The following is a 72,089-nucleotide window of genomic DNA, read 5'->3' as shown; positions in this document are numbered from 1 at the left end:
ATTTTTTCTTTTTCCACTTTTAAATATTGGAGGGTTTTGTTAATTTCCTTTGGCTGTTTGATTGTGTTTTCCTGTAATTTTTTTAAGGTATTTTTGTGTTTTCTCTTTAAGAGTTTCTACCTATTTACCTGTGTTTTTCCTGTATTTCTTTAAGGGAGTTATTTATGTCCTTCTTAATGTCCTCTATGATCATCATGAGAAGTGATATTAGATCTGAATCTTGCTTTATTGGTGTAATGGTGTATTCAGAACTTGCTATGGTTAGAGAATTGGGATCATTGATAAGCCCATGTTCTCATGGTTTCTGTAGCTCTCGTTCATTTGCTTGCCTCCTGACATCTGATTATCTTAAGGCTACCTGCTCTCACTATATGTGACTATTGCCTGTACTTTCTGTGATCCAGGCTGTATCAGAACTTTTCAGAATCTAGCTTCCTATTAGTTTCAGTGTGTCAGGTTTTATGTGGAGGTCCTTGATCTGCTTGGAGTTGAGCTTAGCACAAATAGAGAAGACCTCAAAAAATGGAAAAACTCCCAAGCTCATGGATTGGCAGGATTAATATAGTTAAAATGGCCATTTTGCCAAAAGCCATATACAGATTCAATGCAATACCCATCAAAATCCCAACTCAATTCCTCATAGAGTTAGAAAGAGCAATTCTCAAATTCATCTGGAATAACAATAACCCAGGATAGCTAAAACTATTCTCAACAACAAAAGAAATTCTGGGGGAATCAGTATCCCTGACCTCAAGCAATACTACCGAGTAATAGTGTTAAAAACTGCATGGTATTGGTACAGTGACAGGCAGGCAGATCAAAGGAACAGGTTTGAAGATCCAGAGATGAACCCACACACCTATGGCCACTTTATCCTCTTCAAAGGGGCTAAAAACATCCAATGGAAAAAAGATAGCCTTTTCAACAAATGGTGCTGGTTCAACTGGAGGTCAGCATGCAGAAGAATGCGAATTGATCCATCCTTGTCTCCTTGTACTAAGCTCAACTCCAAATGGATCAAGGACCTCCACATAAAGCCAGACACTCTGAAGCTAATAGAAAAGAAACTGGGGAAGACCCTTGAGGACATCGGTACAGGGGGAAAGTTCCTGAACAGAACCCCAATAGTGTATGCTCTAAGATCCAAAATTGAGAAATGGGACCTCATAAAATTACAAAGTTTCTGTACAGCAAAGGACACCATCAAAAGGACAAATCAGCAACCAACAAATTGGGAAAAGATCTTCACCAATCCTACATCAGATAGAGGGCTAATATCCAATATATACAAAGAACTCAAGAAGTTAGACCTCAGAAAACTTAATAACCCTATTTAAAAATGGGGTACAGAGTTAAACAAAGAATTTTCACCTGAAGAACTTTGGATGGCTGAGAAACATTTTAAAAATGCTCAACTTCATTAGTCATCAGGGAAATGCAAATCAAACAACCCTGAGATTTCACCTTATACCAGTCAGAATGGCTAAGATTAAAAACTCAGGAGACAGCAGGTGTTGGCGAGGATGTGGAGAAAGAGGAACACTCCTCCACTGCTGGTGGGGTTGCAAATTGGTACAACCACTCTGAAAATCAGTCTGGCGGTTCCTCAGAAAACTGGGCATGTCATTTCCAGAAGATCCTGCTATACCACTCCTGGGCATATACCCAGAGGATTCTGAGATGTAATAAGGATATGTGCTCCACTATGTTCATAGGAGCCCTATTTATAATAACCAGAAGCTGGAAAGAACCTAGATGTCCCTCAACGAAGGAATGGATACAGGAAATGTGGTATATTTACACAATGGAATACTACTCAGCAATTAAAAACAATGAATTCATGAAAATTTTAGGCAAATGGTTGGAACTGGAAAATATCCTAAGTGAGGTAACCCAATCACAAAAGAATACACATGGAATGCATTCTCTGATAAGTGGATAATAATTAGCCCAGAAGCTCTGAATACTGAAGACACAATTAGCATATCAAATGATTCCCGTGAAGAAGGAAGAAAAGGGCCCTGATTCTGGAAAGGCTTGATCCAGCAATGTAGGGGAGTACCAGGACAGAGAAGCGGGATGGGGAATGATTGGAGAATGGATGGAGAGAAGAGGATTTAAGGGACATATGGGGAGGGAGGAATTGGGAAAGGGGAAAGCATTTGGAATGTAAACAAAGAATATAGAAAAAAATATTTATACAAAAAAAAAAGTATCTAGCTTTCTCCGTGGTCCTGTGATTCTGAGTTCAAGTGATCCTGAGATATATCAGAGTTCCTGTGATTCAGTCTGCTTCTGAGGCATTGGGATCTTGGTTTGACCCAGCTCCTGGTGTCCTGGGATGCTGTGATCTTGTTATACTATGAGTGGAGGTTCTCCTGGGTGTTGTGGAGATTGCTGGCAGTTTGCACCCCAGATAAACTAGCCCAGACTAGAAGGAACCCATGACACTTGTAGGGGAGGGTTCCTGTGTCCCTATGCCCCGCTGATCACAATTACTCCCAAAGGTAACAGGACAGATATTAAGTCCTCCTTACCTGTTCCTATGATTCTGGGCATGTTACAGCACCTGGGGTAGAGGTTGCTCTGGGTGTTGATGAAAAATCTACTTTCACTACAAGGAAAAAAGATATATTGTATAAATGTTTGAATTGTTCAAATAATAAAACTTTGTTTAAAACAATAAGGTAAAATATCTTGGCAGTAAGTCCCTCCATTGAAAACTAGTATATGTTCAAAACAAAATTTCAAACTAACCTCAGCATTTTAATTGTCTACTTTCACTACAAGGAAAAAATATATATTGTATAAATGTTTGAATTGTTCAAATAATAAAACGTTGTTTAAAATAATAAGGTAAAATGTCTTGGCAGTAAGTCCCTCCATTGAAAACTAGTATATGTTCAAAAAAAATTTCAAACTAACCTCAGCATTTTAATTGTCAGGCAAATGTGCAGTCTATTGGAAATTTAAATATGAGATTTTTTTCATATTTTTATTCTTGTTTGTTTTCTTAATCAGGACAGAGATTCAAATTAGCTTGAGACAGGTGGTTTAAACACTGATGGGAACCTCCAGTTTTGTCTTGTTGAATTAGGGAAAGAAGACTGTACATACATCACTGCTAAGAAGAAAGAAATAAATGTCTATGGAAAAAATATGGAGAATTTATTTGTTGGCATGGACCTAATTTAAGTCTCAGGCAGATACATATACTATGAGTTCATAGAACAGACTTAAGCTACAGATATGGCTCAGAGATTTAGAGCACATACTGGCTTTTCCAGAGGGTCCATGTTCTATTCCCAGTACTCACATGTCAGCTCCCAAATGTCTTTAATTTCAGAAGCTCTCTCTCTCTCTCGTTCTCTCTCTCTCTCTCTCTCTCTCTCTCTCTCTCTCTCTCCATCTCTCTCTCCAATTTCTTTCTCTCTCTCTCTCTCTCTCTCTCTCTCTCTCTCTCTCTCTCTCACACACACACACACACACACATGCTCACACTCACATTCACACATGATGTATTTACTGGGTGATGATGACACATGCCTTTAATCCCAGTACTTGGGAGGCTACAGGGAGAAACCCAGTCTCAGAAACAAACAAACAAACAAACAAACAAACAAACAAAAAAAGCTAAATGTATTATACTATTATATAACCATGCTTTTACAAAATTAAGAAAGGTGGTTATAGTGAGAATTAAGTTACAGTTATAGCTTGTTTAAAGTGAACTTCCCTGAGAAACAAAGCAGGAACTAGAACTTAGGCCATATCCTATCACAACGTCTCAAAGTGTCCTACTTTCTTCAGCATCTGTAAAACAGAGAAACTTATTTTCACCGAAAAAAAATTACCAAACTTTCAGATTCAATGCGGATCATATACCGAAATTGTGAAACAAAATCTTTAAAAGGTAATATGATACAAGCTATCACATGGTAATCTAAAGAACAAGGAACTTAACGGGCAATCAGTTAATTTGAAATGTTAAGATAGAATTTTAATAAATTTATAAAATTCAGAGGTGATAGCAAACTATAAATTATACTGAACAGAAAATTGACTCAGAAGCATCAAAAATTTTCACTATATATAAAATGAAATATGAAAATAAGAGTAAAATAATTAGATAAGGAACAGAATTATAATAAAGGCAGGAGCATGGCTATATCAAGGCAGGCATGGTGCAGGAGCTTAGAGTTCTACACCTTCATCCAGAGGAAGCCAGGAACAGATTGGGCATCTTCAGGCAGCTAGGAGTAGGGTCTCCAAGCCCACTTCCCCAGTGACATTGCCTCCAACAAGGTCACACCTTCTTATAGTGCCATTCCCTGAGCCAAGCATATACAAACCATCACTTTCTACTCCCTGACACTCATAGGCTTGTTCAAAAATGAGTCTGTGGAGGCCATAATTAAACATAGCATAATGCAAAATACATTTAGTTCAACTTCAAACATTTAAATACTAGAAAGGCTCAATGCAGTAGTGTAGGGGAATACCAAGACAGGGAAGCAAGAGGGCATTGATTGGGGAACAGTGGGGAGGAGAGAGGGCTTATGGGACTTTGGGAGATGGGGGAACGCGGAAAGGGAAATCAATTGAAATGTAAATAAAGACTATACCTAATTGAAAAAAAAGAAGTCCAACGTTCAAAATCTCTTCTGAGATTCATTCAATCACCTAATTGTAATCCCCAAAGCAAGATAGGAAACCAGCTGGGCAAACTCTGAACTCTGCATCTACAGTCCTGATGTCAAAGCAGTCCTCGGATCTCTCTGACTCCTTTCTCATCTTTTTCTTTTTTTTCTTTTTGTTTAATTTGATATATTCTTTATTTACATTTCAAATGATTTCCCCTTTTCTGCCTCCCCAATCCCGAAAGTCCGATAAGCTCTCTTCCGTCCCCCTGTTCCTCCATCTACTCCTTCCCACTTCTCTGTTCTAGTATTCCTCTATACTGCTGCACTGAGTCTTTCCAGAACCAGGGGCCACTCCTCCATTCTTCTTGGACACGATTTAATATGTGGATTATGTCTTGGGTATTCAAAGTTTCTAGGCTAATATCCACTTATCAGTGAGTGCATACAATGATTGATCTTTTGAGACTGGGTTACCTCACTTAGTATGATGTTCTCCAGCTCCATCCATTTGTCTAAGAATTTCATGAATTCATTGTTTCTAATGGCTGAATAGTACTCCATTGTGTAAATATACCACATTTTTTGTATCCATTCCTCCATTAAGGGACACCTGGGTTCTTTCCAGCTTCTTGCTACTACAAATAGGGCTGCTATGAACATAGTGGAGCATGTGTCCTTATTGCATGCTGGGGAATCCTCTGGGTATATGCCCAGGAGTGGTTTAGCAGGGTCCTCTGGAAGTGTCATGCCCAGATTTCTTAGGAACCACCAGACTGATTTCCAAAGTGGTTGCACCATCTTGCAATCCCACCAGCAGTGGAGGAGTGTTCCTCTTTCTCCACATCCTCACCAACACCTGCTGTCTCCTGGGTTTTTGACCTTAACCATTCTGACTGGTATGAGGTGAAATCTTGATTTGTATTTCCCTAATGATTAATGATGTTGAACATTTCTTAAGGTGCTTCTCAGCCCTCCGACATTCTTCATGTTTAATTTCTTTGTTTAGCTCTGTACCCCACTTTTTAATTGGGTTATTTGGTTCTCTTGGTTCTACCTTCTTGAGTTCTTTGTATATATTAGATATTAGCCCTCTGTCGGATTTAGGGTTGGTGAAGATCCCTTCCCAATCTGTTGGTTGACGTTTTGTCCTTTTGACAGTTTACTTTGCCTTACAGAAACTTTGAAGTTTTATGAGGTACCATTTGTCTATTCTTGATCTTAAGCTATTGGATTTTTATTCAGAAAATTTTGCCCTGTGCCCATGTCCTCAAGGGTATTCCCCAGTTTCTTTTCTATTAGTTTCAGGGTTTCAGGTTTTATGTGGAGGTCCTTGATCCATTTGGAGTTGAGCTTAGTACAAGGAGGTAAGAATGTATCAGTTTGCATTCTTCTGCATGCTGAACTCCAACTGAAACAGCACAATTTTTGGAAAAGGCTATATTTTTCCACTGGATGTTTTCAGCTCCTTTGTCGAAGATCAAGTGACTGTGGGTGTGTGGGTTCATTTCTGGGTCTTCAATCCTATTCCATTGATCCACTTGCCTGACATTGTACCAATACCAGGCAGTTTTTATCACTTTTGCTCTGTAGTAAAGTTTGAGGTCTGGGATACTGAATCCTCCACAAGTTCTTTTACTATTGAGAATAGTTTTAGCTATCCTGGGTTTTTTTATTATTCCAGATGAATTTGAGAATTGCTCTTTCTAGCTCTATGAAGAACTGAGTTGAGATTTTGATGGGGATTGCATTGAATCTGTAGATTGCCTTTGGCAAGATGGCCATTTTAACTATATTAATCCTGCCAATCCATGAGCATGGAAGATTTTTCCATTTTCTGAGATCTTCTTTGATTACTTTCTTCAGAGATCTGAAGTTTTTGTCATATAGGTCTTTCACTTGTTTGGTTAGAGTCACACCAAGATACTTTATGCTGTTTGTGGCTATTGTGAAGGGTGTCATTTCCCTTATTTCTTTCTCAGTCTGCTTATGCTTTGAGCATATAAAGGATACTGATTTGCTTGAGTTGATTTTATACCCAGCCACTTTGCTGAAGTTGTTTATCAGCTGTAGGAGTTCTCTAGTAGAGTTTTTTTGGGTCACTTAAGTATACTATCATATCATCTGAGAATAGTGATAGTTTGACTTCTTCCTTTCTGATATGTATCCCTTTAACCTCCTTATGTTTTCTAATTGCTCTAGCTAGGACTTCAAGAACTATATTGAAAAGATATGGAGAGAGGGGACAGCCTTGTCTAGTCCCTGATTTTAGTGGGATTGCTTCAAGTTTCTCTCCATTTAGTTTCATGTTGGCTACTGGTTTGCTGTATATTGCTTTTACTATGTTTAGATATGGGCCTTGAATTCCTGCCCTTTCCAAGACTTTTAGCATGAAAGGATGCTGAATTTTGTCAAATGCTTTTTCAGCAGCTAATGAAATGATCATGTGTTTTTTCTTTGAGTTTGTTTATGTAGTGGATAACATTGATGGATTTCCATATATTGAACCATCCCTGCATCCCTGGGATGAAGCCTACTTGATCATGGTGGATGATTGTCTTGATGTGTTCTTGGATTCAGTGGGCAAGAATTTTATTGATTATTTTTGCATCGATATTCATAAGGGAAATTGGCCTGAAATTTTCTTTCTTAGTTGGATCTTTGTGTGGTTTTGGTATCAGCGAAATTGTGGCTACATAGAAAGAGTTGGGTAGTGTTCCTACCGTTTCCCTTTGGTGGGATAGTTTGAAGTGTACTGATGTTAAGTCTTCTTTGAAGGTCTGATAGAATTCTGCACTAAAACTATCTGGCCCTGTGCTTTTTTTGGTCAGAATTCTATCTATGACCCCTTCTGTTTCTTTAGGGGTTAAGGGTCTGTTTAGATGATCTATTTCATCCTGATTTAATTTTGGTATTTGGTATCTGTCTAAGAAATTTTCCAATTGCCCCCAGATTCTCCATCTTTTTTCTTATTTTTTTTGACTACAACAAACTTTTTCTCCTGGGCTGGTTCTACTCACTATTAGCAGCTTTCCTGGGCAGATATTCCACAGCTCTAGCATCGCAAACATCTTGGAGTCTCCAAGGAAATTTTACAGCTTTATGTTTCAGTGTATGAGATCTACACATGATCATCTGGGTTCCTCCAAAATGCTGGCAGAATTTCTCCAGCTCTACCCTCTGTAGCACTCTAAGATCAGATTGATCCATTCCATTGCTGCTGCTAGTGTTTGCCATCATCCCATGGTACTGCCATCTCCAATACACTGGCATCTTCCACTGCAACTTGGCTTAACCAATAGCCTCTCATAGGTTCTCTTCATGGTGGCAAGCCTCAACTGGTTTGCATGACAACTTCTGTCCTGGGCTATCAATTGCAACCGAGGCGGTACCAATTGCCTTCCATGACCTCTCACAATGCTGTGCCTCAGCTGCCTTTCATGGCCACTTCATGCGTTCAAAACCAGTACCACCTGTATGACTCTTACACATTACCAAGTATAACTGCAGAATTAGGTACAACATTGGTACAAGCTTGTGTATCTCTGGAATACAGCTTCTTTGTACTCTCAGAAATCACTTCCCAGAAGATCTCACCTCATTGATGCTGGTTTCTTTTTAATCAACACTAACTCTTAGCTCCTTCTAATTAGCATCAATTGTCCAAGTTAGTTCCTTCTATCTAAAGGTACAGCCACATGGCCAAAGTTGCCAAATTCTGCAGCTTGCTGGGGCTGGAACATGATCCCTTTTCTGTACATTATCACCAGCTTTCTGTTTTCCAGTTCTTTCACTGCCTAAACTTGACTATTCTGGAACTTGCTCTGTATACAGACTTTGACCTCAGGGATCTACATGCTGGTCTCCTAAGCACTGGGATTAAAGGAGTGGGCCACCAAGCCTGGATTTAAATTTTCCTTTACCTAGAACTTGCTATTTTCTAGAAAGGCCTTGAATTTAGAAATCTGCTTGTCTTTACCTCCTGGAATTAAAGGCTTGTACTACCATACCTGAATCTAAATTTAACTGGATGGACTCTTGCCAAAAAGCCATTACCCCCTTAATTCAATTTAATATCCTTGAATACAGGATTCAGCTCCATTTTTTCCTGCTTCCTGCTTTAATACTCAAACCACATATTTTATATTTTCTAAGTTTGCTCCAATTGTTCAAAATGTTCTTTATGAGACTTAAGAGAATATAGAGAAAAAAGTTTCTGTTGGGTTTTTCTGAGACTTCCTTTGTCAATTCAACTAATATGAATCTCTTTACCCTAGTCTCAGGTTGACTTTTCAGGCAAGGTCAAAAAGCAGCCACATTCTTCACCAAAGTACCATAAAAACAGTCTCTATGTCACATACTGAAATTCTCCTCTGAAATCTCTTAGGACATTTCTACACATTTCAAATAACTCTTAGCAAAAAGTCTTTCATATTCCTAGTAATATGTTCAATTATGTCCAATTTAAAGCATTCCACTGCTTTCCAAATCCAAAGTCCTCAAATCCACATTCTTCTCTCTAAAATCATGGTCAGGCCTAGCATAGCAATACCCTACTCCTGGTTCCAACTTGTCTTAGTTACGGTTTTACTGCTGTAAAGACACATTGTGAGGAGGACAAGTCTTATAAGTAGCAACATGCAATTGGAGCTGGCTTACAGGTTTAAAAGTTCAGTCCATTATCATCAAGACAGGAGCATGGCAGCATCCAGGCAGGCACAATGCAGGAGTTGTTGAGAGCTCTACATCTTCATCCAAAGGAAGAAAGACACAGACTGGGAATTCTCAATCAGCTAGGAAAAGGGTCTCGAAGTCCACTACCACAGTGACACAATTCCTCCAAGGCCACACCTTCTAATAGTGCCACTCTCTGGGCTAAGCATATGCTGTATCAATTCAATATTTTCTAATATTATTTTCATATTTTTTTACAGTCCAGTCATTATCACCCTCTGTGTCTGCCCTCCAACATTTCCTGACTTTTATGTGCTTATTTGCTTTTTTATAAGTTCTGCACTCATATACTACTTTCCAAGAACAGTTTTACCTTCCTCCTCCCTTCATGTTAGTCCCCCCCCCCCACAACATACCTCTCTCCAAGTTCTACATTATTTTGAGTTCTCTTTTCAGAAAAGTTAGACCCTTGAGACAGGCAAACATGAAATTCATTCTCTCTCTCTCTCTCTCTCTCTCTCTCTCTCTCTCTCTCTCTCTCTCTCTCTCTCTCTCTCTCTAACACAAGCCCCCATGCAGAAACTGGATGGCCCAATTCATTTAGAAAGGAAAAGCTACTCAAGTTACTCAAGCAGACAAAAGAATCAAGAGATATACCTGCTCACATACTTGGGAGTACCTCAAAACTACCAAACAGCCATAATGTATACTCAGAGAACCTGGTGCAGTCATGTCAGGACTAATGTTTGCAGCTTCAGTCTCTGTGATTCGATGTGAGCCCTGCTTAGTTGATTGAGTGGGCGATGTTCTCTTGGTGTCCTTCATCTTCTCTGACTCCTGCAATCTGTTCACCCATTCTTTCCAAGGGATTCCACAGTCTTTGAGAGGAGGGACCCAGTGGAGACCTCAGAGTAAGACTTTGTATGTCTGACTCTGGGTCTGAACAATGACTCCCATCTGCTGCCAGAGGAAGCTTTTCTGATGACAACTAGGCAAGGCATTGATGTATGAATATATCAGAATACCATTAATGATCATGTCACTTATTTATTTATTTATTTATTTATTTATTTATAGAATAGTTGTGCTTGTTTCTACCCTACATTTTAGAGCTCTACAGTCTCATGTTTCTTGAGATCCACTTAGTGTTTTTCATGGGCTTCTTCCATTGGCTTGGGCTTCAAGTTAATCTAAATATTGATTGCCTATTCTCACAAATTCTGAGCCACCATCACCCAGGAAGTAAATTGTGTAGGCATGGAAGATTGTAAATGGATATTTTTATGTCTGGGTTGGTACTGACATTTCTTTTTCAGTAGCCTACAGAATAGTTTCTCCAATCAGAGACTAGAATGGAGGGGTAAATGCTAAAAGTCTGTACCAGCTTGACCACTCTACACTCAAAGAGTTGTGGAGAAGTTATCCTCAGCAATGGTGACCTATCTTAACATCAGTCTTCATTGTTTAGACATCTCCACAGAACCCCTTCTGGCAATGACTTCCACTGCTATCACTGAAACAGTAGTCTGGGTACAAGCAATGGCCTTTTCCAACTCCTCAGTGTCTATTAATAAGAGTCCTTAATTGAGTCGCTCTCATAGATTTCAGGAAGTTGCTACTGTACTAGATTTCCACAACACCCTCCAAATGTTCTTTAGCTCAACTTTTCATCTTAATGATGATTCTTTTTTTTGGACATTGACAGCAATAATCTGGTAACATTGTGTAAAAGTTTAGTTTTATTTTAAGTGTTTGAATGTTTGCCTGTATATGTATGGAGAACAGGAAATAAGATTGCTTCTTAATTTCTTGATACCATTTTAGTGTGTTAATTTTTTTTTTTAAAGGCAAGCACTCCTTACTGTAGAATTAGTTGCCATAGGATCATTGAAGGTAAAATTGATCCTCATGGATTTGCATGAAATTGCATTAAAGAATTTAGTTATACTAATTAATAAATATAATTAGTATATTAAATAAATATACTAAATTAAATAATTTAGGACTATGCTCCCTTTCTATCTCATAAAGATAACTTCTCATTTAACTATAGTTCAGAGTCATTCTTCTTTTTAAGACCTATACAACAATATATCTACTATTCAGGATATTCTTACTATCACAAGTATGTATGGAGTTGTACTTAGTCATATAAATTTTGTCACATTTTTTGCCACAATTTTCAAATCATAATGAGTTTATCATTGAAATTTTTGCTTTTATAAATTAACTATTCTACAAATAGGTGATTTTGTCTTAACTTTTCAAAAAGTTAACCAAAAGATAAAATTACAAAAATGAAATTAATAGAGATGATATTTCATCTTAATACATTCATCTTATTTTGTGTTATTGACAAATGTATATTAAAAAGAGAACTAACATTTTTAAAAATATATGCATACACCTTAAGATGATTCTAAAAAAGTAACCTACAAAACCTACAAAGTATTACATTTCAAAATAACTCTATTATGAGGATATAATGAATACCTTGAAAGAAAAATGAATTATAGATTCATATTTAACAAAAATTATGTACTATTTTCACTTTGAAATTCTGACTGAGAAAGTCAGTTCAAAATGTGATGAAATAAAATTGCTTCATTTCCTCTTGAGCTTAGTTCATGTAATTTCAACATCAATTCCCTTCCAATCTGTAATCCCAGCAATAGGTTTCATTAAAGTCAAATGCAGTCAAAGCTGGGAGGAGTGCTGAGCTGCCAGTTAATGTAAAACACACCTTATGAAGAGCCTTCATAATTGCTACTCACACACTAAAGGAGACAACTTGTCAGCTCAAGAAATCATTGGAAAATAGGATAAAGAGAGAAGAAAATGGTAGTACTGTCAAGCACATCCTGCCTATAATTTTTATGCTCCATTTTACCCTGTTAAGAAATAAAATCGATGTACAATTCTTTTGAAATTCTATAGAGAAATGAAGGAATTTTAAAAGTTCAGAATTGTCTGATGATATCTAATATGTCTGGTTTAATATTATAAGTTGTTTCAATAAATAAACAGTTGCAAAGAATTAAGAGAATGTCTGAGTTTAGATTTAGTTATCAAATAATGATTTCATATATATGTGTATGTATAGATGGTATTGAATAAATATAAAATAATCTACAATATATGATATTTTTGCATTCTGTTCATATAGATGTATATGAAGTTAATCATAGTTTTATTTATAGGCATAGAGAAACAAACAAGGAATTAATAAAACCCCTTTGTGTAGTACTGAAATGACAGACAGAGTTTCTGGAAAACAACACATAATTTAATTTAGTGTTAAAGATTTTGGAAATTTTCTCACATTAGTACAATCTTTTTCCCTGTGTCTCCTTTTTCCTCCCCTACTAAAGTTTCTCCCATGTCTACCCTAGACTCTTCATTTCATTATTTTTTTTATCATACACACATAAATAGAAACACACAGACACACACACATAAGACATGTGTATGTATGGCACTCTGGTCCTCTAGCCCAGACAGCCTCTTTTTATATGATGTTACCTTAACCTTAGATGTACACATTATGTTGTAGATGTACCAAGTGAAGCTGCACGCCCCACAGGCATGTATGCTCTACATTTTGACCAGTGGCAGGTCTTAGAGAACAAAACAGAAAGATAGTAATAGGCAAACTCTCAGGTTTTCCCTACAGGTTAATGTCTTCTGTACGTGAAAGCAAAAGTATATTCATTAAATCTCAATAATATGGTTATCTAATGAAAACATTTATCACTATGTCTATTGGGGTATGGAACTTTCACCAGTGTACTCCACAGTAATAAGTTATAGGTAATAATTTTCAAGAAACAGAGAATCAATTTTTCTTCAGGGATGAACCTCATAATATGTTAAATAGTTCCATCTCTAAATACATGTATATGTGAGCACTAAATATATTCAAAAATTTGTGTATGTTTGTGTGCACAAGTGTGTGAGAGTATGTGGTAGGTATATGTTAAGCAATAGTAATTTCAAAAGAGGTCATGATTTTGAGATGAAAGTTGGGGAATGTGAGTCTTTGGAATTCAGAGAGAAATGGGTGGAAACATTATATGGACACATATAATAGTATTCCAGTATGAAAATCTCAACAAGGATAAAAGTATATGCAAAGTGTGATACCATCCAATTAAACATTCTTAAAAAACATCTATTGATCAAAATTGTTTTCAAATTAATTGATCAAATTAATATCAAAATTTTGATTATTCTATCACATACACTTACTTTCTGCATGGTCTCAATTAAATGTTCATTCACATGCACATACGTGTCTCTTGTTTACAATGTAAAAATGACAACATAAAGAGCATTTTATTCTTTTAGTTTGATATTTTTTAAGATAGATTTCTTTCCTTTTATAATTTGCTGTACCTTATTGTAAATTAACTGAATAACTTATGTGTGTTTCTCTTTCAATTTTTATTCCTTTCTTACTCTTATAAATATTTCACAAATTGTATTGCTTTATGCTAAATATTATAAGCACTATAATTCTCTTTAGTTTTCAGATGGAATCAATTTAATGCCACCTTGTAGAAATATATTGAAGTTACTACTGTGATGCTTTTGTATTACTGTAATACATCAAAACCACCATCACTATGATGCTGTAGTGCACTAATGCATCATGTGAGTAATTCTACTAGAGTCATAATAATGCCTTCATGTTTTAAAATGTTCTACTATAGCCAAAGTAATATAATTAATTTTCAATGTGCATGATATAAAGCTTGAAAACATATGATACTAGTGTGGCAAAAATTTGTGTATGTATCTTCATATTACAATAAATAGAATCTTCATAGCTAAATGTAATGTATACAAGGTTGATGGTCCTTCAATGAATTAAACAGCATGACTATATATTGGGATAATTACTGATTTCATAAGTAATGTCACACAGCTGAAGAAGACATTGAAAAGGTATATTGAATATCAGCTTTCTTTTAATTATAGTGCTATTTTTAGTACAAACTTTCTTTAACATAGGTATATAAAGTTCCTTAAACTTTGCCATTGTGCTATGAGATGAAATAATATCAATATAATTGTAACATAAAGATAACCTATTATTTATGTTCTAATGGACTTTATTTGGATAGTAGTTTAAAGGACAAAGAGGTCTAAGACATTATTGTTCAGTACTTCAAACAAAATAGAAAACTGAAGAAGTAATGTATACCTTTATCCAAGTGTACAAATTGTGCAACTGCAACCATTGTGCAATGTAATGTTACACTATCCGGTCAGTCATTGCATTTGTTAAAATACCTTATTTTTGTAATTACTGGTGAATGAAAATCTAGAGTGATTAGATTTAATAATCAGTGGTTATTTGAAATGTAAATAAAAAATATATCGAATTAAAAAAATCAGTGGTATGCTGTGTATATTCATTGTGTGATCTTCAATGTTTGCTTTTTTTAAATTTAATTCTTCCATAAACATATTTTTCATTATATTCACTACTCCCCTCATATCCTTCAAGAATCAACCTTCATTCTATACAAACAACCCATGTTTGTGTCCATACTAAAAAAGAGAATATCAAGTGCAGTTTGAACTTCACATATACTTTTTATGTGTGGTTGGCTGTTATACGAGTGTCGCCAAGCTACCTGTGGCTTAACCCTTAAAGAAAACTGGCTCTTTCCCCTCCCAAACTATCAAGAGAAAAAGCCACTCCATTAAAGGTTGGACTTCTTGACCAGCTCTATTCTCCATGCTAGGAATTTTGTTTCATGTGAACTTCCATTAGTGGTTTTCATCCTGTCAAAACAACCATTTGCCTTCATTTTTTTGTGTTCGGCTATGTTTAGAAAGCATTGTTTTCTTTAGAGATGTCATCACCTGTTTGTTAGATTCTTTCTACTCCTTCTTCCACAATGAGCCTTGGGAAAAAAACGGGGGTGGGGTGTCGATGCTGATGATGATACAAATGCACCATTAATTTCAAATCTTTCTCCTGTCAATATTCACTTATATTTGTGCAATTATGTATTTAAAAAATAAAGGTAATTCTTTTTTCCATAGGTAAAATTGTGAATTTGGTTGTTTTAGAGACAGAAACTCACTGTGGAACCTTGTGTGGTCCATGTTCACCAAGCTGCTGTCAAACTCACAAGGTTCCAGCTGCTTCTAACTCCATAGGGCTGGCTGGGATTAAAAGCACTCATATGCCTAGGTGAGACATAGCTTTATTTAATCCTTTGATAAGCAGCAGTGTATGGAATTAACTAAAAACATTTTATTTAATTCAAACATTTTAATGAGAGTAAAATGTAGTAAGAAAAGATGCTTTCTACTCCTTCCTCCACAATCATTCTGAGATTTAGGGGGAAAAAGAATTATGTTGGTTATAGAGATGCACAACTATATATACATATGGCAGCATATATGCTGTATATATGCTATACATAAATAATGTATAATTTTTGGAATAAACATTTGTAATAACAATGTTACTATAAATGGATTAGTGATATTCAATATAATTTTTCAATTTCTTCTCTAATTTTATGATATTATTTAAAAGATAAATAATAATATATAATAATACAATATATAAATATATGTTATATATTTAATGAGTTGAATACATATTCATATATGTTTATGTATTGTATCATTTGATACTTTGGAACTGGGATTAGTAAGTGTTCCTTAATGTGAATCCACTGATGGCTTGACCACACTCGGGGGATTGGCCTAAATCCTGTGTATATGTGGAACTCAAACTTTACTTGATATTCTCTTTTTTAACATGGATAAAATCCTGGATTGGTAGTAGAAAAAGGCTATATACATATATATGTATATGTACATTATATATTTTTTAACCATACGTGTTTCCTTACATAATTCAAATTTATGCCAAAATTGAGAACTCTATAAACTGATGAAATACATTTTCTTTAAATATTTCTGCAGCTTATTTAAAATTCTAAATGTCACTTTCTTCTACATGATGAATTATGAAGCTAAAGGTATAAAAATATGCTCAAGGAGCAAGAAGAAAGGAAGATAGCTGTGGACATGAATCAGTGTGGCTATAACCAGCCACAGACTGTTATGATATCATAAAGGTTAGAATATTGGAATAATTTGGCTAATCTAGGTTGGCAGCTTTTATCATTATCAATTTATTCTGAAGGCACCTTATGTATTGAGAATGCATTGATATATAACTGATTGGTTGACTATAAGCATTGAGTCTTGTTTTTACTGGGTTATTGAGTATTGTTTTATCAAACCTCAAGGATGGTGGATGCACTTCATTATTGGAATGTGGGACAGAGATGGTGGGATCCTGGGAGGAATGTGCCTGGACATAGTGTTGTGGCCCATTGGTACTAGAGTATGAATGTGACCCAGAAGATGTGAAAGAAGCAGGAATGCCAAGAGTTGACAGGTTCAGTTTTTTCAATATTTCCTGCAACAGATGGTGTAGTGGCTGTTCCTGGTTGTCAACTTGACTATATCTGGAATGAACTACAGTCTTGAAATCGAAGGCTCACCTATGATCCAAATTTGGAGGCTCAGAGATATAAGTTTCTGACCTGGATCTTGACATGGAGACCTTGAAGCATAGTGGCTAAGATAAGGAGATCTCTGAGTTCAAGATCATTTGGGATTAAAGGCATGGTAGCTCACACTTTTAATCTGGGCCACACCCTCTGCTGGAGACCTATAGCCTTTAATCTGGGCTACACCATCTGCTGGAGATATATAAGGACATTGGAAGAAGGAAGACTCTCTCTCACTCTTCCTTGCCTGCTTGCCTTGTGGGACTGAGAAACTGCTAGATCCTTGGACTCCCATCCACAGCTGCTGCTGATCATTGTTGGGGAGTTGGACTATAGACTGTAAGTCATTGACAAATTCCCTAACTATATAAAGACTATCCATATGTTCTGTGACTCTAGAGAACCCAAACTAATACAGATGGTAAACCAATGTTTGAGCAAGAATTCATAAGAGAATTAAGATTATTAGCTTGAAAAACAGAGTTTTTGAAAAGGCTTAAAAAGGGGAGCGTATAGGGGGTTAGGGGAGTGTGGCTAGGCGGCGTGGGGGAAGGTGGGCACCTCTGCCCCTGAGGAGGGTTTATTCAGAGTAGGGGATGGGAGTTAGTGGTAGAGAGAGGCAGAGAGAGAGAGGGAGGGAGAGAGAGAGAGAGAGAGAGAGAGAGAGAGAGAGAAGAGAGAATAGAAAGAGTGGAGAGTGGAGGCTGGCCATGATCACCTGGGGAGGGAGCCCAAGGGGCAGAGAGGTGAGGGTATGTGGGAGAGCAGAGAGCAAAAGAAAGAGGAGGAGAAAGTAGCCCCTCTTATAGTGGGCCAGATCTCTGGGGCAGGGCATACCTGGCTATTGCCAGGTAGGTGTGGGATAGAGCTTAGACAAAACCCCAACTCCCCCCAATATTTGATTAATTAATAAAAGAAAAAGAAAAAAGAAAAGAAGAGATGGCGAATACAGCAAAGCAGGAATAGGGTCGTTGTTGAGATCTGGCTGCTTCATGCTGACATTGGGGCAGCATGTCTCTGGGGAACCTAGAGAAAGGGGTATGGGAGGTGATTGTCCAGTCTCAGGAGGACTGGCTGCTTCATTGCTGTACAGGATTTGTAGAGCCATTTGAGGATAGGCTAGGAGAACAGGTCCAGTAGAAACTGTCTGCGTCTGGAGAAGCTGAGAGGAGATTGGAGCATCTGAAGGTTGCTTCTCTGGAGCTGTCCTGGATATGGCAAAGGCCTCGACTTAACAAGATGTTGGAAAACATTAGTATAGTTAGGGAATAAGACTAAGTACATTTGGGAGAAAGGAAAATTTTTCTTAAGATGTACAATTGAAACCCAGAGGAATTCCACCCTTTAGAAAGGTAGTAAAGTGGGAACTTGGGCATACATACTCATCTGGATGGAGCCTACCTGGTCCATGAGCAGTAGATCTGGGTAGGTTTCCTGTAGCTAACAAATTTATTAAAGAGATAACAACATGAACAGTCTTTAAGATGAGCCTTTGTGGATCAGAAGGAAAAGAATTGAAAGTTGGAACAGTAACAGAGCAAGAAGAGGAAATATGAAGCATTTAATGGAAACAGAGTTTAGGTAAGGAGATAACTGTCTAGCTGTCAATGTAGTCAGAAGTCTGAGGAATAAACAATAACTTAGCAGTTATATTATTAAAGAATGACAGTTTCCAGTAGCCAGCAGTTCTTTGTGGTCTCTGGTCTCCATGGCTGCTTTGGCTGTCAGTCTGGCTTTCAAGCACCAAAGATGCACAGCTTTTTCTCTGTGGAATGGATACCTATGACATGAGAAATGGCTTACCTTTGTTTAGCTAAGTCATTTGACTCAAGGTATCCGGTTTTGTCCACTGCACTCTTTTAGGCAGCATCCTGTGGCAGTGTCCATCTTTCTTCTGAGACCTCCTGGGAGAATCTGTCAGGCCTTTAGGAATTCTGTCTGTCTTAAATCTAATAACAAACTTCTGACAAGATTGAGTGCAAGATAGGAGAACAATAGTTAAGAGAGAATAGGAATGGAAATCTTAAGTAGCTTTGACAGGTTGCATAGGTAGAGGAAAGTATATTGCCTTGGTTAGTAAAGATGCTAATATCAGAGTAAGAAAGCTGGCAGCAATGGATTAAATTGTGGTGACAGAAAATGAGTTTGTCTAGGCAGATTTAGGCTCGTTAACATCAACTTGAGCACACAGGCTATATGAACAAATGAGTTAAGGGTGTGGGAATAAGGAATAGGTGAGGTTCAGATTCTTTATCATTTACCAGACTGTTAATTTTAAAAATATACAGTCGAAGACAAGTAGCGCCCACTGGGTAGGGGAGGGGGGCATTGTTGACTACAAACTCAGCGTCCTGAAGAGTGCAGTAACAACTAAAAGGCAGCTAAGCCAAAGAGCCCAGACCTTCATGAGGGCCTTTAGGAGCTGGGGCTTTAAAAGCCGGAGGAAGTGTCCGGCCTGGACCAGGATTTTGTGCACGACTTGTAAAAGCTAACGGGAGATTCAGGATCACTTCTGAATTAGTATACACCCGAGGGTGGGCCTAGATGTCCTAAGCAGAAGTGTGGGCTAGGTATGAGAGGAAACCCTTCATTCCAAAAGAAGTTGGCGAGACTTCATTTGAAAGTTAAGGGTTATTTACTATTATGGTTAGTGTTTACTTAAATTTCTAATCTGGTAGAGGGAAGAACCTGACAGGTAGCACACATAGTGTGGATGCCAGTGTAATTGGCTGTCATGTTGAACATTTTGAACTGCTTGGCTGTGGGACCCGGTCCCCCAACCTTGCTTCTCCTGCCTGTGAGTGGCTGCAAGACCAGTCATGGCCTGCTGTAATAACAGTAGAGGACATTGAGAGTGGTGGGAGGGAAACCACGCAGTGAAGAAGAGGGAAGACAGGGTGGTAGGGAGAAGCAGTAGAGCTGTGAGAGAATCGGGTACTAGAATTGGTAGAGCATCTCAGCAGCCAGTGTGGAGCTGGGTATGGGCGTGGGCTGTGGCCAGGTTGTGGCATCCAATGGCCCAAGAAATCTGCGCTGTAGCCAGCGGAGAGGGACCTTATGGTGGTGGGGGGTGAGGCGCAGCAACGGGAAAGGAGTACAGGCTTGCTTTGGCAGAGAGTGGTGGACTCTAAGAGCAGAGGTAGTGGGACCGCATGGCATCACTTGGCGGGGATGGAACATAGAGAGACCGCCATGGGTAACAGTTGTGCTGCCAGAACCTGCAGCGGCTCTGATCTTACAGGCTGTTAGCTGTAGCAGGGGGTTAGTGATCCGCGCAGGCGCAGGGTGGGACTTCCTGCCAGCAGCAGAAGTTGGAAGTTAGGTAGCTTGCACTGGCTGGTATGTAGCTTGTTTCGTATCTTAGCAAAGGCGCGGAAGGGGGGACTTGCGGCAGGTTTGGCAGCAGTTCTGGTGAGGGAGGGGGTCTGGCGTGGGCTGCTAGGGCAGCAGCCGCTCTGGCAACCGCAGCCGAGGTGGAAGAGCTTGGCAGCAGGGAACAGGATGGTATCATTCACGTGGGGCTCCCAGGAGCGACTGCAGCCTTGGCCAGCGTGCCATGAACCCTGTGGGCCGCCAAGCCACCGAGGAAAACAAGGGGAACTAGTAGAAGACACACACGTGCCCTCTATGAGGCTGTGGTTTAGCTTGTTTTGTATCCTAGCAATAAGATGCAGGGGTGAATTAGATAGCCGATAGCCGGGCTGGTGGCACTCACTGCATGGGGCATTGCCGCTGCTGCCTGATTTCCACTAGGAAGGAGGGATGGAACAGCAGCAGTCCTGCAGGGAAACGCAGGAAGTGCAGCACCATTCAATCCGTGAGAGACTATTGCTCTGACCAGTGGGGGGTGTAAGACTTACCCATCCAATCTTTTCTTGGTGAAAGAGGCTTAATCAAGTATATCCCATGGTGTTTCTCGTCCCAGGTTTCAGCAACAAAATGAAGGGGCTTAAAAGGGAGAGAGTATAGGGGGTTAGGGAAGTGTGGCTCGGTGGCGTGGGGGAAGATGTCCAGGCGGGCCCTTGACTGGACACCTCTGCCCCTGAGGGACCACACACACATAGGCATAGTATAGAATAGAGTTTATTCAGAGTAGGGGATGGGAGTTAGTGGTAGAGAGAGGGAAAGGGAGAGGGAGAGGGAGAGGGAGAGGGAGAGGGAGAGGGAGAGGGAGAGGGAGAGGGAGAGGGAGAGGGAGAGGGAGAGGGAGAGGGAGAGGGAGAGAGAGAGAGAGAGAGAGAGAGAGAGAGAGAGAGAGAGAGAGAGAAAATAGAGAGAGTGGAGGCTGGCCATGACCATGTGGATGGGGGAAGAGCCCAAGGGGCAGATAGGTAAGAGAATGTGGGAGAGTAGAGAGCCATTTGAGGATAGGTCAGGAGAACAGGTCCAGTAGAAGCTGTCTGTGTCTGGAGAAGCTGAGAGGAGATTGGAGCATCTGAAGGTTGCTTCTCTGGAGCTGTCCTGGATATGGCAAGGGCCTGGACTTAACAAGATGTTGGAACACATTAGTTTAGGTAGGGAATAAGACTAAGTACATTTGGGAGAAAGGGAAATTTTTCTTAAGATGTACAATTGAAACCCAGAGGAATCTGGCTATTGCCAGGTAGGTGTGGGGTGGAGCTTAGACAGAACCCCAACAGTTTTATTTCATTATTATTTTTTTATTTTTTTATTTTTGTTAGGTGAGTAACTGGGCAACACTAAAAATGAGTCACATGACTCAAGCTCAGGTGTTGAAGCAAAGAAACTGCTACCAGGACTGATGTCTCCTGTTGTGTAAAATTAGAGGCTTCTCTGAGTTAGGAAAAGAATGATGTTGGCTTCTCTAGGTGGAGAGCCAAATAGAAAGATGGAATAGCATGTTTAGCCAGCCACAGGATGCTCATATTCTGTCTAAAATGGGTCCATGGGAATCTTGAGTGTTTTATCCTGCTTGATAAGAAAGGAAAGACCTAAGTGTAGGCACATAGAGTATCTTAGTTTATTTCATTTGGTTTAGATTGGATTTTCATATGTGTACTATATTAGTCTAATATTACTATATTAGAATATATGTAAGCTCTATATAGTAAGGAAATTTGTTGGTGACTTACAGTCTATAGTCCAACTCCCAACAATGGTCAGCAGCAGCTATGAATGGAAATCCAAAGATCTAGGTTTGCTTAGTCCCACAAGGCAAGCAGGCAAAGAAGACAGATTGAATCTTTCTTCTTCTAATGTCCTGATGTAGGTCTCTAGCAGAAGGTCTGACCCAGATTAAAGTTGTATGCCACTATGCTTGAATCTGGGACTTGCTTTGTCACAGATAACCTTGAACTCAGATATCTCCCTGTCTTAATCTTCTGGGATTCATAGCCACTATGCTTCAAGATCTCTAAACCAAGATCCATGTCAGAGTTCATTCCAGATATAGTCAAATTGAAAACCAGGTGTGATTTTGAATTTTGTGGTTGTATTATTCCTCTGGGAGAGAGGTCTAAATAAAATGTTTTCTGATTCCTTGCTCAAAGATATGCTGATTTGGTGAAAAGATTTTGCCTTTGTGCTTTTGGAAAAAGGTGATTAAGGTATTTATACCTTTCAGAGTTATATGGTTCAGAGATGATGAAGGGAGACCTCCAGAGGACTAGATCCCAGAGAATCAAACAAAAAATATATCTTGATGATATTAAAATTTTGATTTGAGATTTATATATTACAGAATACTCAGCCTCCATTTATTTCCTCATCAGACATTCTGAACTGATCTGCTTGAACTTCTGATGTCCTAGACTTCTAGCCTGATCCAGTCAAAACACAGATATCAGAAACTAATCAATCCTATTTCCCCTGCTGCCCCATACCTTCATAATATCTCAACGCTATATTCAGCTTGAAGAAGTTATGAAGACTTGTCCACTCAGTTCTCTGGGCTTTGGGGCTGAAGAGGGTTATTAATAGGTTGTCTTTCTAGGGAATGTAGAAATAATGGAACACGAATAGTTAGAATTGATTGTATAGCCATATTCTCACTCGGTAGAAATCTCTTTAGTTGTTACAAAGTTGTTATTATTTCTAAAATAGTACATGAATTTTATGCAAATTCAAGGCTTTCCTTAGTATAAATTTCTTCTATTGATACTAAACTTTTGAAAGTACAGGGTTTAGACACAGTCTTGCTATTACTATTTTAATAAACTGATCTGAGATTTTTAGATATGTGAGTTTAGGGTCAAATAGCAAATTCATGGCTCTGAGTTTATTGTTAGGGTGTTTCAAGATTTTAAATAGAAATAAGTGAGAGCAGTTTAAGGACAACAGTACAGATCACTTTACATAGATCTTGGTTTTCAAAAATTAAAAAAAAAAAAACCACAGAATGTGACATTCAATGTTATTTATTCATTTGTTGTTGAGACTAGTCTGTTCCTGACAGCTTTCCCTGTTGTGGATTGAAAGAAGAAATTGAGCATCTATGAGTTATTCCAGCTGTAGTTGAGACAACCACTAGGCAAGAATTGCCTCATTTTATCTGCAGACATAATACTGTCCAAAGAAAGAACACATTTACAGGTTAGGAGAGCATGGTTCTGCTAAAGCAGAATTGTCTAGTCCTTAATATCCTGTTTCTCTAGGTCTGTCAGATGACCCTGGCCAGAAGGATGAAGACCTGTGCTCCAAAGTTTTCTGAAATAGAAAACACAGGCAGGTGAGAGAAATAATAAGCCAAGACAAAGTTTTATGATCAAGGCCCAAAATTTAATTTTCAGTTCTGAGGTTGTACAGGCAAAGACCCGTCCTTTGTTTCAGCTGAGTATTGTTGCTTTGTTACTGCTGGATTCTTTTGCAAAGTAAGTTCAGTAGGTGGTCAACTCCCCATGGTTCTGGCAGGGAAATGCAAATACAGTGAGGCCAGAAACTGGCTCCAGCTAGGTGTAAAAAGCCTCTGGGGTTTTGCCAACTCAGGACTTGAGCGGACAACACAGGCAGCTTTTATAATTATTTATAATTATTTATATTTATAATTAGTTCTGAGATTATTGTATTGTAATCTTGTATATTGAGAATATATTAATATATAAATCTGATTGGTTAACTATAAGCTCCGAGTCTTGTTTTTATGTGGATATTGGGTATTGTGTTATCAAACCGCAAGGATGGTGGATCTATTTGGTTATGAGAATGTGGGTTAGAGCCAGACTCCATCAGGACATAGTGTTGTTGCCCACTGGTGCTAGTACTAGAGTGGGAACATGGACCTGAGGGGCCGGACTGTTGGTGGGTTGAAAAAAGCAGGAATGTGGACAGTTGGTGGGTTCCTTTTTTAATATTTTCCTCAACAAAGGAGTAGAGAGTCTGAGGGATAAATGTATGTAAAAATCCAATAAAATATTGAATTAAAAATCAGAAATGAAAAAAATATAAATTTAGATTCCAATTCTAGCAAATTATAAACAATCTCTTTTAATTTTAAAATTATATGAAAATAGCATATAAATGAAAGTACATTTCTTATAGTTTCAATATTTTTTTGAAAAGTATAAAAGTGTGAGAAATAAAAAAATGGCAGAAATACTTTTATTATTGGGAAACCCAATGGAAGACAACACATTTATATTAAGACTCAATTAACTGAAAGAGATGATAAACAAGGGAAAAATATTGTTGTTAGTATTCTGTCTATGCTCCACCCCACAATTACCTGGCAACAGCCAGGTATGCCCCTCCTATAGTTGCCTGGCAACAGCCAGGTAGACCTGGCCCACTATAAAGGGGGATGTTTGCCCCTCCTCTCTTTCTCTCATTGCTCTTGCCTCTTAGAACTCTCACCTCTCTGCCCCTCTTGGGCTCTCTTCCCCTCCCACCTCGCTCCATGTGGTCATGGCTGGCCTCCACTCCTTCTCTTCTCTTCTCTTCTCTTCTCTTCTCTCCTCTCCTCTCCTCTCCTCTCCTCTCCTCTCCTCTCCTCTCCTCTCCTCTCCTCTCTCTCTCTCTCTCTCACTCTCTCTCTCTCTCTCTCTCTCTCTCTCTCTCTCTCTCTCTCTCTGCTTTTCCCCATTTCCCATTGACTCACATCCTTTTCCCTGAATAAACTCTATTCTATACCAAGTCTGTGTTTGTGGTCCCTCAGGAGGGAAGAGGTAGCTGGACATGGGCCTACCTTAGCACCCCCTTCCCTCCACACACACTGCTGTGCCACACTCTCTAAACTTTCTCTCTTTTTATGAGCCCATCATATGATGCTGTGACTCGGATACCATGTCTGTGTGTGTGTGTGTGTGTGTGTGTGTGTGTGTGTGGTCCCTCAGGGGGAAGAGGTGTCTGGGCATGGGCACGCCTAGGCACCCACATGTCTCTCACACCTCTGTACACCATTCTCTAAACCCTTTTCTCTCTTTTTATGAACCCATCACTTGTCAAGTGGAAGGGGAAGATCCAGAAGTCTCACTTTACCCCAAGAACTAACTACAATAAGAAAGGAAAAATAGTCTGTAATAGCAAAAAAATATACTCTAAGTATTCATCCAATATCAAATATATATACGAGTAACACTATACATGCAAGTAACACTGTACATAGACTAAATATACATACAAGTAAATATACATAACACGTATATAGAATCAGCTTGTTATATTTAGGAATATAGGTGTCTATTGTGGATGGCCCTGTTGATGTTGTATTTTTATGTTAATTAAGCTTTCCAAGGAGAGGTTTTCTGGAACAAAGAATGAGTCACATACTCAGGTGACACCTTGTGAACCATCCTCTAATGAATAAAGGAATCAGTCACTGAGAAAATAGGTGGGACCTCCAGGTTGGATGGAGAAGAAAGGAAGCAGGAGAGAGTTTGGGACATTTTGGATAGGGATAGAGACAGAACAAGATGTAGCTACTAGTGTCTTCAGGATTAGATGTTGAATCTGCCAGTATTCTCCACAGGAGGATTTAGACTTAATATGGCTTACAAGATTAAGATTCTACTTGTTGTGCCCAGAGATTGAGTTACCATTGTTTCTGAACTAAGTTTGTGTGGCAGTTTTCTTCACACAGAAATTTAATTGGGTTCCAGAGAGAAATGTACAGAGGAAAGGCATGGGTTTCCCAGATATGCACCACAAAGGCCGTGAGGGTTTTGAAGCATGGGGCTTGAGTGGCAATGAACTGCCAAGGCAACTCAGTGAATCAGGTGAAGATGTCTTGACTCTGGGAACTCCAGGCCAGAGTGTCTGCTGAGGTGAGAATACCCAGCTGGAGCCATGTGGCCAGCAGGTACCCAGAGTAACTCAGGAACTTGCCATATTTTTTAATATTTCCTGCAACAGGTGTTTATACTTATATGCCTATAACAATAAATAAATAAATAAATAAATAAATAAATAAATAAATAAACAAAGCCTTGAATTTGAACAAGAGCAAGGGGAGTATAAGGGATAGTTTGGAGTGAAGCAAGGAAAGGGATAAATAATGTAATTGTATGGTAATCATAAGACATTGGAAATAACTTAAAAAATAACAAAATGAACATATAAAATCTTATTTTTAATTCCTAAATGAAATGGGGTATATAATTAAATTTATTATTTATATTAGTATGTGTCAGAGACCAAACCCTAGAAAACTAGAGTTTCAACAGCCTTCACCTTGAAAGTTCATTGACCTTGCGGTTTACAGATGAACCCCCTCTCCCCTTCTTCACACAAGGCTGATCAACCAGTTCTCATCCTGGCCAAACACCTGGGATGATCTGGGCAGAAACAGCATTCCAGGAAAGCTGCAGATGCCTCAAGCTGGAGTCAACTTCTGTCCCGGATGACCTTTCTTCCTTCCATGCTTTTAGGATCCCCCTCAGCCCCTCCCTACTTCCTCTTACGGAAGTATTCAAAACCAGACATTTTATGTTTCATTAAAGAGGCCTTGACACAGAACAGCCCGTTTGCTTGGTCTTGCTCTTCTTTTCTACCTATTCTCTCTTTTAGGCTTGGGTCCTCCTCAGCTCCCTGGATTACTAGGTCCCATGGGTCGGGAAAAGTATGTAATTAAATTACACATATATATTGAAAATATTTACAAAGTTTTCACAAAATATTGATATTGAAATGTATGTACCTATAAGAATTAGTTATAATTTCACTTGTTGTAAGTACATTGCAATTTCTCCAGTGCTCTGCATTCTCCATTCTTGGGAAGCTTATTCCTTTTATCCCATTTCTTATTTAAATGTATGTATTTAGTTTCTATAATAATGTTTAAATTTAAATATATTTTGAAAATAATCTGTCCCTCCAGATTTTCCAGATTCTCTCTCCCCATTTTGCTTGCAAAACTTCAAGTTCTTTCTAAGAAAGAAAACCAAAGATCCAATACAACAACAGAACATTCCAAATCGGAAAAACAAAATATATCACTCCACAGGATAAGTAAATAAATAAGCAAACACACAAAGATAAGCATAAAACTGTATCCAAATAAAAGAATACACAGAAACCAAACAAACTGAAGAAGAGGCCTGTTTTGGAGCCGTTGACATGTCCAATGTCACTTACTTCAAGAAAAATGATTTTCCCTTTCCAAGTAGGTAGCATAATAGTTCTATTGTTAATTTTTAGCCTAGTGGATACATTTTTATTTATTCACTTATTTTTGTTTAAACAACAAAATAAAATATGATATTTAAAAACCTATCACATCAAAGTCAGAGATGATAGACAAAGGCATAAAAAGAGAGCAAGAGAGGGCACAAGGGTCAGAAACCTATAAAAGCACTAAACTGGAAAACATATTATAAACACAGAGAACCTGGTGCAGAACCATTTAAACCCTGTGCATGTTGCTTCAGTATCTGTTCGTTCAGATGAGCCTAGCTCATGTTTATTTACAAGGCTTTGTTTTCTTTGTATTTTCCATGCTCTCTGGCTATTACATTCACCAAAGACACTCTTGATATGTTATTTAATTTCACACACAGAAAAAAATGTTAGTATCACATTGAAAATATCTGCATGAATAAATATAGATATTTTCAAAGTAAGTACAAAAAGGTTTTTAAATAATCATGTCAACAAAGATGACTTAAATAATCATATCTAAGGAAAAAGGAAAAAGAAACTAATGTGATAAATAAGATAGGATAGAGATCCACAACTTATAAACATGTATCCCTAAAGTGAAATTAATAGAATTCTGTTGAAAAATTAGAAGACACACTTAGGATTTACACATTTTTTATTTGTGATTTTCTGATTAAATAGAATAGATTCAATCACACAATAATTGTCAAACTGTGTACTATAACTCATAGTTGGATGACACTTATTATAGCTCTTTATGAAGAGAGATTAATAATGTACAAAAGAAATGAGGGCATAACAAATCCCATCAGGTGACATTAATAATTCCCTTTAGCTTGCCTTTTCTTATTAGCAATATTGTCATAAGATGCGACTGTCATACATCTGTTATTGTTTTTCTATTATTATGATGGATAGATTTAATCACATTAAAAGTAATTGTACTACATTAAGAAAAAGGAGTATTAATGTTACATTTTAAATATTAAAATGTTCCCTTGACATGAAATAATAATTTTCAAATTTATTCCTTTGAATTATGACTAGATATCTGGAATTTGTTCTGGGTAATTTTACTTAGTCAATTACTGTGTTACACAGGCCTCTGCACAGGGACAATCAATGAAATGAATATATATATGAAAAAGGGAATTATTAAATTGGCTTACAGAATAGAGACTGAGTTTGGTAAAAAAAAAAAAAAAAGATCAGTGTCCATATTCTTGTGGCTCACAGCCCAGTAGATTCTCAATCCATGTAGCTGCATATTTCAGAATGCTTAGTCTGTTGCTCAACATCAGTACAATTTGGAATCTGAGGAGTCGACAGTGTGGTTTCAATGAAGATCAGAAGCAGCAACAGCAATTCTGCAGAGAATGGAGATACATGTGCCAGCAACAAGGCATTTCCTTAAGGGGCTTATTTTTTCTTGGCCACTCCTGTGAGTTCTAATCTATTCTAAAAGAAGATTCCTCTTCTTTAGTTACTACTTCCTAGATCTTTCCTCATAGAGGTGTTTAGAGACTTGACTCAATTTATTTTAGATCTACTCACATTGATAAATCATAACATCTCCTTTTAGAATAGTTTTGAAAGTATAGGTACATTTATTCTATTTTTTTCACAAATTTGTTTTTAGCCAGTATAGTAAATATCTAAAATTGTCACTTAATGGGTACCATGGTCTTAAGGAATATACACGTATTTAATAATGTTTTAAATTGTTCAAACATGAGCACACACATTTATTTAAATATTTATGTTTCATTATACTCTCATTATTTTTAAATACTAGTGATTGAATAACAGATATGAAGACCTGAATTATAAAGTCTTTAAAAGTTAGAGAAGTAATTTCTTTTAAACTATGTTAATTTTTGCAAATTGTAATTTAAAAGATTAGTATCAAAATCATTGATGTTTAAGGTTAAAATCCTTTCATGAATTTCAGCTTCATCTTTTGTGCTGTTGTGTCGTGTTCATATGTATGATAAATGATAGATCTCAAAATAAAAAATCAGGCTTGGAGTGCAATACTTAGTCCTAAAGTACATTTATATAATGTAGAAAATCTGGCATTGTGCTACTCTAACAGAACTTTTTAATGAGCTCCCTTTTAAATTCCATTGGTTTCATAGCTATTGAAAACATTGATTTTTATGAGAGTTACAAATTATTATCCTGCTGCTGCATTGTAAGTACAAATTGCAGTAGCCTGATCAAAAGAACTAACTTTGTTACGTTAGTTAATTGTGATCTCATAGGCACAGCTTGAAAACAAAATTAATTATAATTTGCCTATATGTTATACAAAAGATAAATTTAACACTTTTAGTTACTGAAGAAAAAATGTATTGATTATATCTGTTCAAACTTATTTCAGCATAGGAATTAGTAATCTTTTATATATAACATTTAACTGTATTCTTTCCCAGGCATGGTAAAAGTGAATATGAGATGTTAATTTACTTCAAAATAAATTCAGAGCCATCAAAGTCAACACAGGAAACATAGGCTATAAACTAAGTATGTTTAAACAGCTTGTTAGTTCCAGTGCAGCAGAAAATATTAACAGAGCACTTGACAAATCAGTTCAGTATTTTATAATATTGTGCCACAAATACTAGGTTTTCCCTAATTTGCTTAGTGTTTGCATTTTTCAAAATACATATCTTATGTGAAAAATGGCATTTGTGAATGCACAGCTCTACGTAAACAATTGATATGAGAAAAATCTAAAAGGATCTATTGGTAAACACACATACTTTGTCATCACAGAGTTGGAATATTTCCATGTTTTAAATAGTAAATCATGTATGAGGTACCTATGAAATTATTTGTCTCGTGTTGTACAATTTTATTTTGTGGTAGTTGAGCTCTTGAATTCTGTGTGAACTTAAAGAATTTGACATGTTTTGGTTAATTTGAGATTTTATTTCTTTGTTTTAAGAGTGGGTGTCCATACATGTTAGTGACTCTCAAGATTCTAATATTTAGCCTTATTTAGCCTTATAGTCATATTTAAAAACTAATGATTACATTTAAATGTTCGCTGTCTTTAAATAATGTGTGTGCATATAAAAATGTTTGTGTGTATATATTACCTAAACACTTACCATTCCTTAAACAATTTTAATACTGCTGCCAAGATACATTACAGTGGAAGTATAGAAGTGATTCCTGGAACTTATTTTGTATCCTGTGAGTTATGTTGTACAGGGAAGGTACATATGTAGCTACACAGACACAAACATAGGCAAATAAGTACACATGTGCACACATAAACATGTGAAGTAATTTTCAGTTACATTCAAAATAAAAGGCATGAAAATAGATGGTAATTGTGAAAATCTATACTTGCTTGCCAGGCCAAATGCACTTGATATGGTGGAGAGGAAAAAACCTGGCTGGTTGGTGGGTAAATTCCAAAATAAAAATTACAGCAATTTCATTAAAAGCAATCAGACTTTTTATGCCTTTTTCAGAAACAGAATATGATGTGATTCCCAGGTTCAATAGAGTTGTACTTGGCAGAATATAATGAAGTTTGCAGGCTATACAGGGTATACAGATGAATGTTAAATCCATGCTTCCATGATTGCAAAGGGAACATACAGAGAAGCACATGGTAACATGAATGCTTTGCTGCCTGAGGGAATCTCTCAGGAACTAGAACTTACAGAGTGCCCAGGAGCCATAAACTCTACCCTGAAAGCCTTTTGAAGCACACCTCTCAAGGCAACTAGGCCAGGCCAACTCCATGATTCTTTGCAGAAAAGAAGCTGCCCATTTATTAAGGTGTTATAAATAAACCCATCATTTTACAATTAAAATGCACTAATATAATTAATATCACTAAAAAGAGCATATACAATTCTACATATTTGTCCATAATTCATTAACTGTGTACTAGATATTAAGTTCATTATAATATTGATATTTTCTTATTCTAGACAATTAAATGTGTGTGAATAATACATTCTACTCACACTCATCTGTGTTATTTTTCATCCTCCTACCTCTGCATGTTACCCCACTCTTACTGCCAAGTCTCAGTCACCCTATATATTCTTCTATATACTGTCTTTAGGATCTTAACTGAAATATTAGGTGCTTCATTGATACAGTGGTGTGAATTTTTTATTATTAAGGAAATAGAATATAGTTACAACTATTTGATAGTTCTACTTAGTTAATATATATTTAAACGCTGACTTCTTTATGCATTGTTTATTTTATTGATTAATTGATCATATCCCTTTCATATTTGACTAAAATGAAAATCAATAATGCTGCTTTTAAGTGTAACTCACAATCAACTATACAAGTCAACACATTAACTTCTCTGAAAAATCAGATATGTTATTTTTGCCTTACAACTTCTGCAATATTTTATATGTAATTACAAACTCAATCGCATCTAATCATTATAGTAAAAAACATTATTCTGTAACAAGCATGAATTAGCACCTGAATTCTCACAGTCAACTCTCATGTAGTAACAATTTTGGTTAGTGAAACAAAATGAGATTACAATGGCATTATAATTTCATGGATTTTCAAATATAAGGTTCATACCAACATTAATATTTGGGCATTGTCTATGGTGAAAGTGCTATTGCCTTCATGTATATGTAATTCTCACAGATGTGCTTCATGTATATATGTATGCATTCACTTGCACTTTCATTCTGTGCTAATAGTCAAATAGATTGTACTTATTATATCAGAATAACTCTAGGGTGAATATTTTGTGAAAGCTATGAAAATATATACAATAAATTATTGTTGATCTAAAGTAAGAAAAGGAGCAAATATTACCTAAGAAAGAATGTTAGCATCCCTGAACTTGAATCAACCTCTGGATACTTGAGAATTTTTAGTACAGCAATAAATCCTGGTACTCCTTATTTTAATGCCTCAAGTGTCTGTCTTCCTGACCCTCTTCTCATGTAGACAGTACACTGTGAACAGGATTTCTCCAAGACACTTCAGTAAGCAGTTAAGGGAGATACTTTGCAAATATTAAATTATGAGTTTAAATAGCTAATTTTTCTTGGCAATAATTTACAAAATGCAATGAAGAAATAGTCTACATAATTTTCATTTAACTCTGAAAAGTTCATTTGATGTTTATATCTCTTCAAAGATTTTAACTGAAATATTTGCAATTGTTTAACTGAATAAAATGTTTTTGCAGTAAAATGAAAATGATGCATTTCTGTTTCAAATGACTTTATTGTTGAAAGGAAAATGTTCATAACATTACCTAAATAAAACTACTTCAGGTCTTTCCAGGTGTTACAAATGCACACTTTGCATATTTTCATTTTTATTACAAGAATTCTTGATACATTTCTCCTTTTTATTTTACTTGTAAGCATATATATATTTCTGTTTTGCATTTTTCCTCTGTTGGGGATCTATGGATGTCTAAAGCAAAGGAATACTAATTAGTATTGTCAAAAATTTACCTTAACATGATCAGTAAAGTACTAGACACAAAACATAACACTAACTGAACTAAAAGACAGTAATAAAAAATTACTATTCCATAATTTTTAACATTAGTTATATGAAACATGTTTATAATTAAGATCTACTAAACATTTTCTTGAGAAAAATAATTTTCTAACTATGTAAAGGAGGAAATTAAGTGAAAATAACAATATGTTTCAAAATAAATAATTGTTTAAATAGGGATCAGTGGGTTTTTTCTTGAAGAGAAAAAAATAATTGAAGTGGAATCTGAGGTCTGTGAATAATATATGTGATGACACTGAAGAATGATAGCATTTTAACAATAGCAGTGTCATATAACATAGCTGAGCAATACTAATGCAGTTCACAGCTACTTATTACCTTATAGAGAGATATGATAAAAGTAAAGAAAAATAAACTGAGGGTTTGTTAAAATGGCAATATTTTACCTTACTGAATAAAAAACATACTTTATTCTTTCATTTTTCATGATGATATATTTGTAAATTAATGCATTTGTAGTATTTACTAAAAGAATAAAGAATAAGAGAAAATGCATTGCTTTTTTTCCCTAATATTTTTCTTGTCTTATTATTGACTCAATAATTCAAATGCATTGAAAATATGAAAATTTAACTGTGTGTATTATGGAATCTAAATTAGGTACTATAATTAAAATTTCTATGCATTTAAAAATACAGAGAATAACAAACAGTTGCATATCTACTAGTAAAAGTAATTGCAATAGGTAATAATGATTGAGAGTATTTTATGATTCCAAAATGTTGATGCAGATAGACAATAGATATATAATAGATGCATGGGAAAATCTATTCATTAGAAGACTTCCATGCGAAAACCACAATAGAGTTCCTTCAAGGAGGAAGTTTATTCTAAATGCTCTCTGGAAAGGAATGAGACAAAATGAGCCAAGAGAGAATGTAAATTGTGGTGCACCTCATTTTCTCTGGGGAATTCCAATGTTTGTGCATTAGAGGACTATCTCCTTTTTGAGGATAGAATTTTTGAGGGGGAACCACAGGCAGTCAATACAAGGCTGCAGAAGGGGCTTGAACTGAAGCAGTACATTTTTTGCCTTGTTTTGATTCATTTTGTTCTGTTGTCTTCTGGTAGGAATATTTGAAAAACAACACTTCTAGATGCAAGAGGATATTAAGTTAAAAAATTCTAAGTACAAAAGTGCATCACAGAAGACTACCACTCATATATGCCTTATTTAGTCTGAAAAACATAAATGAAACAAATCCTTAGAAATAGTGTGTTGCTATCATAATGCATATAAAAGGAACTATTTAAAACAATAGACTGTCTACAAATTAGTAACTTCCATAAAAGTCAATATTGAATGTATAACTGAAAGCTTTAATGCAATTCAGATTTTAAAAAATGGCAAGTGTTAAAAATAATTCACCCTGATGTAGATAAAAGAATGTGGACTAATCATTCAATGATAGTAAATCAAGAATACTTGATAGTAAAGTATCAATGATAGTAAAATTATATGCTATGCTTTTTCAAATAAAATATTAAAACAAAAGAACAGTATATGAAAGTGTAATTTCTGTTCTTATTTTTTTCTTGATTAAAAGATCTTTATTGTTTGAAACCATAGAAATAACCCTTAACAAGGAGCTAAAGAGACTAAAAGGGGACTAATGTTTTAAAAACAAAACCAAAGAAACAAACAAACAAAAAAAAGCAAGTAAAAGATGGAGAAGAAACTGTAATCACAATGTATTATGCGGAAAAAATAATTCAAAGAAGCCTGGCACAGAAGACTGCCACTCATATATGCAATTGGCAAGAGAATTTTTATTCTGTGAAAATAAGAAATCTTCATGCAGCGTCAGCCAATTAAAAAATGGCAACCACCACAGACAAAGATACACATGCCCTTTCATAGGGAACCAGGTAGAATTTTAGTTAGGGTTAGATAATCTAATACTTCATTTGTGGGTGCCAGGGATATTTCATTGGGAAGTTTCTGATTATGTTCTGTCCAGGTGGTAAGTGAACTGGATTCCTGTGCCATGAATGATTCTTCAGAAGATGAGATGCCCAAAGCATCTAAGGCTGCCCAGCATAGATGTCCCATCCTGAGATAAGATATCTTCCCATTCTTGTTCTTATCTCCAGACTGTTCTTTGGAAGGAAGATTCTTCTAGCTTTGTTCCTGAAATTTATGGTCTGTTCCTGGAGCTGGTGACTTATGGCCTATTTACTGGGACTGATGACTCAGGGGGATTTTATTGTCAGTTTCTAGACTGGATGACTTTTGAAGTCAGGCCTGGTCCTAAAATGGAATTGGTGCTACCCTTTCAATCCCCCTTTCAAGTTTTACCATGAAGGGAATCAGGGCCATTTGGGTGTCTATCTCCTGGGTGAAGAGAATAAGATATTTACATGAGATTGTGAAACCATAATCGGGACACTACGGAGATACATTCTCAAACAAATTTTACCTCTGCATTTACCATACAAGGTCTCAGCAAGGTCAGGACTGATCCTCCCAGTGCTGATATTAGCGTAATAGGCAAGGGTAACATGAATATAATGATTTAAACTAGTTTTGATACTGTTGTGTGAGTTTAGCCCAGCGTGTGTGTGGGGGGTGGGGGTGGGGGATGCCTGTCTTGCCTTGAGGCAGCAGTGCTCCTAGCAGACCAGTGTCTTTATGCATTCCCTCGCTTGCTGGGTGGGGAGTCCTTGCTCTGAAGGTGGTGCAATTCTGGCATGAGCCTCCTGGGTACCTATAGAGAAAGCTTGGTTGAGAAGAGGCTGGGTCCTTTCCTGGGGCTGGTAATGCTGAGGCATGATCCATGCTCCTACTTGGCAGGTTTGATAAGAAGAGATAGTTCATAGTTTCAATGCTTTATTATAGAAAAGTTGGAAGAGAAAAGGAGGTAGAGAAGTAAAGAGAGAAAGAGAAGATAGAGGAATGAGGGCTGGCCATGACCACATGGAAAAGGGGGAAAGAATGTGGAGAAGGGAAACAGGGAGATAAGAGCAAGAATGAGAGAAAAAACAAGAGAAATCAAGGAGGGGCAAAACCCCACCCTTTATAGGGGGCTGGGTAGCTAAGTAACCATGGGGTGAGGAAAATCTGCCTGTAGCCAGGTGACTGTAGGGGTGGAGTACAGCAAGAACACTAGGGGCCTGGGTTGTGGCCATACATGACTTATGGCCACAGGATTATGGAGTTGAGGTGTCAGGAGTCTGGGAGCATGGCTTACTGGTTCCGTTCCTTGTAGAATGTTCTACTGGGTCTCCAGAGTAAGCCTTGCTCAACTTGGCCACAGACTACTTTACACAGTCCCACAGATCTGGATTATTATGTACCCAAGGAGTGTTGGTCTCTAAATTCCTTTATGGCAAAAGAAGCTTTCTGTACTACCACGAGTTCTGTAGTCATTTGTCTATGTGCATGTAAGGAGCTGGTTCGTTTCAAGCCATTGTTCTTGGGAGTCCTTCCTACAAGTTACCTTGGTGTCTTACAGTTCCATATATGTCAGAGTTTATTTCCTGGGCTCAGATCCTCCCATATCTATCTGCCCAGGATGAAAAGCTAAAATTTGGAAAGGTGGTACTCACTGGATCAATCAATGTCAGTCTGTAACTCTCTCCCAAAGTCTCCTGGGGGTCTCTCAGGGCCTGAAGTGTCCATTTGATGGCACCACCTTGAGGGTTTTTGCCGGATTAAGTCTGATCTCCATGAAGACAAAGCAAGTATGAAAAGCATGTAGATAGAACCTTGGAGACCTTTCAGGACCCACCATTACTTAGGGAACATCAAGATGTGTGTGTGTGTGTGTGTGTGTGTGTGTGTGTGTGTGTGTGTGTGTGTTTGTGTATGTGTGTGAGGCAAAAGTTTTTTAATTCCTAGCCTAAGTGGATATTGTGCATGGGTGCTAGCCACAGTCCAGTGCTGATCTCTGGTACTTATTCATCTGGTCTGCATATGGATTGACAGGATTAATCTAAGTTATGATCCCATCTACCTTGACTGATGTTAGTATGGTCAGGATTACAGTGTATGGTTCCTTCTAGCCAGGCTCCAATGCCTCCTTTCAGTGTCCCTTGACTATTACCAAGTCTCCTGGTAAGAACCTGAGGTGAGGAGGGGAGTCGACTTATCATGAAGGGGTCATAACTGAGTCAGAGTCACTCCTGTATTTGTTCCTAGTTTTCTGAGAAACAGCCAAATTGATTTTCAAAGTGAGTATATAAGTTTGCACTCCCACCATCAATGAAGAAGTATTCCTCTTATGCCACATCCCTGCCAACACACACTATCTCTTGAGCTTTTGATTTTAGTCATTCTGATGGATGCAAGAGGTAACTTCAGCGTTATTTTGATTTACATTTCCTTGAAGACTAAAGATTTTGAATATTTTTAAAAGTGCTTCTTGGCCATTCAAGATTCCTCTGTTGAGAATTCTCTGTTTTGCTCTGTACCCCATATTTTAGTTGGGTTATTTGGGTAGTTGGTGTTAAACTTGAGTACTTTTTGAATTTTGGATATTAGCCCACAGTAAGATGTAGGCTTGCTGAAGATCTTTTCACAATCTGTAGGCTGCCTTTTTTTCTTTTCTTTTTTTAGCACATTCTTTTTTTATAAATTTTTTTATTGAATTTAATCTTCATTTATATTTCAAATGCTAAAACCTTTCCCAGTTTTCCCCTCCCAGAAAACCCTCAACCCCTCCTCCTACCCCCTACCTCCAAGTATATGCCCCTCCACCCAACCCACTCCTAATCCTCCCCCATTTGAGGCTACCGTTTTTCTATTGACAGTATCCTTTGCCTTTCCTGAGGTCCCATTTATCAATTGTTTATTTTTGACCCTGAGACATTAGTGTTCTGTTCAGAATAATGTCTCGTGTACCAGTGTGTTTAAGGGTAATTCCCTCTTTCTCTTCTATGAGATTTATTGTACCTGGTTGTATGTTGACTTGGACTTGAGTTTTGTATAGGGTGATAAATATGGATCTATTTTCATTCTTATACCTTTTAACATCCAGTTTCATCAGCATCATTTGTTAAAGATGCTTTCTTTTTTTTTTTCCCATGATATGGTTTTGTTTTCTTTTTCAAAAATCAAGTATCCATAGGTTTGCTGGTTTATGTCCAGGTCTTTGATTCCATTCCATTGATAAACATGACTGTTTCTCCATCAGCTCCATGTGTTTTTTTTTATTACTATTGCTATTAAGTACTGTAAGACCCCAAAAAACCAAAGGTGCCCCAGCACCCCATGCCTCAGAAGGTGACATCCATATCACTTACGAGAAATGGTCTTGATGCAATAGCAAGAGGAATTTTATTCCAGAGGCTCTGGGCTCCACAGTCATACCTCACACAGGGAATAGAGGACTATGGACCCTGAGCAACTCAAGTCAGGAGTATTTAAAGGGGAAAAATCACAAGGCAAGAGGTGGAAGACAATCATGCACAGGACAGGAAGCACAGAATGAACAAGTCAGGCAATAGTTTATGCCTTAAGGAAGGTTAAAGATTATCTGGAACAAACATCCTTGGGGCATTGTAGAGTTAAACATTGGGCCAGTCATCAGATGAGCTAGCTCCTGGGACAGGGTGAACTATCTCTTGAGGCCAAAGGTCTCAAGCAGAGGGCAGAAAGGCAAGTTACTCAGTGACTCAGTGCTAATTGCTGGGGTCTAAAAATATTGAGTTGGGGGTTAATGGCATTAGCAGTTTACAGAAGCAAGATAAACAGATAATTCGCTCATTTCCAGATACCTTACGGGGCCAGGATCACTTTTTCAAGGCCTTTTTGCCTAGCTCTTAACAAAGGGCAGGCTTTGGGATATGACCTTTTACCTAGTTTCTAACAAAGAGCACAAAGAGCAGACTCTGGAAAATGAAGTGTTTGGGGCTCCTTAGAAGGAGTTAGAGCTTCTTTGGAGCGAGATAGCATTTTAAACTTCTGACTTCTTGGGGTCATTAGAGACTTAAGCTGTATTTTCTTGCTCTCCGCTCTCCTACACCTTCTCACCCCTCTGCCCCTGGGGCTCTCCCCCACTCCACGTGGTCATGGCCAGCCTCCACTCCATTCTCTCTATTCTCTCTCTCTCTCTCTCTTCTCTCTCTCTCTCTCTCTCTCTCTCTCTCTCTCTCTCTCTCTCTCTCTCTCTCTCCACTAACTCCCATCCCCTACTCTGAATAAACTCTATTCTATAGTATGTCTCTGTGTGTGTGGTCCCTCAGGGGCAGAGGTGCCCAGGCAAGGGCCTGCCTGGACACCTTCCCCCATGCCGCCTAGCCACACTCACCTAACCCCCTATACGCCCCCCTTTTTAAACACTTTCACTTTCAGTACAACTTGAGGTCAGGGAACTTTCCTTCTAAAATTTTTTTATTGTTCAAGAATTTTTTGTCTACCCAAAGTGTTTTATTTTTACATATGAAGTTTCAAGTTGCTCTTTCATGGTCTATCAAAAAATGTGTTGGAATTTTGATGGAGTTAGCATTTAATCTGTTGATTACTTCTTATAAGGTGGCTATTTTCACTATGTTAACTCTACATATCCATGTGCATGCAAGATGGTTGAAGGCCTGCTTTAGCAGTTCTGGTTCTCTCTTGAAAGTAACCAAGGAGGAAGAGCATTGGCGGGGACAAGATTTTGATCTTGGGAGATATTTAGGGTTGCTTTTATTATAATAATTACATTTACCTATCAAAATCTAAGTTACTTTGAAGTAGTAGCTGGCATCCCTATTTGAGTTCATCTGAGGCTGGGAACTGCAGTATCTGGTGTTTAGTATCTCATTGAAAACAGTGGGAGATTAAGTAAAAGATTAATTATTAAGACTTTTTTCTCTTTTGCTCAGAAGGCTCGCCTCTTATTGGTTAAGTGGAAGGGAGGTTTGGAACAATAAACTTTCATTGAACCAGAAAAGAGCCACTCACAGGCAGAAAAACTTATGCAAATGTGCATAAACCCATAAAAATTGATATACAAATTCATGCATACATACTCATACATCTTCATGCATTCCAGTTGGATCTAGCTACATATCTCATAATTACATTCCTACATGCACACATCCATACTTGCTTATATATATGGAGTAAAAAAGACCAAATGCCAGTGAAGAAAGTACTCATTCTCAATGAAAAATGAGCTGCAATTTTCATTGCATAGAGAAAGTAGAGCCTTCTACCCTATTCTTGGTAAATTAGTTAAACCCAGGTCTGTAAGAAAACAAACAAACACCAACAACAAAACAACAAGAGCAGCAACAAAACAACAACAAACACATTGTCCTCTTTAGTACAGCTAAGCATGCATTGATATTATGAAAAGATATGTTTTGCCTCATGGCATGGAGAAGTCTGTGTGTTCTTTCTGCTCTCTCTGCAGGTGGTTCTTTGTCCCTTTCCTCTTCTGCATTCTGCATATTGTTGTCTTAATTTCTAAGTGCCCTTTTAATTTGTAAATTATTCTACTCTGTAGTGGGTTTGCCCTAACGCTGATTGTATTCTAATGCTAACTGGAGTTCACCAAAAATGAGGAATCCTGCCCACAGTTCTGATTGGCAAATAAAAAAAAAATGCCAAAAGATAATAGCTTGGGAGAAGAGACACAGGCAGGGCTTAGGTTCCCCAGGTTTGAGAGGACAAGGGGGTTGGAGGAGGAAGGAGCTGCCATGGAGGAGGAGAAACATGCAGGAGAGAGAAGGAGAGCTGCAATGGGATAGCTCAGCCATAAAACTATGTCCTGAAGTATTGATTCTGTGGTCTGTGTTCTCCTGGTATCCTTGATCTTTCTGCCTCATATAGTCTTTGATCCCCTTTTTGTGCAGGGTTCATTAACCTTTGCCTAATGTTTGCCTGTGTGTCTCTCTGCATCTACTCCCATCAGTTGCTAGGGGAAGTGTGTAGGCACCAACCTTTGAATACAGCAGAATACCATTAGGAATCATTCAATCATATCATCGACTTATTTATTTATTTATTTATTTATTTATTTATTTATTTATTTATCTACTTATTTATTTTAGTAATATTTGGTTTTACCCTAAGCCTATGCGCCATCCAGCTTCTGAGTCTTGGCCATTGAGGCAATGTCCCAGTAGTGTCAGGCATGAGCTTCTTCTCATAACTGTGCCACAAATTAGAGTAGTCATTGACTAACCACACAACAAAGCTGTAGGAAGGGTAGGTTGTAGTTTGAAGGTTTTGTCACTGCTGTAGTTTCTCAGTTCTGCTATTTGTACCCAAACCTGGTGACATAAGAGCTTTCAGGTTTTTGAGATTAAGATCTGGAATAAGGAACTGAGGTACATGTTTAACATACCAAATCAGAACTGGCTATCTGGTTCTCAAAGCATGCCTCAGTCCCTACCTGTTGCAGGGTATGGCTGGCATACCCCTTCCTCTATGCTATAGTTTCCAACCCAGGGGCTGGGTTTCCTCTTACTCACATACCCTTCACTCTGTAATGCAAACATTTTTATATACTCTCTCTCTCTCCCTCCTCTCCTTCTCTCTCTTCCTCATACCTCTCTTTCTCCTCTCTCTCTGTCTCTCTGTCTCTCTCTCTTTCTCTCTCTTTGTCTCTTTGTCTCTCTGTCTCCCTCTGTCTCTGTCTCTGTCTCTGTCTCTCTCTCTCACTCTCTCCATGTGCACTTTCTCTTTCCTCCCCCACTTTTCTGTCTCCCTGTCTGCATGGTAACTTCACTGACCCCCTCCTATGAGATCAGTAAACCCATCTAAAAGCTGTCCCCAGTAAACCTGCCTTTATACTTCAAGTCAACTTGAATTGGCTTGTTTCATCAATGGAGATAACCTACCACTGACTCTTAATTCTCCATTTCTAAGAATGTTGTGTGAGGTCAACTTCATAATTTTCAAGAATGTTCCACTACACTACTGTTTCATCCTGCCTCCTATTGTCCACTTATTTCAGTTTTCTCTTTCTCTATTTTCTCCTTCTATTCCTCTCCCTTCTACTTAAATCCTCCTTTTTCCATCTCTGTCTGCTGCTAAGAATACATTTGAGTAAGCATCCTTATAGTAGGATTAAGCAATATTTTGGACATATTCTCAAGAATGGTATTGCTGAGGTTCAGCTATACTAATTAGACATTCCTGAAGAACTAGCATATTTATTTCCATACTGGCTCTAGGTGTTTACACTTCTATATTACTCTGTACTTGCTCTCCTCCCTTGCTCTGTATTCTAATAACATGAGCTGCCATTTGTGTTTTTGATCTTAGACATTCAAACAGGTCAGATGAGGAAAGTAGCCTGATTTGCATTTCCCTGATTGGTTTACATTTCTGAAAGTATTTTTCAACCATTCTTTTATTGACAAATCTCTGTATAAATCTGTATACAATTTTTGATTGCTTTATTTGTTCCATTAATGTGTTGTTTTTGATTTCTTTATACATTGTGTATATTTTTTTTTCAAATATGTGTAGTCATTTCCCATTCTGTAAGCTGCTGTTTTGTCCTATTGACCATGTACTTTGGCTTACAAAAGATGTTTTATGAGGTTTAATTTAAAAATTGATGATCTTAGTGCCTATGCTAAGTGCTGTTTAGGAAATTATGCCCTATGCTGGTGATCTCAAGGCTATTCCTGCTTTCTCTTCTGCCAGGTTCAGTGTATATGGTTTGATGTTAAGTTCTTTGATCTAAATAATTGAATCTTTTTCCAGTTCTTTGAATTTTGTGTAGGTGCTAAATATGGATTTATTTGAATTTTTCTAAGGGCACCCATTCAGTTAGAACAGCACCATTAGTTGAAGATGTTTTTGTTTCAAAAACAAAACAAAGCAAAGCAAAAACAAAACCTCAAAAATTAATATTTAAAAATCCCCCAAATCAAAAGGCAAACACACAAGCAAACAAGCAAGGAAGCAAACAAACAAACGACCAAAACCAGTTATCCTTAGTTATAAGTATTTACATCTGACTCTAACTTTGATTCCATTGATCAACATGTCTCTTTTTATGTCAACAGCATGTGGTGTTATTACTATAGCTCTGTAGTAGAGCTTGAATTCAGGGTTAGTGATACATGTGGAAGTTATTTTATTGTTAGCATTATTCCAACTATTGTATCAAAATTTTAAGTCAAATCCTGTGACTACTCTCTTACTTTATATAAGCAAAATATTAAAGCTATAAAGTTCACATATGATCAAAAGCCATGGTAATCTTCCAGTGTTGTTGATTGTATGTTTTTCCATGTGTTGGTGATTGTATTTCAGGTGGCTTTCTCCATCATCACAAACTGTTAAGGAATTCAATATTCTTTTTCTTCTATGCTTTAAAATAAATAGTTCACTTAGTTTCATAGTTGTTAGCATATTCATAAAATACTATGAGAATGTGCCATGTGTTAATAATGTACTACATATGTAATTATAGCACAGCATCAGTGCTGTTGGACTGACCCTAATTTATTGTATTTTAATGAAGAAATACTCATAGTATACTGCTGAAAAAAATTACATAGTGATAGCCATGATTATTTCCTGTTGTATTCTAAATTTCATTGTTATGAATTATTTCAAACATAGCAATGGAATAATGTTGTAGGAAAATAGTGCTGTATGATTGATAAAAAGGTATTCTCAACATTCCAATTTTATTAAACTGTGCTCCATTTTTTTTACTGGCCAACTGGTATTTTAGTGAAAAAAGAAACAAACAAAAGAGATTAATTTAGGAATAGTTTTTACATAGCTGCAACTCTGTCTCTTCATGGTGACTAGAGCAACATAAATGTCAGTGGAGCCAAGCAGGGAGTTAAATGGCCTCAGTAGGAAGTCTCAAATACAGAAAGAAGCCAAGCACTAGAGAATTCAAAAGACTTGCTACTTTCTAGTTGAAGTGCTGTTAAATATCTCAAATAAATGAAATAAAACATGTTTATGGATCTTCCTATTTTTTTTCCTGGCTTCTGACTTTGTTTATTTATTTATTTATTTATTTATTTATTTATTTATTTATTTATTTATTTATTTATTTATTCAATATATTTTTTATTTACATTTCAAATGATTTCCCCTTTTCTGGCTCCCCACTCCTCGAAAGCTCTTCCTGTTTCTTAACCAAGTTCTTATACCTAAAATAAAAGCTGTGAGTAAGAATATATATTTCTTTCACTGAGAAGGCTTGGCTGATTCCATAACTGCCTTCATAATGACAGTTAAGGAGACTAGGCCTAAGAACTGGGCAAGTCCAGGCAAGTCCAAGCAAGTTAATTATAAAATAATCTTCATCATCATCATCATTGTAGGTACCCGAGGCCTGAGGCCTGCAAAGCTTGTGACACCATACAAAGCAATGTATAGGTCTGTTGCCAAGGCAACGGCTGCCATTTACCCAGAATTCCATAGCCCACCTTTACCTGTAATTATGTCACCCCTGGTATATAACTGAGCAGCGCTCCTTTCCTCTCTCTCTTTCTTTCTCTTCCCCCTTTCCTTCTTAAATGAAAATTTGGTTTTATAAGCTTTTCCCCACAAAGTGACCTAGTTGTTCTAATGATGGGAAATTATTTGGGAAGAAACTGATTTTCCTATATTGTTGGTTTTTAACCACCTCAGTGACTTCTAGAAGCAAAAAGAAGCCTCAAGTGTGGTTGTTCCTTTACATCTTAGTTCTATTTAACTAAATATTCTCAATCTGAATTAGGCAATGCCGGGAAAAATCTACGGTATGGGGGCAAAACTTCTTTTTGCTTCTAGATTAGATACCATACTTGATCTTAGCCAAAAAGAAATCAGAGAAAAAACAACACCTTTTTTTTTCCCCTTAAAGAGTAGCCACAAGCAATATAAAATATATCAGGGCAATTCTAAGCAAGCAAATGAAAGACTCATGACAAAAACTTCAAGTTGTTGGAGAAATTATTTGAAAGAAAATATCAGAAAAGGAAAAGATCTCCCATCCTCACATATTGGTAGAATTAGCATAGCAAAAATGGCCATCCTACCAAAAGCAATTACAGATTCAGTGCAATACTGATCAAAATATCAAAACAATTATTAAAGAAAAATAAAAATGTGAAGTTTTTTTCTATTAGTTTGCTTAATCTTATTCTGGCTAATTTGTTTATATGCTACATAATTTTTATCCTATTATTGATATGTTTCAGGTACCTATTCATATCCGAGTAAGAGAAAGACAGGTTGTGAATTAGAGTAGGTGGGAAGAAGAGAGAAATTGGAGAGGTTGGGGAGGAGCGATTATAATCAAATTATATCACATTAATAAAAAATATTTTATTAAAAAATAAAAGTAAAGATTTTTATACTCATATTTGAGCAAAGTACAATCTTCACTGCTATCAGCCATCTGTACTCTTTTAGAGGTGCTAGTACTGATGTAAGCTTCATATTTACACAATTAACCTTGACATTTCACAAAAATTCACAGTCATTTTCAGGCAATTGTAATAAAGAAGTTTCAGAATTGGAATAAAGAAATCAAGATGCTAGTGAGAGTATTTTTTATCTTTTCAAATTTTCCAAGAAATTTAAAATTAAATTGCAAGGTAGCAAGAAGAAAAAAGAGCATCAGTAACAATAAATGATAATGTATCAGAACTTTTCAATTGCTAAAAGTATGTTTTGAAATTATATATATATTTGTAATGAAATTATATATATATATATATATAATATATATGTGTAGATTATGTATGGTGTTGTATAGTAAGTTGATTAATTGAATATACAATCTATTTAGTTGATATATTCAATACATTTCAATACATTCAATACATTTCAATATATATATATATATATATATATATATATATATATATATATATAAAACAGCCTCATATAAACCCTATATAATTATATAATACCTGAGTTTACTTTTTTTTTAATTTTTTTATTCGATATAATTTATTTATATAATACCTGAGTTTCCTTTTTTAAAATTTATTCTTCTCTCATATGTTACATCTCAACTGTAGTTTCTCCTCCTTCATCTACTTCCTGTTGTTCCCCCTTCCTCTCTTCTTCCCCCAACCCATTCCTTTTCCATTTCCCTGTAGAAAAGGGCAGGCCTCCTAAAATAATAACCAAATATGGCATATCAAGTTGCAATAAGACTAAGCACCTCCCCTCATATTATGGCTAAAGGAGGCAATGCAGTTAGAGGGAAAAGATCCTAAATAAGAAAATGAATCAGAAATAGTCCTCATTCCCTAAATAGCAGCAAAGTAAATGACAATAGCAAATATGCAGACTGCTTAAGTCTGGCCCATGCAGGTGCCTTGATTGCTGGTTCAGTCTCTGTGACTCTCTATGAGCCCGGGGTTCCTTGATTACATGTATTGCCTTATAGTGTCCACAATCCCCCTGGTTCCTGTAATTGTTTTGCCTGATTTCTTCTGCATGATTACCAGAGCTCCACCTAATATTTGGCTGAGGGTCTCTGCATCTGTTTCCATAAGTTGCTGAACAAATACTTTATGATCATGATTTTTCTAGGTTTCTCTCTTGTATTATAGACGAATAAAATCAGGAATAATTTGAAGAACCTTTTTTTCCTTTTGTAGTAGTAATGTTTGGTTCTATCTTAGCCTTTGGTCCCTGGTCTCAGGTGTGGGCTCCCTCTCAGTGAACAGGTATGAAACTGAATCAGTCATTGATTGTGCCCTGCCACCATTTCTGTACCACATTTATTTCAGCACACCTGTACATAGCATAAAACAGCATGACAAAGGGAAGGTCATAGTTTAATGGCTTGCTTAATGTCCCAATTCCTTTAAAGGAAGCCCTGCTTGGTTACAGAAGATGGCCTATTCAGTCTCTTTATTCCCCATTACTAGGAGTCTTATTTAGGGACACACTTGTAGATTCCTGGTAGTTTCTATCACTCTAGGTTTCTCCCTTGCTTCTGAAGTGTCCACAATTCCACTTTTATCTCCTAGTAATCAATTTCTCTATCTTCCTTTATCTGATGCCTCCTGTTTCCAACACACACATACACCTAGTTCTCTGGAATTTGCTTTATTTCTTCTGTCCAAATTGATTCATGTGCCCTCCCTTGAGCACCACATGCTATTTAGTTTCTCTGGGACTGTGGATTGTAACATGATTATCTTTTAAAATTAATATTCATTTGTCAATGAGTACATATCATGTTTGTCTTTGAGGTTTATGTTACCTCTCTCAGGATGATCTTTTTCCTGTCACATCCATATGCCTGAAATTTTTATGATGGTATTTTGTAATAGCTTAGTAATATTTTAATTTGTAAATATCTCACATATTATTCATCCACTCTTTTTTTGAGGGGTATCTAGGTTTTATCAGGTTTCCCATTATTATGAATAAATCTATGAAAATAGCTGAGCAAGTGTACTTGTGGTAAGCTACATTGTCATTTGGTTATATGCTCCTGGGTGGCATAAGTGGATCATGAGGTAGAATTATTCCAAATTGCCTGAGAAGCTTCAATATTGATTTTCAAAGAGACTGTATACAGTTTTAACTCCTACTAGTAGTGGAGGAATGTACCACTTGTACCCCATCCTTGCCAGCATGAGTTGCCACTTGTGCTTTTGTATTAGCCATTGTAACAAATATAAGAATTTGATTTCAGAGTCTATTTGATTTTTGATTTTCTTTATGGCTAAGGATGTTGAATATTACTATAAGTATTTCTCAGCCATTTGAGATGACTTTGTTTTGAGAAATATCCGGTTAGATCTGTACTCCATTTTTATAATAGGAATATTTTGTTTGTTGGTGTTTAGCTTCTTACACTACTTATATATTTCGGAAATTAACCCTGTGTCAGATGTGAGGTTGATGAAGATTCCCATTCTGTAAGCTACCATTTTGTTCTATTCATATTGCCCTTTATTTTAGAGAAGCTTTGAAGTTTTACAATATTCCATTTATTAACTGTAGCTTTTAATACTTGTGTTATTGGTATTCTGTTCAGTAAGTTGTCTCCTATACCAATGTGACCTAGGCCATTTTACTCTTTTTTCTTCTATCAAGATCACTGAATCTGGTTTTATATTGAAATCTTTGATCCACTTGAACTTGTGTAAAATTAACTTTTATTTGTCTGAGTAATTGCCATCTCAGAGCCTTGTTGCTGATTGAACTCACCATTTCTGACTCTTTCAGAACTCTGGCTGTCTGGTTGAATTCAGCTGTTTGTCCTCAAATGCCTCTTCAACCTTACTGATTCAAATTTGTTCCTCTTGGCTTCTGATTGAATTGCTCTGTTTGGAAAAACTACCTCTGAACTCAAACAGAATTGAATTCAAATCCACTCAAGTTATTTGCACCAATCTGATCTCTCTCTCTCTCTCTCTCTCTCTCTCTCTCTCTCTCTCTCTCTCTCTCTCTCTCTCTCTCTCTCTCTTTCTCTCTCTCTTGCTTTCTCTCTCCCTCCCTCCATACCTACCTCCCTCTTTTTTAAGTAGCCCACCTTTCTTACCCAAAACAGTGTACAGATTGAATATAGTTCCCATCAAAATTCCAACAGACTTATTACAGACCTTTGGAAGAAAACAAACCAGGAAAGCCAAAAAATTCTGTACAATAATGTTCTGAAGGTATCACAATGCCTGATTTCTAGGTAGACTACAGAACTACGGTAATAAAATCAAAAGTGTATGGCATAAAAAAAGACAGGTTGATAAAAAGAATTTGATTGAAGACTTAGATATATATCCACAAATATGGACAACTGAACTTTGACAAAGAATCCAAATCATACAATGGAAAAAAAAGTATCTTCCATAAATGGTGCTGGTCTACCTGGATTTCTGCCCCTACGAGAATGAAAATAGATTTATATCTATTACCCTGTACAAAATATAAGTATGTAGAGCAATTTTGATCCATAAGTATAGTTGTTCTGGCAAGGGATCACTTCCAAAAATATGATGACAAGGCATACAACTTTAATCCCTCTAGTTGAAATACAGATGGCCCTAAGTACACACCTTGATGCTTCTGGCTGCAATACAGGCTCACATTTAGTACACACTTTAATCACAAACAATGGCTTCTAATTGAGGGACAAACAAAGTGATAAATAAGAAAAAGATTTGACAGAATGAGCCAGATATTGGATATAACCTATTCTAACAAGAGCAGACAAGAAATAGAGACTACTTAGCAGAAACTAAGAAGCACAAGAAGACAGAACTAGACAGAGAATAAGAATGGTTTAGAATGTGTTATCACTACTAATTTGAGGCTAGGCCAACTAATACAGTTATATGCCTAAAGAAGATAGTTGAATTAGTTAATTTGGGTAGGAGTTTGGCCCAAAATAGCTGAGTTGAAACAGCCATCCCAAGTTTAGAAAAAGCCAAGTGGGGGGAATTTATTCACCAATATGTCTCCCACATGACATTTACATCTGGCAAATAAAAGATATTTTATAGTTTGATTATATTCTTGGGAGTGTTTGCATCTTTTTCTTCTTGAGTTTTTAGGTTTGGTAGTAGGATGTTAGTCCAACATCTTTCTAGTATCTTCATGAAGGCTCTTAGTGTTATCATCTTTACTTTTAGAACTGATTTCCTAATGCCTAAAAGTTTGTATATGTTGTGCATTTATTTACATTGACTTCTATGCAATGTTTGATTTCTTTATTTACTTCTTCTTTGGACCAGTTCTGATTCAAGTGGTGGTATGATATGATACAGAGTACTATTTTAACTTTCTTATATAGGTTGATACTTGCTCTGTGACTGAGTATATGGGTAATTTTGGAGAAATGTCCATGAGATGCTCAGAAGAATGTATAATCTTTTATTTTTATGTGAACTGTTGTATAAGTAACTTGCAGGTCCATTTGAGCCTTAATGTCTCATAGTTCTATTATTATCTGTGTAATTTTTCTCTAGATACCCTGTCAATTGTTGAGAGCTTGGGATTTCATCTCTTAAGAAAAGATTTTTAATTTAACTTAATTTTTATGAGCAGTGATTGAGATTTTACACATTTTATTATATTATATTCACACTTTCCCCAACTTCTCCTAAATTTATTTAATTATTTTACCATTTAAATTATATCCTATACATATAATAATGACTGTGCCTTCATTCATTAAGCTTGACTGCTCAGTGGCTACTCTCCTAGAGAAAGCTGTCACTGCTTTTTTAGCATCTAGCTGTTGCCCAGAGCTTCAAAGCCAGGAATAAGACACTATACCCACCTCCTCTCTTCAAGCTGGGATTTCTTCTCCATTCTTGGGCTTCAATGATCTTAGACCATCACAAATGTTGCAATTTCATATGTCCAGCTGCTCTCTTATATCCAGAAGATATCGATTCCTTTTAATTATCCACAACTTTTGCCTTTGGAACCTTTCCCTTCCCCATTACAAATGAGTCTTAAAATTGGTAAAAATGGGTGTAGACTATAATATTTAGATCTGAAAAGAGTTTTTATAATATTTTATTTAATTTTTGAATATATTTTTATTTAACATTTCCATAACATTTTTAAATGGCTCTCGATAATTTGGCTCCAATTGTTTTATATACTTCCTACTATATGGTGGGACCAAAAAATTATGTGTAAACCAGCCTAGAAGTTGTTAGAAATATTTTTCACAATGACTGTTCTTTTCAATATGATTGGTATGTAATTTTTATTTTAATGCTCCTAGCTTGCATAGATTATATTTAATCTGTAAAATAAAAGATGATTTCATAAATACAATAGGATATTACATTGAATAATTTAAAAAGACTCATCACTAACATCAGCAATTGTAATTTTATGTGTTGGTCATTATGAAGCATATTCTGAGCTACACTTTTATATTTAGCAGAAATAGTATTGTGTCCTTGAACAAGGGAACTTTTAAAAGCAAAATTTCCACTGCTAAGGGGTATTTTATAGAATAGCATTCACCAAGAATTTTGACTGATCTAATTAAAGCTATAATAGTCCAGTCACTCTTCTCAAATAGTGTCTCTTATTAGCCTTTCATGTAGTTTCCTTTCCACTACAGAATGCCATGGTCAGATCTGGGTTAAGAAAAATTGGATTCATTATGACAGTGATGACAAATTATCTTCTACAAGAATTGTTCAACATAATGGGTCAAAAGAGAGGATGCTAAACAAAAGAATAAAGTGGCATGAGAGAGAATAGAAAATGAAATTGCATATGTAAAAACTGAAGCAATAGAACAATTTTTAAAAACTGAATAATGTAATGTAAAACTGTAGGCATAATTAGCTTTTCATGTCATTAGAGATTATTGCACTCTCATTTCTTTTATGATCATATATGGCATACCCAGTCTTTAAGAACTCTCAAAATACTCAGCAAAAAGCAATATATGCAAAATTACAGGAAACCCTGAACTTTGAAATAATGACTCATCATGAAATATGAATCACTAATTTTCTTTGGCAAAAGTTAATAGCTGTTAGAGTAGGTTTAAAGTTGAATGTGATCCAATTTTGTTCTGTTCAAAGTTGAATTTCATTAAGTATTACATAACTACTTTTCTATCTCCTCACTATATATTTTTCTAATATAAAAAACTGGAAAATGGTTTAATAGTTTTTGACATGTCTGTGATTTTGTTAAATACAGATTATGATAAGATCATCCTGGGCATACTTAGTTTAAAATGAGTTTCAACTGGTATTTGGATTCAAGGCAAAGTAATATTACTCTGTTAGAAGCGCTACTGTGTTCAAATGATAGCTTTAATTCATTCTGTAGTTCTGTAAAGATTGACTTCTGAAATGTTTCCTCTTATATTATTTCTTCGTTGTTTATTTTACAGGCAAATTGTCTGTGAATCTTCCTAAATTTGAATTAAGAAATTAACATCTTGCTTGACTTTTTTATTTTTTTTTTAGAAAATATAGTGATGATGTAGACTGTACTCTTATAGAAAGTATCATGATGATTTAGACTGCCTGTAAAATATTATGGGTTCTAAAAGCTTAAATATTTAAGATGACAGAATGAAACATACTGTAATATAATAATTGCAAAAGTTAGAAAGAATTAAAAAAATCTTTTATTGGAAAAAGCCATGTGTTTTCTTTGCATACTACAGAGTAAGTATTAATACATATTATATTATGTTCGTTACATGATATGAATAACAACACATTTAACGTGAAAATGATGCATCCATACTTTTTCACAGAGAAGAATTTTGGATAAAAATCTTTAGCTATGAATATTACTGCCTTCTATTATTTTAAGCTAATATTTGAAAGAAATCAATATAATGAGAGACTTGAAAACTCCTCAGCAAAAGCCTAAATTATCATTTTCCTTATCATTAAGTAATGTTTGTAATTATTCTTATCAATGACTTAGTATGATATTATAGCTTTTTTGGATGTAAAGAAGAGTGAATACGAATGTGCTTTTTAATTAAGAAACTTAAATCATGTACATAGGATCATAAAATAAAGTTCTGTGTTATATATCTTAAGAGACTTTAAAGTAAATGCATTTCAAAGATAAAATCAACAGGACACCTTTTTGGTTATGTAATTTATATAAACCTTAGAATTACATTTTTGTTTCTATATATTAAGTATATAAAAAAGGAAGATGTTTAAATGTATTTGAGAAAGTAATATGGACACAAATCAAAAGATTGAAACAAATGGAGATTCTGAATCTACAAAGAAAATAATCTGTAGAGTACAGTTTTATCAGAGATAATATTGGAGCTGTGGATTTGTATTAATTTATAAATGGCATTAAATACAAAATAAATTGACTAAGAGGAGATATACAAAATAAAAGTGTTTCTGTGGGATGGAAGTAAATTTACTAATTAGAATCTACCTATTGGAGATAGAAGAAATCAGCCCCACAGTTGAAGTAATTTGTCTTTTAGAGGAAAAAAATGAGAATTTTGAACAAACTCGGGTGATTACAGACACAGTAGCAAATAGAAATTGAAAGATTATTGGCATGATAGATAAAAATTAGCTAATTCTAAATTTAAATAGATATTAAAATAATTAAGGAAACAAAGGTATATATAATGAGTGGTTAATATGCTTAGATTAGCAATGAACCTTAACAACCATATGATAAGAATGATTTGGTCTCATAATCTATTGTGAAGTCATATTTTCATTGTGATGATAAAATGTACTATCTCTTTACAGTAATAATCTGGAAATATTAAAACAATATTGAGCATGTCCATGTTTGCTGTATCACAGTCACTAGGATAGTCAGTTAATGTATGTGATGGTAATTATCCCAGGTTTTAAAAACAAAAGAAAACAAACAAACAAACAAATAAAAAACCAAAAGAAACCAGCAAGCAGTAACTTTAAGTAGAGAAAATGTATCATTAAATATTTTATTTATTTATTTATTTATTTATTTATTTATTTATTTATTTAATAATTCCATTCTTTTACTTCTTAAATGATATCCCAATTTCTGGTTACACCTCCACAAAGCCCCCATCCCACTTTCACTCTCTTCCCTTCCCCTTTGCCTCTATGAGAGTGCTCCTCCACTGTTATACCCTCTCCTGCTCCACCACTCCAGCATCCCCCTAAGCGAGATTCAGAGGGTCACCAAACCTCTACAGGACCAAGGGCCTCCACTCCTTTTGATGTCAGACTAGGCTATCCTCTACTACATATGTATCTGAAGGCATGGACATACTCTTTGGTGGGTGGTCTAGTCCTTGATCACAATGAGTGATTCACACAGCCTATATTGTTATTCCTATGTGGTTGCAATTCCTCTCTGCTCCTTCAATTTTTCTGCCAGCTCTCCCACTGGAATCCCACAGCTCAGGCTGATGGTTGGATCCAAGCATCCACCTCTGAATTGGTCAGCTGCTGTCAGAACCTCTCAAGGAACAACCATACAAAGTTCCTGTCAGTAAGTGAATCTTGGCAACACTGAGATGTTTGGGTGACTCCATCCCCTGACTTGGAGTCTTGCCTATCTTCTGGAGGTGATCTCTCTCTATAGGTTCTATTTCCACTTTGCTGTGCATTTCAGTTGAAGTCATCCCCATGGGGACTAGGGAGCATTCTCACCTCCCTGGCATCTGAGACCCTCCAGTGGCTATCCCCAGTTTCTTATGCTCCACTGCTACATAATTTTATTCAATTTCCTGAATCTCTGTACCTCTCCCATACCCTACAGTATCTGATATTGTCACCTTATTTCCTCCACATTTTCTCTCTCTCTCAGATCCCATTCCCTCTAGCTCCCTCAATCATACTGGTCCCCACTCCATGCAGAACTGAAGCAACCGCACCCAGGTCTTCCTTCCTCCTAAGCTCCATATGGTCTGTGGGTTGAATCCTGGGCATTGTGAGCTTTTTGGTTAATATCCACTTATTAGTGAGTACATACCATGTGTGTTTTTTTGTGTCTGGGTTACTTCACACAGAATCATATTTTCTTGTTCCATCCATTTGCATGTGTGAATTTCATGAAGTCATTTTTAATAGCTAAGTAGTAATTCATTTTTGAAATCTACCCAATTTTCTGTATCCATTCTTCTGTTGAGGGTCATCTGTGTGGTTTCCAGCTTCTGGCTGAATATAAATATGAGTGCTATAAACATAGTGGAACATATGTCCTTGTTATATGTTGGAACACCTTTTGGATATATGCCTAGTAGAGTATAGGTGGGTTTTCTGGAAGAAGTTTTCCAATTTTCATTGGAACTGCCAGATTGATTTCTAAAGTATTTTTACCAGTTTGCAATCCCACCAGTAATGGAGGAATTTCCTTTCTCCACATCCTCATCATACTCTGCTATCACCTGCTTTTTTATTTTTTTTTTATTTTTTTTTATTTTTATTTTATCATAGTCATTCTAATTGATGTGAAGTGGAATCTTAGGTCATTTTCATTTGCAATTTAGTGATGATTAAGGATGTTGAAAATTTCTTTAAGTGCTTCTCAGCCATTGAGATTACTCAGTTTAGAATTCTTTGTTTAGCACTGTAGCCCATTTTTAGTAGGGTTCTTCAATTCTTTGGAGTTTAACTTCTTGAGTTCTTTAAATATTTTGAAAATTAGCTCTCTATTGGATGTAGGGTTGATAAAGAACTTATCCCAATTTGTGAGTTGCCATTTTGTTCTATTGACAGTGTCCTTTGCATCACAGAAGCATTTCATTTTATGATGTTTCATTTGTTGATTGTTGATCCCCTAACATAAGCCACTGGTGCTTTGTTAAGGAAACTTTTCCCTGTACCTATATCTTCAAGGCTCTTTGCCACTTTCTCTTCTATTAAGATCAAATTATCCAGTTTAATGTGGAGGTTCATGATCCACTTGAGCTTTGTACAAGGAGATAAGACTGGATTAATTTGCATTTTTCTACATGCTGACCACCAATTGAATCAGCACCATTTGTTGAAAATTATGTGTTTTATTCCAGTGGACTGTTTTTAGCTTCTTTGTCAATATCAAGTGACCACAAAATATTAACTTTATTCTATTGATCTATCTGCCTGTATTTGTACCAATACTATGCAGTTTTTATCACTATTGCTCTATAGTACAGCTTGAGTTCACAGATGGTGCTTTTCCCTGAATTTCTTTTATTGTTGAGAATCACTTTAGCTATCCTGGGTTTCTTGTTATTCCAAATGAATTTACAAATTGCTCTTTCTAACTCTATGAAGAATTGAGTTGGAATTTGATGGAGATTGAATTGAATCTGGAGATTGCTTTTGGCAAGATGGCCATTTTTACTACATTAATACTGCCAATAAAAGATTATGGGAGAACTTTTGATCTTCTGAGGTCTTCTTCAATTTTTGTTCAGAGACTTGAAGAAGTTCTTGTCATACAGATCTTTTACTTTCTTAGAGTTACATTGAGATATTTTATATTATTTATGACTATTGTGAAGCATGTTGCTTCCCTATTTCTTTCTCAGCACCTTTATCCTTTTAGTAGAGGAAGGCTACGGATTTGTTAGAGTTAATTTTAAATCCAGTCACTTTGCGGAAGTTCTTTATCAGCTGTAGGAGCCCTCTGGTAGAATTTTTGGGGTCGCTTGTGTATACAATCATAGCATCTGCAAATAATGATATATTGACTTCCTCCTTCCCAACTCGTATCTGTTTGACACCCATTCGTTTTCTAATTGCTCTGGCAACAACTTCAAGGACTATATTGATAGATATGGAGGGGATCAGCAGCCTTGTTTTCTCCCTAATTTTAATGGGATTGCTTGGAGTTTGTCCATTTAGTTTGATTTTGGCTATTGGCATAATATAAATTGCTTTTATTATATTTATGTATGGACCTTGAATTTCTGATCTCTTCAATAGGTTTAACATAAAGAGGTGTTGTATTTTGTCAAAAGCTTTTACAGCATCTAGTGAGATTATCTTGTATTATTTTCTTTGAGTATTTTTTATTTATTCTTTTATTTCATTCGATATATTTTTTATTTGCATTTCAAATTATTTTCCCTTTTCTGGTCCCCCACTCCCCAAAAGTCACATAAGCCCCTTCCCTCCCCCTATTCTCCCACCCACCCTTTCCCACTTCCCTGTTCTGGTTTTGCCTTATACTGCTACACTGAGTCTTTCCAGAACCAGGGGCCACTCCTCCATTCTTCTTGTACCTCATTTGATGAGTGGATTATGTTTTGGGTATTCCAGATTTCCAGGCTAATATCCACTTATTAGTGAGTGCATACCATGATTGATTTTTTGAGACTGGTTTACCTCACTTAGTATGATGTTCTCCAGCTCCATCCATTTGCCTAAGAATTTCATGAATTTTTATATAGTGAATTGATTAGATTGATGGATTTCTGTATATTGAACCATCCCTATGTACCTGGGATGAAATCTATCATGTTGAATGGTCAAATTGATGTAATCTTCAATTCAGTTTGATAGAATTTTACTGAGATTTTTTTCATATATATTCTTAATGTAAATTGGGCTGAAGTTCTCTTTCTTTGTTGGGTCTTTTTGTGGCTTAGGTATCAGCCTAACTATGGATTCAGAGAATTTGATATTATTTCTTCTGTTTCTATTTTGTGGACTAGTTTGAGAAGTACTGGCATTAGGTATTCTTTGAAGTTCTGATTGAATTCTGAACTAAACCTATCTGGCCCTGTTTTTCTTTTTGTTTTGTTTTGTTTTTTGAATGGGAGACTTCTAATGACTGCTTCTATTTCTCTAGGGCTTAGTGTACTGTGTAGATAGTTTATCTAATCCTGACTTAACTTCAGTACCTGGTATCTGTTTAGAAAATCATCAGTTTCTCTAGATTTTCTAGTTTTGTTCAGTATAGAATTTTGTAAGAGGGTATGATTATTTTTTGAATTGTTTCAGTTTCTGTCTCATGTCGCCCTTTTCATTCCTGAATTTGTTAAGTTATAACAAATTATACTGTCTCTGTGCCCTCTAGTTAGTTTGCCTAAGTGTTTATCTATCTTGTTGATTTTCTCAAAGAACCAGTTTTGTTATAATTCCTAGTTTGTTTTGTCCCTAGCTTTGTTGATCCTATGCATAGTTCTCTTTGTTTCTACCTGGTTCATCTCAGTCATGAGTTTGATTATTTCTTGCCATCTACTCCTCTTGGGTGTATTTGTTTCTTTTTCTTCTAGTGCTTTCAGATGTCCTGTTAAGTTGCTAGGTTATGATCTCTCCAATTTCTTTATGGAGGCACTGAGAACTATGATATTTCCTCTAGGCACTGCTTTCATTGTGTTCCATAAGTTTGGTATATTGTACTTTTGTTTTCATTAAATTCTAAAATGTCTTTAATCCTTTTTTATTTCTTTCCCGACCAAGTTATCACTGAGAGTTGTTTAGATCCACGTGTATGCTGGCTTTATGTTGTTTTTATTGTTATTGAATATCAGCCTTAATCCATGGTGATCAGACTGAATATACTGGATTAATTCAATGTTATTGTTTCTGCTGAGGTTTGTTTTATATCTGATTATATGGTTGATTTTTGAGAGGGTAACATAAGGTGCTGAGAAGAAGATATATTCATTTGTTTTAGGCTAAAATTTTCTGGGCATCTCTTACATGCACTTGCTTTGTAAATTCCGTTAGTTTCACTGTGCCTCAGATTAGTTTGAGTTTCCTGGATCTGTCCATTGATGAGAGTGAGTTGAACTCTCCCACTATTATTGTGTGAGGTTCAATATGTGCTTTTAGCTTCAATAAGATTTCTTTTACAAATGTGGGTGCCCTTGCATTTGGGATATAGATGTTGTAAATTGAGAATTTATCTCTTTGAATTTTTCTATTGATGAATATGTAATACTTCTACCACATTTTTTTTTTGAGAACTTTTGGTTGAAAGTCTATGTCATTACATATTATAATGGCTACTCCAGCTTGTTTCTTGGTACCATTTTCTTGGAAATTTTTTCCAGCCTTTTACTTTGAGATAGTATCTGTGTTTATCACTGAGGTGTGTTTCTTGTATGCAGCAATATTCTGGGACCTGTTTAAATATGTGGTGTGTTAGCCCATATCTTTTTGTACAATTGAATTCAGTGATATTGAGAGATATTAGGGACCAATGAATGTTGTCCCTGTTATTTTTGTTGTTAGAAGTGGAATTATAGTTTTGAATTTCTTTTCTTTTGAGTTTATTGCGAGAAGATTAATTTCTTGGTTTTTCTTGAGCGTAGTTTCCCTCCTTTGTTTGGGGTTTTTCTCTGTAGTGCTAGATTAGTGGAAAGACATTGTTTAATTTCATTTTATCTTGGATTACCCTGGTTTCTCCACATATTGTAATTGAGAGTTTTGTTGGGTACAGTAGCCTCAGCTTGCATTTATGATCTCTTAGGGTCTGTCTGATATCTAACCAAGATCTGCTGGTGTAATAGTCTCTTTTAATAAGTCTGGTATAATTCTGATAGTCTGTCTTTATATGTTACTTTCCTTTTTCCCTCCCCCCCCTCTCCCTATCTCCCCCGCCTCTTTTTAGGTTAGGGAAGTTTTCTTCTATAATTTTTTATGAAAATGTTCACCTGAACATTTGAGTTGGGAATCTTCACTTTCATCCTTAGTTTTGGTCTTTTCATTGTATCCTGGATTTCTTGCATGATTTGAATTAGGAGCTTTTTGCTTTCTGTATTTTCTTTGACTGTTGTGTCAATTTCTTCTATGGTATTTTCTACTCCTTAGATTTTTCTCTTCCATCTCTTGTATACTGTTGTATCCTTTTTGCCTCTGTGACTCCTGCGTTCGTTCCTAGGTTTACAATCTCCAAGGTTTTCTCCCTTTGTGTTTTCTTATTTTTTCTATTTCCATTTAGATCCTGAATGGTTTTGTTCAATTTCTTCACATATTCGACTGTGTTTTCCTATACTTTTAAGGGATTTGTGTATTTCATCTTTAAGGGCTTCTACTTGTATGTCTGTGGTCTCCTGTATTTCTTTAAATACGTTACTGATATCCTTCTTAAAGTCCTCTATCATCTTCATCAGGTGAGACTTAAATCTGAATCTTGCTTTCCAGGTATGTTTTTGTATGCAGGGCTTGTTGTGGTGGTGAAAAAGTTAACTCAGAAACTTTGAAAGGGTCATGGAACACTTGCCTCTCCCAGAAGGGCAAGTGTTCCCCTTCTCAGAAGAGACAGGCTAAATTATATTCTTCAGACCACAGGGAGGACCCTATATAGGCTAAGAAAGGCCCAGAGTCCATTGGTGGCCTATCTCATCCCCTAACAACCAATTAGTTTAAAGGTAACACTGTTCTGCCAATCACACTGTGCCTAATGGCGGCTACCCAGTGGATTGTAAAAAAAGTGTGGGAAAGGTCATTCTGTCTCCATGTGGGTGACCACAGCATGCTGGATATTAAAATAAAAATTCCCCTTGTGGGTTGCATCAATTCCTGTCTCTGAATGGTCCACTCAGGGGGTCTCTCTCTGGTAAGTTAAGACTCTCTGTAGTCTTAAAGTGGGAGAACTGCGTTCTTATGTTGCTGACTTGCATGGTTTCTGTGGCTTATATGGGTTCTGTGTGCTTGCCTTCTTGCCTTTTGCCATCTGGTTATCTCTGTTGTTAACTGGCCTCACTGTCTCTGACTAGATAGAGCTTATCCCTCCCATGAGCCTGTATTCCTGTGATCCTGTGATCCTGTGACCCTGTAAACCTGGATGTATCTGAACTCCTGGCACTCATGCTGCATCTGGGTATGGGCTGTGATCCTGAATGCTTCAGAACTCCTGGGAGGTCAAGCTCCAACTAGGATGTAGCATGAATGGGTTGGAAGCCAGGGCAGAGGCGCTGCTCTGGCACATATGCAAACAAGGAGAGTTTGGCTCATCTGTCTATTTCCTATGTTTTCACCATCTAAGACTCTTTGATTCACAGCTCAGACTCTTGAGCAGATCTGGCTGAACAGTGGGAGACCTGTATCCTTTGCTAAAGTTTCCTCTCTTTGCCATCTATGCCTCTTAGTTCAGATTCACAAGCAAGCTGAACTGACTGAGGAGTTGGTTTCTGGGAGGTTACAAGGCTGCTGGTACACAACCAGGGAACTTAGGAGCTCATTAAATATTTTTAAATGTTTTTTGGGTTTTTTTTTCTTTTCTTTTTTCTTTTCTTTTTTTTTTTTTTTTTTTTTTTTGGTGAAACAGCTATTAGTTAGTGGTGGATAAAATTGGGCATGAGGGCATTCCAGATACCAAATTCTAAAACTGGCCTTCAATTTTTTTTTTCTTCTAATATAAGGAAGAAGTAGCATTACAAATCCAACTTCACAGCCATAGAACCTATTGTTTGAAAACAATTATTTGGAGTTCCTTGATCCACTTGGACTTGAGCTTTGTATAAGGAGATAAGAATGGATCAATTTGTGTTTTTCTGCATGCTGACCACCAGTTGTACCAGCACCATTTGTTGAAAATGCTGTCTTTTTTCCACTGCAAGGTTTTTAGTTCTCTTGTAAAAGATCAAGTGACTGTAGATGTTGCCATCACATAAAGTGGTAAGAAGGTTATGAATGACACCATAACCATAAAATAAAAAAACCCATCTTTCATTGGGGTGAATTATCAATGTTGTATACTCTTATAGGATTTTTTTTTCATACCATGTTCACCTAATGGTGCTGAGGTTAGATTCTCATTAGTCTCTCCAGCATTCTTGATGGACTGTTGACTGGCTTAAATTTGTTTCTCTGTATTAAAGATATCCATAATTGCTGTGAACATATGCATGCTATTACTTTCAGTTGAAGAGAACAGACATTCACATCACTCCTTTCCATGGTCTTAGCTCTGACATTCTTTTCACTACTGCTTCTACAATATTCCCAGAGCCATGGGTGAGGACTTGTTAATAACAGTGACTTAATTTCAGTGGAACCCCACACAGTCATTAATTCTCAGATATTTGACAAGCTTTTAATCTCTGCATTAACCTCTGTTCAATTCTAAGGGTGCTTCCTTGACCATAGCGGAGAGAAGCAAAGATATAAACATAAAATGTAGATGACAAGCTGATATCATCAACACAGAAAAATAAGGTCTATTTTGTTGTTTTTGTTGTTTTGTGTTGCCACCTTTGGCTATGGGAATTAGGGTACCTAAAATGAAAGCTGGGGCTAAAATAGAAAAGACAGGTAGCCATGAGAAATAATGAGCCAAGACAATGACTTTCTGATCAAGGCTCAACATTTACTTCTTAGTTCTGAGTTTATATAGGCAAAGACCCATCCTTAGTTTCAGCTGAGTTCTGTTGCTTTGTTCCTGCTGGATTCTTTTGCAAAGTAAGCTCAGTAGGCAGTCAACTAACTCCTCAAGGCTCTGGCAGGGAAATGCAAGTGTGGCAAGGTGGGAAGCTGTCTCCAACAAACTGTAAAAAACCATCTGATGTTTTGCCAGCTCAAAGCTGGTGGGGATGGCACAGTTTTGGATATTTTATTTATTTACCTTTCAAATGTTATTCCCCTTAGCCAATTTCCCCTCCACAAGCTCCCTATACCATCTGCTTTTCCCCTGCTTCTATGAGGGTGCCTTCCACCCACCCACCCATGCATCCACCCCTTCCTCACTGCCCTGGCGCCCCCTGGGATATAGATTCTTTACAGGACAAAGGGCCTCTCCTCCCATTGATGTCATATAAGGCTATTCTTTGCTACATATGCAGCTGGAGCCATGGGTCCCTCCATGTGTACTCTGGTGGTTCTCATTTTGTTATGTAAGTTTGCCTTTTGTTTGTTTTTCCAAGATTAGTGCTCCATCAGGAGGAAAGCTGCTTAAGTCCCGGGATGTTTACAGGGACCTGAAATACAGGAGGTTCTAAGGACAGCTAAAATAATGTGTCATATAGATAATTTCTTTTTTTTCCTTTTTTTTTAATTCGATATATTTTTTATTTACATTTCAAATGATTTTCCCTTTTCTAGCCCCCCACTCCCCAAAAGTCCCATAAGCCCCCTTCTTTCCCCCTGTCCTCCCACCCACCCCTTCCCACTTCCCCTTTCTGGTTTTGCCCTATACTGCTTCACTGAGTCTTTCCAGAACAAGGGGCCACTCCTCCTTTCTTCTTGCACTCATTTGATGTGTGGATTATGTTTTGGGTACTCCAGTTTTCTAGGTTAATATCCACTTATTAGTGAGTGCATACCATGATTCACCTTTTGAGTCTGGGTTACCTCACTTAGTATGATGTTCTCTAGCTCCATCCATTTGACTGAAAATAACTTCAGAAAGCTTCCAAAAGTGACTACATTCACTACTGATGGGTTTGTTCCTGGGTTTCAGCACCAACAAAGGGGGCATAAAAAGAGAGAGAGGGGCTTAGGGTGTGTGGTATGGTGCTGTGGGAGAAGGGGGTGCCTAGGTGGGCCCATGCCCAGGCACCCCTTCCCCCTGAGGAACCACAGGCACACAGGCATGGTATAAAATAGAGTTTATTGAGAGCAGAGGATGGAAGCTAGAGAAGGAGAGAGAGAGAGAGAGAGAGTAGAGAAGTGGAGGAGTGGAGGCTGGCCATGACCACCTGGAGAGAAGGGGGAGGGCAGGAGAGCCCAAGAGGGGCAGAGAGGTGAGAGTGCCAAGAGGCGAGAGTGATGAGAGAGTGATGAGAGAGAGCAATAAGAGAGGGAGAGAGAGAGAAGGGGAAAGTATCCCCTTTTATAGTGGGCCAGGTCTATGGGGTGGGGCATACCTGGCTGTTGCCAAGTAAGTATGGGGTGGAGCTTAGACAGAATACTAACACACCCCAGTGTTTGTTTAATTAAAGAAAGAAAAAATAAAGAGGTGACAGCAACACAGGAATAGGGTCATCTTTGAGATATCTGACTGCTTCATGCTGACATTGGGGGCGACATGTCTTTGGGGAACCCAGCAAAATGGTATGGTGAGTGTTTGCCCAGTCTCAGGAGAACTGGCTCCTTTCTTACTGTCCAGGGTCTGTGGAGCCATTTGAGGATAGGTCAGGGGAACAGGTCCAGTAGAAGCTGTCTGTGTCTAGAGAAGCTGAGAGGAGATTAAAGCATCTGAAGTTTGCTTCTCTGAAGCTATCCTGGATGTGACAAGGGCCTGGACTTGACAAGATGTTGAAACACATTAGTATAGGTAGGAAATAAGATTAAGTATATTTGGGAGAAAGGAAATTTTTTTCTTAAGATGAACAATTGAAACTCAGAGGAATTCCACCCTTTGGAATAGGGAGTAAGTGGGTACTTGGGCAGATGTACTTATCTGGATGGAGCCTATTTGGTCTATGAGCAGTATATCTGGATAGGTTTCCTGTAGCTAACAAATTTATTATCGAGATAACAACATGAGCTAACCACATGGACAGTCTTTAAGATGAGCCTTTTGTGGAGCAAAAGGAACAAGATTGAAAGTTGGATCATATAGTGGAATATTTATTATTAGAGTTAGGCAAATCTATAGGAACACAGATGTTAGGACAGTGACAGAGCAAGAAGAAGAAATATGAAGTATTTAATAGAAACAGAGTTTAGGTAAGGAGAAAACTATCTAGCTGTCAATGTAGTCAGAAGTCTGAGGAATAAACAATAGTTTAGCAGTTATATTATTAAAGAATGACATATTCCAGTAGCCAGTAGTTCTTTGGCCTCTATGGTGGTCTCTGGTTTCTATGGTGGCTTTGACTGTCAGTATGGCTTTCGAGCACAGAAGATGCAGGGCTTTTTCTGTGAATTGGACACCCATGACATGAGAAATAACTTACTGTTGTTTAGCTAAGTCATTTGACTCAAGGTATCTGGACTTGTCTGTTGCACTCTTATAGGCAGCATCCTGTAGCAGTGTCCACATCTTTCTTCTGAGACCTCCTGGAAGAAGCTGTCAGGCCTTTGGGAATTCTGTCTGTCTTAAATTTTATAACAAACTCTGACAAGGTTGAGCACCAGATAGGGAAAGCAATAGTTAAGAGAGGATAGGAATGAGAATCTTAAGTGACTTTGACAGGTTGTATAGGTAGAGGAAAGTATATTGTTTCATTAGTAAAGATGCTAGGATCAGAGTAAGAAACCTGGCAGCAATGGATTGAATTGTGGTGACAGAAAAATGAGTTTGTCTAGGCAGATTTAGGCTCATTAATATCAACTGAACACTCAGCCTATGGCAACAAATAAGTTAAGGGTGTGAGAATACGGGATAGGTGAGGCTTAGGTCCTTTATCATTTACCAGACTGTTAATTTTAAATGTATGGTTGAAGACAAGTTACAGCCCATTGGATGAGTGGAGAAGTTCCTAAATATAATTTCAGCATCTTGAAAATATATTAACAACATGGTACAGTCAGGCTAAAGACTCAGGCCATCGCGAGAGTCCTTAGGCATTTTGGCATTACCGGAATGCCCGGAGAAGAGGCCAGGCCTGGACAAGGACTTTTATTGGCAGCTGTAAAAGCTAAGGGGAGCTCTGGGTCACTTCTAAGTGGGGGTACACCCAAGGGCTTAAATGTCCCATCAGGGATGTTAGCTGGAACTGGGCATGAGAAGCAAGCCTTAGTTCAAAAGAGGCTGACCAGGCTTCATTTAAAGGCTAAGGTTAGTGTTTATTTGTAGGAATTTGTAATCTGGTAGAATACTAACCTGTGTGCCAGTGTGGCTGTTTTCCCAGGGGTGGGAAACTGGAAGTTTGAGAAAAGTAAGCAGTGGCACAGCCACACACATGTGGGAGTTACATGTGTCTGTGGGAACTGGCACCCAAGTCTGGGCGACCCGTCCATGATCTGCCCACAGGAGCAGAAGTGGTGTGACTCTGAGAGCTGCTGCAAGATTTAATATTACAGGCAGCCATAGCAGAGCTGAGCTGGGCATGGGCCTTGGCTCGGCTGTGGCGGGCTTTGGTGGTTATTGCCAGGACTTGCAGTAGTCACATGGGCGGTAGTGGCTATAGAGCAGAACAGTTTGTCAGAGGGAAAAGTTGTAGCAGGGGAAAGGTTTTATGACTGTGCAGACACAGGGTAGGACCTGCAGCCAGCAGCAGAAGTCGTAGCCCATGCTGGCCAGGAAAAGGAAGTACCAAAGTAGCTTGTTTTGTATCCTAGCAATGGTGAATGAGCTAGTGGCACCCTGGGTGGGAAAATAAATTACACAAGTAGTTTGCTTCATATCCTAGGACTGGTGCAGGGTAACCTGGGCCCGGGTATGGTGGCAGTGGAGGCAGTGGTGGCGGAGGAGGAAAGATTTTATGACTGTGCAGGCTCAGGACAGGACTTCCAGCCAGTGACAGAAGTTGTAGCCCACACTGGCTGGGAAAAGGAGGTAACAAAGTAGCTTGTTTCATATCCTAGCACTGGTGTAGGGCACCACTGCTGGAACAGCAGCAGGGGCTCATAGCTGGGGCATGGTGGGAAGGGACTGGGATAGCAGGGCAATAGTGGCTGTGCATGAAACTGTTTGATTTTTATCCCAGTAAAAGCACAGCAGCAGGCAGGTGGTAGCTCCAAACTACCCTAGAACTATGTAAACTGTAGCTCTGACCAGTGGGTGGTGCTTAGCTTTCTCTCCAGGCCTAACAAGTGAGGTTGTGGGTTAAATGACAAAGCTGTCAAGCAAACCACACAATGTTTCTCTATCTGAGTCTCAGCACCATATGATGGGTTTGTTCCCGGGTTCTGGCACCAATAAAGGGGCCATAAAAAGAGAGAGGGGGTTTTATGGAGTGGGGTATGGTGGTGTGGGGGAAGGGGGTGCCTCAATAGGCCCAGGCCCAGGCACCTCTTCCCCCTGAGGGACCACACCCACCCAGGCATGGTATAGAATAGAGTTTATTCAAGGCAGAGGATGGGAGTTAGAGAGGGAGAGAGAGAGAGAGAGAGAGAGAGAGAGAGAGAGAGAGAGAGAGAGAGAGAGAGAGAGAGAGAGAGAGAGAAGAGTATAGAGACGTGGAGGAGTGGAGACCAGCCATGACCACGTGGAGACAGGGGGGAGGGGAGGAGAGCCCAAGAAGGGCAGAGAGGTGACAGTGCCAAGAGGCAAGAGTGATGAGAAAGCGATGAGAGAGAGCAATGAGAGAAAGGAGGGGCAAGTAGCCCCTTTTATAATGGGCCAGGTCTATGGGGTGGGGCATACCTGGCTGTTGCCAGGTAAGTGTGGGGTGGAGCTTAGACAGAATACTAACAACTACCTATGCTCCTTGCTCTGAACATATATATTCAAGAGAAAAAAGGGGCTCAGAGCAGCCTTGATATCTAGAAGAAATAAAGAGCAGCTGAGATGACTAGTTTTAAAAGAGACACAGACTAGTTTTCCAGTGTCACTAATTCTGAGATGAACTTTTGGTGATTTCACCTGTATTTGAGTTATTTCTATTCCTTTAAATAGTATCTCTTCCACATTCTTTGAAATGACTGCAAGAAGACTGATGAAGTTTGACTTTGGTAATATCTATATTTGATATGTTGTTTCCTCCATATTTGGGATGAATTGATGTTTGTTTCTATGTTTTCCATGAATATTTTCACATAACCTCTTTCCCAGTTTACAGCAAGGGGCACAGTTTTCCTCATTTGGATTGGGTCCAAAATCCAACATTATTAGATAAAACACAACAGTCATATGACTATTAAAATAATGGGTATGGCTGACTTATCTGGTTGATATTAAGGCACATAGGATATGGTGTCCTGCAGCTAAATTATATAATATTGCCAGAAATAATATTTTTTCTATCACAGGATTTTCTCAGACTTTTCAGCCACCAAAGTAATGATATAGAGACTTTTTATTAATTATCAAACTCGTCCTTTTCTTAGGCTTGTTCCTAATTATCTTTTTCTCTTAAGTTGGCCCATTAATACTAAGCTTCATTCTATCATGTCAGTCATTACCTCGTGAATACTATCTCTTGCTTCATTCTCTATATCTATGTCAGACTGGTGAACTTCCCACCTCAGACTCATTCCCAGAGTTCCAAACTCTTCTAAAAGTACTGCCTGTCCTCTCCTGCTTCTCTACAGGCTGTTTTACCTTTTATTAAGCCAATCATAAAGTGATAGAAAAGATATTTACTAAAAGCTAAAATAAATGGTGCTTCATAGAAAGACATCCTTTACACAAACCACAAGAGATTATCCCAAACAAGAACAGCAGCAAAACCTAGTATTCATTTGTGCTCTTCTTGCCATATTTTATCCATAAGTCATAGGGATGACTTGTCTTGCCCAGAGTGTTGTGGTCATAACAAGAGAAAGAGGTTTAGAGAATATGGTATACTGCAGTGTGGAGGAAGGGGGTGCCCCAGCAGGCCCATGCTCAGGCATCCCTTCCCCTCAGGGAACAGACACACATTGACATGGTATAGAGTAGAGTTTATTCAGGGCAGTGACTGGGAGTTAGTGGGGTAGTGGAGGCAGACCAAGGCAAAGAGAGGGAGAGAGTAGAGAAGTAGAGGCCAGCCATGATCAGATAGAGAGAGGGGAGAGGGGAGGAGAGCCCAAGAGCGCCAAGAGGGGAATAAGAGAAAGAGAGAACAAGAGGCAAGAGCTGAGAGCAAGAGAAAGGAGGGGCTGAACAGGCCTTTTTTTTTTTTTTTTTTTTTTTTTTTTTTTCCCTCTAGAAGCAGATTTGGCTATGTACTGCCCAGTACTGTTCAGGCTGCTTGCTTTCTTCTTTCTTTCTTTCTTTCTTTCTTTCTTTCTTTCTTTCTTTCTTTCTTTCTTTCTTTCTTTCTTTCTTTCTTTCTTTCTTTCTCTTTTTTTCTATTTTTTAAATTTATTGATATATTTATTTACATTTCAAATGATTTCCCCTTTTCTGGACCCCCACTCCCTGAAAGTCCCATCAGTCCCCTTCCCTCCTCCTGTTTTCCCGCCCAACCCTTCCCACTTCCCTGTTCTGATTTTGCTCTATATTGCTTCACTGAGTCTTTTCAAAACAAGGGGCCACTCCTCCATTCTTCTTGTACCTCATTTGATGTGTGGATTATGTTTTGGGTATTCCAGATTTCTAGGTTAATATCCACTTATTAGTGAGTGCATACCATGATTTACCTTTTGAGTCAGGGTTACCTCACTTAGTAGGATATTCTCCAGCTCCATCCATTTGCCTAAGAAATTCATGAATTCATTGTTTCTAATGGCTGAATAGTACTCCATTGTGTAGATATACCACATTTTTTGCATCCACTCTTCTGTTGAGGGATACCTGGGTTCTTTCCAACTTCTGGCAATTATAAATAGGGCTGCTATGAACATAGTAGAGCATGTATCCTTATTACATGGTGGGGAATCCTCTGGGTATATTCCCAGGAGTGGTATAGCAGGATCTTCTGGAAGTGAGGTGCCCAGTTTTCAGAGGAACCGCCAGACTGATTTCCAGAGTGGTTGTACCAATTTGCAACCCCACCAGCAGTGGAGGAGTGTTCCTCTTTCTCCACATCCTCTCCAACACCTGCTGTCTCCTGAATTTTTAATCTTAGCCATTCTGACTGGTGTAAGGTGAAATCTCAGGGTTGTTTTGATTTGCATTTCCCTAATGACTAATGAAGTTGAGCATTTTTTAAGGTGTTTCTCTGCCATCCGAAGTTCTTCAGGTGAGAATTCTTTGTTTAACTCTGTACCCCATTTTTTAATAGGGTTGTTTGGTTTTCTGGAGTCTAACTTCTTGAGTTCTTTATATATATTGGATATTAGCCCTCTATCTGATGTAGGATTGGTGAAGATCTTTTCACAATTTGTTGGTTGCCGATTTGTCCTTTTGATGGTGTCCTTTGCCTTACAGAAACTTTTTAATTTTATGAGGTCCCATTTGTCAATTCTTGATCTTAGAGCATATGCTATTGGTGTTCTGTTCAGAAACTTTCTCCCTATACTGATGTCCTCAAGGGTCTTCCCTTCTTAAAGTAGGCCAGGCCTACCTTGCTGTTGCCAGATTACTGTGAGGAGGGGCATACCTGGCTGTTGCCAGGTAATTGTGGAGTGGAGCTTAGACATAACTCTAACTCAGAGCATTTCACATAATGAGCTATGTTATTGGATAGCAGCACATCCACTTATGTATGGGACAAATGGTCTAATTCCTTTTTCATAATTATTTTTAAAATTAGATTACAAGGCTTTTCACATACTCAGTTTTGATTAAATACCTTTACTCCATGATTTGCTTCCATGTCTCCAGTCCCATCTCTGCATAAAGCTTTGCACTTATAATCTCTCGCTCTAATATTTTCCATGTGTTAGTATCTTTTTGATGTAGTAAGGCTGCTTCCTTTCATATTTTCAAAAGAAGTAGATTATATTAGAGGTCTTTGTATAATGTATTATCTGATTTATATTCTCTTTCTAATACTCACATGCTCTGTTCATTAGATTTTGAGGATCTAAAATTATCAGAAGTGTGCTTCAAAGCAGAAAACACATTTTATGATAAGTGTCATGGATTGAGTAAAATTTAGAAGTAAATACTGATTATTTTATTGCTTTTTATACTATTTTCTTAATATAATCCAGTCACCTGACCATAGTAAAACAATGCTGTAATATTAGAATGTCTGAGTAGGAGAAATAGCTTGTTTATCAATCTGGTGAGCTGTTGAGCATCTTTCTATTCAAAATTTTCAATGTGAGATGGGAATTAGACACAGGAAAACTGCCTAAAGTTCCCAGAAAAAACTATACTAGAGTACACATCACAGCAACAGCAACAACAGGGACCTAACTTCAATAGGGTCAAAGGAGAGAACCACATTTCCTAATTGTTTTCTGAATTCTACAGGCACAGTATGACACCCATTCACCCATACCTATGTTTATATCACACTTAAACCCAATCATTATAAAAATCAACTGAGTCTCATCCCTAGCTGAAGAAAACCTGGTGTAGGCTCCTTTTGCTCTCTGACCCCATTCCCATTGGATTAAAATGATCTCCAACCTCCCCTCCCCTACTTCACACAATCATCAAAGCTTCCAGCAGACATTCACTGGGAAACATACTAGCTAGGGAGGACAGAGAAAGAGGTAAGCCAACTGAATAGGTTCATGATTTCCTGCTCCCTTCTGTGTCCTGTCCCTAAGTTTCTTCCCTAGTGTTTCAACAGAACACCTTCTTCAGCCATCCTTTTTCCCTGTCCAAATCTCCTTTGAATTGAGGAGACCATAGCCCATCGTCTGTTCTCCTGACTCCTTGCTTTATGTCAGACCCAAATCCAGCAGGCACTAGACACTAGACCACAGGCTGTGCCAGCCAGAAAGCCAGGTAACCTGCCTGAGGATCGTCACTTCACTCTCTGTTCCCTCATTTCTAATCCTCTACACTCATCCCCACCTCTGCAGCTGAGCATCACCAGAACCATGTCCTGTCCCCACCCTCTCCTCCTGCCCTTGCTGCTTTCCCACATCTCTTATGTATTCCACAGATTTCCTCCTTCTATGTTCTGTCCACCAACAAGTTTTTTTTTTTTTTTTGTCAACTTCCAAATTTAAACAGACAACCGAGGGCCACTCCACCCTGGGAAACAAGTATGCCTGCACACTAATATTGCTACTATAGGTCTAGATCCCAAAGTCTCACCACAGTTTTGTAACAGAAAACTGTCCTTCCTCTTCCACTCAGACACTATCCCCAATGGATCACAATAAGATGCTCCTTCAATCTTCCCTTCACCCAAATGCATTACTGTATCCCACCCTTAAAAATCAGCGTGTTCCTACTAACTTTGAGTGCACCAGCTCAGCATGTTAGGAAAACAGTCACCACACAGGTTTCATACTTCATAAACATCTAAATAATAATAAATTTATTATATTTTATATATAATATATATTATAATATATTATAATAATAATTACAATTATTATAATAATAAAACTAGGAACTAAAGAGCAATACATATATTCTGTAAAAACAAATCCAGAAATTAACACCTAGACATATGACCATTTCAAACACAAATGCCTTGATAGGTTATTTCTCTACCAGTGAAACGAGCTAATCTAAAACAGAATAGATTATATTAAAGTCAGGTTTATTGGGAAGTTGCTCTGGAGCAGGTGAGGTCACTGAGCCCCAAGGAAGGGGGCAGAGAAGTCATCATAGGGAGGTGTAGGGGATATAGAAAGGGTGCACATTCAGACAGAGGAGAAGAAGAGGAAGGGAGAAAGGGAAAGTGAGTGAAGAAATAAGAGAGAGGCAGAGAGACAGAGAGAGCCAGAAAACAGGAGAACAAGCAAATGCAAATGTCTGACTTAGATGGGGATGAGGCTTGGTGGGGAAGGGCAGCCTAGCTCCTGGGGTGGAGAGTTCAAGGTTGGGGGCAGGGTATACCAGGTAGGGGCAGAGAGAGATATGTTGAGAGAACCTCGAGGCCAGGTTGGATTTGATAGGTAAAATATTCATCTGAGTCATTTGTCTAGGGCCTGAAATCAAATACATGTGACTCCAGCTGGGGCTATATATTACTGCTAAGGCCCATCTATCTCCTCAGACCAGGCTCAGAATTGTCTAACATAGCTGAAGCACCAGAAAGGGACATTAAATACAGTTGTATGAGTATAAGAAAGGTCCAGAAAGAGTAAATAAGAGATCCCGTAAGGAAATCCAGTAAACACAAACAATGAGAAAAATCAAATAAATACTTTAAGTTAAAAAAAAAAAAGATACGAACAGTGAAAAGGAAAAAATAAAACTGTTTATGACCTGAAAATGGAAATAAAATTAAAAAAAACATGAACTTAGGGTATTCTAGAAATGAAAATTTAGGAGTTAGAACAAGAACCA

Source organism: Apodemus sylvaticus, chromosome 17, assembly GCF_947179515.1.
Source record: "Apodemus sylvaticus chromosome 17, mApoSyl1.1, whole genome shotgun sequence".
NCBI lineage: Eukaryota > Metazoa > Chordata > Mammalia > Rodentia > Muridae > Apodemus > Apodemus sylvaticus.
Note: the sequence above shows the minus strand (reverse complement) of the source record.